Source organism: Panulirus ornatus, chromosome 62 (assembly GCF_036320965.1).
Source record: "Panulirus ornatus isolate Po-2019 chromosome 62, ASM3632096v1, whole genome shotgun sequence".
Classification (NCBI taxonomy): Eukaryota; Metazoa; Arthropoda; class Malacostraca; order Decapoda; family Palinuridae; genus Panulirus; species Panulirus ornatus.
The window spans coordinates 5,489,232-5,550,179 of NC_092285.1; the positions used below are offsets into that span (position 1 = coordinate 5,489,232).

The window sequence follows — 60,948 nt, forward strand, 5'->3', positions numbered from 1 at the left end:
CGCTCTCCTGAAGGGAAAAAAACGATTTATAAACGCTCTCCTGAAGGGGAAAAAACGATTTATAAACGCTCTCCTGAAGGGGAAAAAACGATTTATAAACGCTCTCCTGAAGGGGAAAAAACGATTTATAAACGCTCTCCTGATGGGGAAAAAACGATTTATAAACGCTCTCCTGAAGGGGAAAAAACGATTTATAAACGCTCTCCTGAAGGGGAAAAAACGATTTATAAACGCTCTCCTGAAGGGGAAAAAACGATTTATAAACGCTCTCCTGAAGGGGAAAAAACGATTTATAAACGCTCTCCTGAAGGGAAAAAAACGATTTATAAACGCTCTCCTGAAGGGGAAAAAACGATTTATAAACGCTCTCCTGAAGGGGAAAAAACGATTTATAAACGCTCTCCTGAAGGGGAAAAAAACGATTTATAAACGCTCTCCTGAAGGGGAAAAAACGATTTATAAACGCTCTCCTGAAGGGAAAAAAAACGATTTATAAACGCTCTCCTGAAGGGGAAAAAAACGATTTATAAACGCTCTCCTGAAGGGGAAAAAAACGATTTATAAACGCTCTCCTGAAGGGAAAAAAACGATTTATAAACGCTCTCCTGAAGGGGAAAAAACGATTTATAAACGCTCTCCTGAAGGGGAAAAAACGATTTATAAACGCTCTCCTGAAGGGGAAAAAACGATTTATAAACGCTCTCCTGATGGGGAAAAAACGATTTATAAACGCTCTCCTGAAGGGGAAAAAAAAACGATTTATAAACGCTCTCCTGAAGGGGAAAAAACGATTTATAAACGCTCTCCTGAAGGGGAAAAAACGATTTATAAACGCTCTCCTGAAGGGGAATAAACGATTTACAAACGCTCTCCTGAAGGCTAAAAAAACGATTTATAAACGCTCTCCTGAAGGGGAAAAAACGATTTATAAACGCTCTCCTGATGGGGAAAAAAACGATATATAAACGCTTTCCTGATGGGGAAAAAACGATTTATAAACGCTCTCCTGAAGAGGAATAAACGATTTGTAAACGCTCTCCTGAAGGGGAATAAACGATTTATAAACGCTCTCCTGAAGGGGAAAAAACGATTTATAAACGCTCTCCTGATGGGGAAAAAACGATTTATAAACGCTCTCCTGAAGGCTAAAAAAAACGATTTATAAACGCTCTCCTGATGGGTAAAAAACGATTTATAAACGCTCTCCTGAAGGGGAAAAAACGATTTATAAACGCTCTCCTGAAGGGGAAAAAACGATTTATAAACGCTCTCCTGATGGGGAAAAAACGATTTATAAACGCTCTCCTGAAGGGGAAAAAACGATTTATAAACGCTCTCCTGAAGGGGAAAAAATTATTTATAAACGCTCTCCTGAAGGGGAAACAACGATTTATAAACGCTCTCCTGATGGGGAAAAAACGATTTATAAACGCTATCCTGATGGGGAAAAAAACCATTTATAAACGCTCTCCTGAAGGGGAAAAAACGATTTATAAACGCTCTCCTGAAGGGGAAAAAATAAAGTGGGTGGTTGACTCTTCATCTTCGTCTCTGTGTAATGTTTTCCACATCCCGTCCAGTGTTGACAGAGACGTCCTAGGGCCAAACTCCTGGAATGTAAGGGCTCAGTCATTTATTTGCCAAGGGTCGTAATCATCGTGTCCAAGGGTCGTAACCATCGTGTCCAAGGTTCGTAATCATCGTGCCCAAGGGTCGTAACCATCGTGTTCAAGGGTCGTAACCATCGTGTTCAAGGTTCGTAACCATCGTGTCCAAGGGTCGTAACCATCGTGTCCAAGGGTCGTAACCATCGTGTCCAAGGGTCGTAACCATCGTGTCCAAGGGTCGTAACCATCGTGTCCAAGGGTCGTAACCATCGTGTCCAAGGGTCGTAATCATCGTGTCCAAGGTTCGTAACCATCGTGTCCAAGGGTCGTAACCATCGTGTCCAAGGGTCGTAACCATCGTGTCCAAGGTTCGTAATCATCGTGCCCAAGGGTCGTAACCATCGTGCCCAAGGGTCGTAACCATCGTGTCCAAGGGTCGTAACCATCGTGTCCAAGGGTGGTAACCATCGTGTCCAAGGGTCGTAACCATCGTGTCCAAGGGTCGTAACCATCGTGTCCAAGGGTCGTAATCATCGTGTCCAAGGTTCGTAACCATCGTGTCCAAGGGTCGTAACCATCGTGCCCAAGGGTCGTAACCATCGTGTCCAAGGGTCGTAACCATAGTGTCCAAGGGTCGTAACCATCGTGTCCAAGGTTCGTAACCATCGTGTCCAAGGGTCGTAACCATCGTGTCCAAGGGTCGTAACCATCGTGCTCAAGGGTCGTAACCATCGTGCTCAAGGGTCGTAAACATCGTGCTCAAGGGTCGTAACCATCGTGTCCAAGGGTCGTAACCATCGTGTCCAAGGGTCGTAACCATCGTGTCCAAGGGTCGTAACCATCGTGTCCAAGGGTCGTAACCATCGTGTCCAAGGGTCGTAACCATCGTGTCCAAGGGTCGTAACCATCGTGTCCAAGGGTTGTAACCATCGTGTCCAAGGGTCGTAACCATCGTAACCAAGGGTCGTAACCATCGTGTCCAAGGGTCGTAATCATCGTGTCCAAGGGTCGTAACCATCGTGTCCAAGGGTCGTAACCATCGTGTCCAAGGGTCGTAACCATCGTGTCCAAGGGTCGTAACCATCGTGTCCAAGGGTTGTAACCATCGTGTCCAAGGGTCGTAACCATCGTGTCCAAGGGTCGTAACCATCGTGTCCAAGGGTCGTAACCATCGTGTCCAAGGGTTGTAACCATCGTGTCCAAGGGTCGTAACCATCGTGTCCAAGGGTCGTAATCATCGTGTCCAAGGGTCGTAACCATCGTGTCCAAGGGTCGTAACCATCGTGTCCAAGGGTCGTAACCATCGTGTCCAAGGGTCGTAACCATCGTGTCCAAGGGTTGTAACCATCGTGTCCAAGGGTCGTAACCATCGTGTCCAAGGGTCGTAACCATCGTGTCCAAGGGTCGTAACCATCGTGTCCAAGGGTTGTAACCATCGTGTCCAAGGGTCGTAACCATCGTGTCCAAGGGTCGTAACCATCGTGTCCAAGGGTTGTAACCATCGTGTCCAAGGGTCGTAACCATGGTGTCCAAGGGTCGTAACCATCGTGTCCAAGGGTCGTAACCATCGTGTCCAAGGGTTGTAACCATGGTGTCCAAGGTCGTTCCGTCCTGTTCATAATGGCCAGGCATTTTGAGAGAGGGGATGGATGTAAAGGTTAAGTGGTGACTTTAGTAACTTTATTCATGTCCTCTTAGCATATCCAGGTCAAAGAAATGAAAAAAATGAACAAAATAAAACCATCCAAGAAATCATAATTCATTTATGAAAAATATCAATGAATTTTTTAACATATTTTTCTCATTAACGTGAGCAACAATGACAAAGTAATCACTCTATAAATCAATGGTCATAGATTACACACTGGGTGTCGTATGACCTCGTCCATAGCATCAAGACAGACGAGACTAGTCATGTCATAATGTCATGTTACAATGTCATGTCATAATGTGATGTTATAACGTCTTGTTATAATGTCATGTCATAATGTAATGTCATATTATAATGTCATGTCATAATGTCATGTTATAATGTCATGTCATAATGTCATGTTAGAATGTCATGGCATAACGTAATGTTATAATATCATGGCATAATGTCATTTCATTCAAAAGAATAACTACATAAAAGTCATCACATCACTATAGCATTGTCATGTTCACCACATCAATTCGCTAAAAATAATGTTTCATTACGATTAAAGATCTGTGTGTGTGTGTGTGTGTGTGTGTGTGTGTTTACGGAGGTACAACAAAAAATAATGAGTTACGTAAGATTACCACTGGTGCCCCCACAAGCCATGATTTAATGCCTTAATGAGGACACATGTAATGTGGCATGTATCCTAGCTCACCTGCTTGTAATGTGGCATGTATCCTAGCTCACCTGCTCGTAATGTGGCATGTATCCTAGCTCACCTGCTCGTAATGTGGCATGTATCCTAGTTCACTTGTTAGTAATGTGGCATGTATCCTAGCTCACCTGCTCGTAATGTGGCATGTATCCTAGCTCACCTGCTCGTAATGTGGCATGTATCCTAGTTCACTTGTTAGTAATGTGGCATGTATCCTAGTTCACTTGTTAGTAATGTGGCATGTATCCTAGCTCACCTACTCGTAATGTGGCATGTATCCTAGCTCACCTGCTCGTAATGTGGCATGTATCCTAGTTCACTTGTTAGTAATGTGGCATGTATCCTAGCTCACCTGCTCGTAATGTGGCATGTATCCTAACTCACCTGCTCGTAATGTGGCATGTATCCTAGCTCACCTGCTCGTAATGTGGCATGTATCCTAACTCACCTGCTCGTAATGTGGCATGTATCCTAGCTCACCTACTCATTATGTGGCATGTATCCTAGCTCACCTGCTCGTAATGTGGCATGTATCCTAACTCACCTGCTCGTAATGTGGCATGTATCCTAGCTCACCTGCTCATTATGTGGCATGTATCCTAGCTCACCTACTCGTAATGTGGCATGTATCCTAACTCACCTGCTCGTAATGTGGCATGTATCCTAGCTCACCTGCTCGTAATGTGGCATGTATCCTAACTCACCTGCTCGTAATGTGGCATGTATCCTAGCTCACCTGCTCATTATGTGGCATGTATCCTAGCTCACCTGCTCGTAATGTGGCATGTATCCTAACTCACCTGCTCGTAATGTGGCATGTATCCTAGCTCACCTGCTCGTAATGTGGCATGTATCCTAACTCACCTGCTCGTAATGTGGCATGTATCCTAGCTCACCTACTCATTATGTGGCATGTATCCTAGCTCACCTGCTCGTAATGTGGCATGTATCCTAGCTCACCTGCTCATAATGTGGCGTGTATCCTAGCTCAGTTGCTAGTGATACCGAAAACCTAATTCACAAGTGGAAGGAAAAGTTTAGGAAAAACACATCCTGTGGCTAAACACAAGGAAGCTAACTCTTCCAATATCGAACTGGTGTGCCAAGGAATAGTGATCGGAAATACATACAAAAATGACCTTCAAGTCCAAACAAGCAATACACTTGTGTTGCCAGATTAGCAGCTCTGCACAGTGTCTGGTGTTGAAAGTTCACTTGAGGTAACGTCATCTGGTTACACACGTCTTTAAAAATGGAAAAATATCCCTGCTTGAGGGCGACCTTGCTGAAAGAAAGGCCATGTCCTTACAGTCAGTTCGTGCGCGGGGGGATCCGGGCGTGTGGCAGTCCCTCCTCAGCGACAGCCTACGTTCTCCAAAGCGAGTCGGGCCTGTCTGTGTACTACACACGTGCAGCACGGCACGCCCTACGAACGAAATTTCTCTGGTACGGCTCACTGTTTCCGAGCACACAATCATGCCGGCGCTCGGCCTGTTAGAACTGAAGCTATCAACATGTCTTTATCACACAAATCATTGGCTATTTATTCTTACGGGGGAACAAGCCTTGTGCCCACTTGGTAAACCATACTGTCTAATTGAGCGAAATTATCGGAGTTTCTGAGAGATGCTAGCAAATGTTCCCATCAGATCTTTGGATCGTTATCCTTTTAATGCACTTCCAGAGCCTTACACGGACACAGTACATGTGGTGGTTCCAATTATCTATGAACACTGACATCTCTCACCGCTAGTTATACAACCTGAATATGTACGAGAAGGGTTATGAACAGCTGACTGACTGGCTTGTGTACTCTATCATTACACATCAAGAGATGATTTATTTTTTTTTTTCATTTTGCTTTGTCGCTGTCTCCCGCGTTAGCGAGGTAGCGCAAGGAAACAGACGAAAGAATGGCCCAACCCGCCCACATACACATGTATATACATACACGTCCACACACACAAATATACATACCTATACATCTCAATGTACACATATATATACACACACAGACATATACATATATACACATGTACATAATTCACACGGTCTGCCTTTATTTGTTCCCATCACCACCCCGCCACACATGGAATAACAACCCCCTCCCCCCCTCATATGTGCGAGGTAGCGCTAGGAAAAGACACCAAAGGCCCCATTCGTTCACACTCAGTCTCTAGCTGTCATGTAATAATGCACCGAAACCACAGCTCCCTTTCCACATCCAGGCCCCACACAACTTTCCATGGTTTACCCCAGACGCTTCACATGCCCTGGTTCAATCCATGGACAGCATGTCGACCCCGGTATACCACATCGTTCCAATTCACTCTATTCCTTGCACGCCTTTCACCCTCCTGCATGTTCAGGCCCCGATCACACAAAATCTTTTTCACTCCATCTTTCCACCTCAAATTTGGTCTGCCACTTCTCTCGTTCCCTCCATCTCTGACACATATATCCTCTTGGTCAATCTTTCCTCACTCATTCTCTCCATGTGACCAAATCATTTCAAAACACCCTCTTCTGCTCTCTCAACCACGCTCTTTTTATTTCCACACATCTCTCTTACCCTTACATTACTTACTCGATCAAACCACCTCACACCACATATTGTCCTCAAACATCTCATTTCCAACACATCCACCCTCCTGCGCACAACTCTATCCATAGCCCACGCCTCGCAACCATACAACATTGTTGGAACCACTATTCCTTCAAACATACCCATTTTTGCTTTCCGAGATAACGTTCTCGACTTCCAAACATTCTTCAATGCTCCCAGAATTTTCGCCCCCTCCCCCACCCTATGATTCACTTTCGCTTCCATGGTTCCATCCGCTGCCAGATCCACTCCCAGATATCTAAAACACTTTACTTCCTCCAGTTTTTCTCCATTCAAACTTACCTCCCAATTGACTTGACCCTCAACCCTACTGTACCTAATAACCTTACTCTTATTCACATTTACTCTTAACTTTCTTCTTTCACACACTTTACCATATATATATATATATATATATATATATATATATATATATATATATATATATATATATATATATATATATATATATATATATAAACCCCAGACTCGTCTGACTTCAAGGGGTCAAGTTAAGGGATATTAGTTTCATGAAAGACACTTCAACCGGACGCCGTGTCCAGCACATCCTTGCTCCTCGACTTTCCCCACATAGACAACTACTGTCCAATAATGATAATTTCTTCCGGAGATCCTATGGTGTAGGGGCCGTAGTGGATTCCTAGTCTCTGGGCCAAGGCCCTCACTACGTCTGCACTACGAGGACCCACGTGTATCATCCTACTGGGTGTTACAGAGTGTAGCGCTAGACAAGCTATGAACTCCAACCACAACAGCGGGAAGACAGGTCTGGGGAACTGCACAAACAGCGGCTTCGGCCATGGCCATTCCTGAATCAAGGTGGGAAAGCTGTTATTCCTGGTGAATTCAAATATAATGTCGACTCTTGATGCGTCATCCAGCCGCCTTACAGTGTCTATCATCTGGTGGATGCAGTGTGGGTCGTCCCCAAGAAGGAGGACGCGAGGGTAGCAATCCCTTCTTAATAACAGCTCAAGAAGTGGCGTCAACTTCCCTGCATCACTAGTATTGATCTTGATAGTAAGGATAGCAGGGGGTCGCAAGGCAGTCTCCTGCAGAACGCCCAAGAGGGATTCGGGTTCAAAACCTTCTAAGTAGTCGAGGAGGACCTCCTGCTTGAACATCTTGGCAAGGCACATCATGAATACGGAGGATGACTGACATTCTCTACTAAGGTTCACGATGCTGTCGAAAGTCCAAGGCAGCTGGTGCTCGAAAAGTTGAAGCATTTCCCAAGCTCTCTCCTCCGTCATGTTCTTCTCCAACAGAAGTCCAGCGAGAAACTCGATCAGACGACTGTACGATTTTGTTCTCTCTAGTTTCTCTGGTAGACCTTGGGGAAGCTTCAGCGCATCAGCCACGGACACATTTTCTTCTAAAATATCACTAACCAGGTGACTGGCAGCGAGGAATTCTTCAAGGGACTTGTAAATGAACTCCCAGTTCTCGTAGCACTGGAACTGCGTCGTTGTCGTGTCGCATTGCAAGAGACAAGACAAAGCATCTGTTGAGTCAATGTCATATTCATCACTTATATCTCTGAGAGTCTCTTCGTCATCATCACACAAGGACATCATATTCTCCTGTAGGCTCTTCCAGGCAATACTAGCAAGAGCCTGAAGCCATTTCTTGATCTTCCTTTCAATGACTTTGGAATGGCGCACCTCTTTGGGCCTCTTCTCCTGTCGCTCCACCAGTCTTTTCTGGAAGAACGCGACGATCTCCTTGTAAATTGCCGTGACGGTGGTTGCCTTACTTACCGTCTTTACGTCATCATTCCACAGCAGCACCAGCAGCGCCAGCGTCAGTGGCAGCTGGGTGAAGGAGCCCAGATACCTGTCGATGATCTCCAGATGTCGTAAGAAGGGATGTGGATCTCCCTTAAAGACAGTGAAGAGCTTTAGGACATATTCTTCCCGTCTCGTGTTCTCGAAGCCAACAATTCGGAGCAAAATTCGCTTTTGCGAGCCGGTTGTCTCCTCTATGGCTTTCTCCACGTTGCTCGTAAACTCCGGTCGCGTGGTGATGATGAAGGCGCTCGAGGGAAATTTCGTCAGCGCCTCATGGAGGAGAGTCCGCGCGGCGGGTCGAGCCTCGTCGAAGCCGTCGACCACAAAGAGTAAACGCGCTTGGCCTAAGCTCAGTATCACGTCGTCATGGTCCACGTCGGCGAATGTCGCCTTCAAGAGATCTTGCGTCAAGAACGTCGTCAGGGTCTCGGAGTAGACGTGACGACACTGGATGAAGATCAGTAGGTCAATGTCCACCAGTCCGTCCATCTCGTGGGACATGTCCTTCCAGCGGTGGACGGCGAACTTGCACAAAGACGTCTTTCCAGAGCCGGCGCCACCTTCCACCAGCAGGATTCTCTTGGTTGACCTGAGCATCGCGAAGAGGTTGTTGTTGGAGACGCTCTCCGTCACGACGCTGAACCCTGAAGAATCCACGATCTTCAGTTCCGTGTAGAGCTCGTTGACGTTCCAGTTGGCGTGGCTGGAATGGCAGCACCAGGTCACGGGCGTGACCACTCTGTACCGATCGCCGCCATAGTGCTTCTTGATGTCTGCTCGAGCACGGGCTACTACACCTGTCATCAGCGCCTGACGTATGTTCTGGATTCGACGAGTATAATCAGCGACGTCCTCCAGGGGCAAATGCCCTTTGAAGATACATTCCAACTCCATCTTGATGTCAGTCATCATACCTGACATATCTTTGCCACATCTGTCCCAAAGGAGGCGCAAGATCGCCATCAACCACTGGGGCAGATCCACAGCCATCTGTGCCAAATCCTTGTCTGTGTAACGCACTACCTCATGAGCCAGGAAGTTCCTCTTCATCTTCACGAGGTACAGGTAGTGTTCCAGGCTTCTGGAAGGCTTGGACCAGTCCTCTTGTTTCGCAAGTCCAACATGTCTAAGACACAGGTACAAACAGGTAAGGTCTAGGTCAGTAAGTTTCAAGCCTTTCTCCAAGGGGTTCTTTAGTTCTTTTTTGAGATATTTCAATTCTTTCCCGGTGAAGCCAAGCACGTTCTCGCAGTGGTCCAGCAACTGATCCAGTCCGGCTGGAAACAGTTCCTGGAAGACTTTCGCGAAGGTTTTCACGGCTGGGCCGCCCCGTCGAAGGGCTGCGAACACTCGCACCACGTTCGTGTCTTCCTTGGTGTACCACGTCGTACCTACTACTGTTGAGGGTGGTACAGTACCAGGTGATGATGGTACAGTAGTGGAGGATGGTACGGTACCAGGTGATGATGGTACAGTAGTGGAGGATGGTACGGTACCAGGTGATGATGGTACAGTAGTGGAGGATGGTACGGTACCAGGTGATGATGGTACAGTAGTGGAGGATGGTACGGTACCAGGTGATGATGGCTGTACTACACCCGCAGGTGATGATGGCTGTGCTACACCTGCAGGTGGTGATGATGGCTGTGCTACACCTGCAGGTGGTGATGATGGCTGTACTACACCTGCAGGTGGTGATGATGGCTGTGCTACACCTGCAGGTGATGATGATGGCTGTGCTACACCTGCAGGTGGTGATGATGGCTGTGCTACACCTGCAGGTGATGATGGCTGTGCTACACCTGCAGGTGGTGATGATGGCTGTACTACACCTGCAGGTGATGATGGCTGTGCTACACCTGCAGGTGTTGATGATGGCTGTGCTACACCTGCAGGTGATGATGGCTGTACTACACCTGCAGGTGGTGATGATGGCTGTACTACACCTGCAGGTGGTGATGATGGCTGTGCTACACCTGCAGGTGGTGGTGATGGCTGTACTACACCTGCAGGTGGTGATGATGGCTGTGCTACACCTGCAGGTGGTGATGATGGCTGTACTACACCTGCAGGTGGTGATGATGGCTGTACTACACCTGCAGGTGGTGATGATGGCTGTGCTACACCTGCAGGTGGTGATGATGGCTGTGCTACACCTGCAGGTGGTGATGATGGCTGTACTACACCTGCAGGTGGTGATGATGGCTGTACTACACCTGCAGGTGGTGATGATGGCTGTGCTACACCTGCAGGTGGTGATGATGGCTGTACTACACCTGCAGGTGGTGATGATGGCTGTACTACACCTGCAGGTGGTGATGATGGCTGTACTACACCTGCAGGTGGCGCTAACTCACGGTGAAGCTCCTTGCCCATCTGGGCCATCACGTCGTAAAGGTTTCGCCCGCTCCGGATGCCCAACTCCTGTAGGATGGTCATAACCTGGTCGAACAGTGTATAGGCGCTCATCTCCGACTCGAAGTCCTCGTCGGAGCATCTGGTGTGGACGGTCTCGTTGCGTTTCTCCTTCATGCCACGGAGGAGGTCGTGGAGAACGTCCTCCCGAGGTATGAGTCTATCGAGAATCCTGTACAGGATGATGGGGTCCAGTTCCTCCATCGAGTGGTAGTTCTCGATCTGTTCCCGCTGCATCTTCAGGAAGGTCTTCTTGTACGTCCGCTCGTCGAAGACCAGGTTCTGGAAGCAGTACTCTTTGATCCTGAGCTCGTCTGGGTTGTACTGCTGAAAGACCATGGTGAAGATGACCTGTAAGATCTGGCTGAGGATAGGGAAGTACATCTCCCAGTTCGTGAGGCCCTCTGGGACGTATTCCGTCATCAGATGTTTGCGAAGGTCGGACAGATCTTTGCTCGTCTTCTCTTCCACCTTGCTGACGATCTGCACCAGCAGCTCTTCCAGCTCTGAGCACATGCCACTCACCCTCTCGGGAGAGTGTTCCATGACGTGGATGAGATCGACCCAGAGGTTCTTGGCCTTTCGGAGTCGAAACTCCAGGGTGTCGTCCCGAGTGACCCACGTCATGTGGTCGTAAGGAGCCAGACCGCAGACGTTCTGGAGCAGTTTATACATCAGGGTTACGTCGCCGATGAGGTTATCTTGCAACAATCTCCTGTGCTTCGTCGTAAATTCCCGCTGGAATTGCGAATGCGTCATACGTAAATGGCCTTCTAAGTACTCCATTATACTCTGGTTGGAGACAAGCGTCAGCTGACTGTATACAGAAGCGAATGTTAGGTGGACCAGATCTAACATATGCTTCCCTCTCTGTACTGGAGAGACCTCCATGGCTGCCTTTCTATGTGGACTGTGACTTCAAGTTGTGGACAAAGTGTCTGTGCTTCGAGGTGCTTCCAGCCTGGTCGTGTGTGCCAGAAGAGGGACCTCAGGGAATGGAATAATTCTCAACGGGGCAGCCTCACAGTACCAATCCCTCCTTCCATTCACTGACGTTCCATCATCTGTTTCTGGAAGAGAATAAAGACGTTAAACCAACGGTATCAGAACTGTCCTTTCGAAAGAGGGAGGCGGGCACGATGAAGTTAGTCTTACCAAGCAAGAAAAGGAAAAGAAATGAGATCCTCACCTTATCTTATGAGGTTTACAATTAATGGCATGTCGAGTAACATGAGAGGAAGGGAGGCTGGGAGAGCCCATTATGAGGACTCTAATGAAAGTCATAACCGAAACACTAGCCCTCAACCTTTTAGTCACCTGACTAGAGAATGGTCTCCCCCAAAGAAAATATATGGCCTCCTCAAAGGGCCTACTGATCTGTGGACCACATCTCGTCTCAGGGCCTTTGATGGAAGTAAACCAACATAAAGATAGCCAAGGCTGTCCACTGGTGAGACGAATTCTCTCTCCAGACTGGCGAAGGGATAGAAAGCCAGTGTTATGGTGGATGACCAGTCACGGCAGGCCTTAGGTATCAAGGCTCGTCCCGCTGTGCCCATGGGGTGTACCGCCGTGACCACGGGGTGTACCGTCATGCCCATGGATAAAGTCGTGCCCATGGGATGTACCACCTTGCCCATGGGATGTACCACCGTGCCCATGAGATGTACCACCGTGCCCATGGGATGTACCACCGTGCCCATGGGGTGTACCGTCATGCCCATGGGATATACCGCCGTGCCCATGGGTTGTACCACCGTGCCCATGGGATGTACCACCGTGCCCATGGGATGTACCACCGTGCCCATGGGATGTACCACCGTGCCCATGGGTTGTACCACCGTGCCCATGGGATGTACCACCGTGCCCATGGGATGTACCGTCGTGCCCATGGGATGTACCGTCGTGCCCATGGGATGTACCACCGTGCCCATGAGATGTACCACCGTGCCCATGGGATGTACCACCGTGCCCATGGGATGTACCACCGTGTCCATGGGATGTACCGTCGTGCCCATGGGATGTACCGTCGTGCCCATGGGATGTACCGTCGTGCCCATGGGATGTACCGTCGTGCCCATGGGATGTACCACCGTGCCCATGAGATGTACCACCGTGCCCATGGGATGTACCACCGTGCCCATGGGATGTACCACCGTGCCCATGGGTTGTACCACCGTGCCCATGGGATGTACCGTCGTGGCCATGGGATGTACCACCGTGCCCATGAGATGTACCACCGTGCCCATGAGATGTACCACCGTGCCCATGGGATGTACCACCGTGTCCATGAGATGTACCACCGTGCCCATGAGATGTACCACCGTGCCCATGGAGATGTACCACCGTGTCCATGGGATGTACCACCGTGCCCATGGGTTGTACCACCGTGCCCATGGGATGTACCACCGTGCCCATGGGATGTACCACCGTGCCCATGGGATGTACCGTCGTGCCCATGGGATGTACCACCGTGCCCATGGGATGTACCACCGTGCCCATGGGATGTACCGTCGTGACCATGGGATGTACGTGCATTGATTTACCCAACCGTGCCCAGGGATTGTACCACCGTGCCCATGGGATGTACCACCGTGCCCATGGGATGTACCACCGTGCCCATGGGATGTACCACCGTGACCATGGGGATGTACCACCGTGCCCATGGGATGTACCACCGTGCCCATGGGATGTACCACCGTGCCCATGGGATGTACCACCGTGCCCATGGGATGTACCACCGTGCCCATGGGATGTACCACCGTGCCCATGGGGTGTACCACCGTGCCCATGGGATGTACCACCGTGCCCATGGGATGTTACCACCGTGCCCATGGGGTGTACCGTCATGACCATGGGATGTACCACCGTGCCATGGGATGTACCACCGTGCCCATGGGATGTACCACCGTGCCCATGGGATGTACCACCGTGCCCATGGGATGTACCACCGTGCCCATGGGATGTACCACCGTGCCCATGGGATGTACCACCGTGCCCATGGGATGTACCACCGTGCCCATGGGATGTACCACCGTGACCATGGGATGTACCACCGTGCCCATGGGATGTACCACCGTGTCCATGGGATGTACCACCGTGCCCATGGGATGTAGCCACCGTGCCCATGGGATGTACCACCGTGCCCATGGGATGTACCACCGTGCCCATGGGATGTACCACCGTGCCCATGGGATGTACCACCGTGCCCATGAGATGTACCACCGTGCCCATGGGATGTACCACCGTGCCCATGGGATGTACCCCACCGTGTCCATGGGATTGTAACCCCCCCCAACCGTGTCCATGGGTTTGTACCACCGGGCCCATGGGTTGTACCACCGTTGCCCATGGGATTGTGCCACCGTGCCATGGTGGTACACCGTGCCATTGGGGTGATGTACCACCGTGCCCATGGGATGGTTGCCACGATGTCAATGGGATGTCCCACCGTTGCCCATGGGATTTACCACGTGTGCCCATGGGGATGTAACCACCGTGCCCATGGGATGTACCACCGTGCCCATGGGATGTACCACCGTGCCATGGGATGTACCACCGGGTCCATTGGGATGTACCACCGTGCATGGAAGTACCACGTGCCAATGGGATGTAACACCGTGCCCATGGGATGTACCACCGTGCCCATGGGGTGTACCACCGTGCCCATGGGATGTACCACCGTGTCCATGGGGTGTACCACCGTGTCCATGGGATGTACACCGTGGCCCATGGGATGTCAACCGTTGCCATGGGGCTGTACACCGTGACCCATGGGATGTACCACCGTGCCCATGGGTTGTACCACCGTGCCCATGGGATGTGCCACCGTGCCCATGGGTTGTACCACCGTGCCCATGGGATTGTACCACCGTGCCCATGGGATGTGCCACCGTGCCCATGGGTTGTACCACCGTGCCAATGGGATGTACCACCGTGCCCATGGGATGTACCACCGTGCCCATGGGTTGTACCACCGTGCCCATGGCATGTACCACCGTGCCCATGGGATGTACCACCGTGCCCATGGGATGTACCACCGTGCCCATGGGATGTACCACCGTGTCCATGGGATGTACCACCGTGCCCATGAGATGTACCACCGTGCCCATGGGATGTACCACCGTGCCCATGGGATGTACCACCGTGCCCATGGGATGTACCACCGTGCCCATGGGATGTACCACCGTGCCCATGGATTGTAACGTCGTGCCCATGGGATGTACCACCGTGCCCATGGGATGTACCACCGTGTCCATGGGATGTACAGTCGTGATCATGGGTTGTACCGTCGTGATCATGGGTTGTACTGACGTGATCATGGGTTGTACCGTCGTGATCATGGGATGTACCGTCGTGATCATGGGTTGTACCGTCGTGATCATGGGTTGTACCGTCGTGATCATGGGATGTACCGTCGTGATCATGGGTTGTACCGTCGTGATCATGGGATGTACCGTCGTGATCATGGGTTGTACCGTCGTGATCATGGGCTGTACCGTCGTGATCATGGGTTGTACCTGTCGTGATCATGGGTTGTACCGTCGTGATCATGGGTTGTACCGTCGTGATCATGGGATGTACCGTCGTGATCATGGGTTGTACCGTCGTGATCATGGGTTGTACCGTCGTGATCATGGGTTGTACCGTCGTGATCATGGGTTGTACCGTCGTGATCATGGGTTGTACCGTCGTGATCATGGGTTGTACTGACGTGATCATGGGATGTACCGTCGTGATCATGGGTTGTACCGTCGTGATCATGGGTTGTACCGTCGTGATCATGGGATGTACCGTCGTGATCATGGGTTGTACCGTCGTGATCATGGGTTGTACTGTCGTGATCATGGGTTGTACCGTCGTGATCATGGGTTGTACTGACGTGATCATGGGTTGTACCGTCGTGATCATGGGTTGTACCGTCGTGATCATGGGCTGTACCGTCGTGATCATGGGTTGTACCGTCGTGATCATGGGTTGTACTGTCGTGATCATGGGTTGTACCGTCGTGATCATGGGTTGTACTGTCGTGATCATGGGTTGTACCGTCGTGATCATGGGATGTACCGTCGTGATCATGGGATGTACCGTCGTGATCATGGTTGTACTGACGTGATCTGGGTGTACCGTCGTGATCATGGGTTGTACCTGACGTGATCATGGGTTGTACCGTCGTGATCATGGGTTGTACCGTCGTGATCATGGGTTGTACCTGTCGTGATCATGGGCTGTACCGTCGTGATCATGGGTTGTACTGTCGTGATCATGGGATGTACAGTCGTGATCATGGGTTGTACCGTCGTGATCATGGGTTGTACTGACGTGATCATGGGATGTACCGTCGGATCATGGGTGTACTGTCGTGATCATGGGTTGTACCGTCGTGATCATGGGCTGTACCGTCGTGATCATGGGTTGTACCGTCGTGATCATGGGTTGTATCGTCGTGATCATGGGTTGTACCGTCGTGATCATGGGTTGTACCGTCGTGATCATGGGTTGTACCTTCGTGATCATGGGCTGTACCGTCGTGATCATGGGATGTACCGTCGTGATCATGGGTTGTAGCGTCGTGATCATGGGTTGTACCGTCGTGATCATGGGTTGTACTGTCGTGAACATGGGTTGTACCGTCGTGATCATGGGTTGTACTGTCGTGATCATGGGATGTACCGTCGTGATCATGGGTTGTACCGTCGTGATCATGGGTTGTACCGTCGTGAACATGGGTTGTACCGTTGTGATCATCGTTTGTACCGTCGTGAACATGGGTTGTACCGTCGTGATCATGGGTTGTACCGTTGTGATCATCGGTTGTACCGTCTTGAACATGGGTTGTACCGTCGTGATCATGGGTTGTACCGTCGTGAACATGGGTTGTACCGTTGTGATCATGGGTTGTACCGTCGTGAACATGGGTTGTACCGTTGTGATCATGGACTGTACCATAGCTACACCTTACTTTCACGGTAAACACACACACACACACACACACACACACATGTACGACTCTCACAGTTGGAACATATCCGGTGTACACATGACACTGTCACACATGACACTGTCACACATGACACTGTCACACATGACACAAGATAATGAAAGACCTCAGCTTCTCTGCCACCACTGACCACAGCCTCTCCTGCCACCACTGACCTCAGCCTCTCCTGCCACCACTGACCTCAGCCTCTCCTGCCACCCCTGATCACAGCCTCTCCTGCCACCCCTGACCTCAGCCTCTTCGGCCACCACTGACCTCAGCCTCTCCTGCCACCCCTGACCTCAGCCTCTTCGGCCACCACTGACCTCAGCCTCTCCTGCCACCACTGACCACAGCCTCTCCTGCCACCACTGACCTCAGCCTCTCCTGCCACCACTGACCTCAGCCTCTCTGCCACCACTGACCTCAGCCTCTCCTGCCACCACTGACCACAGCCTCTCCTACCACCACTGACCTCAGCCTCTCCTGCCACCACTGACCTCAGCCTCTCCTGCCACCACTGACCTCAGCCTCTCCTGCCACCACTGACCTCAGCCTCTCCTGTCACCACTGACCTCAGCCTCTCCTGCCACCACTGACCTCAGCCTCTCCTGCCACCACTGACCTCAGCCTCTCCTGCCACCACTGACCACAGCCTCTCCTACCACCACTGACCTCAGCCTCTCCTGCCACCACTGACCTCAGCCTCTCCTGTCACCACTAACCTCAGCCTCTCCTGCCACCACTGACCTCAGCCTCTCCTGTCACCACTGACCTCAGCCTCTCCTGCCACCACTGACCTCAGCCTCTCCTGCCACCACTGACCTCAGCCTCTCCTGCCACCCTAACCTCAGCCTCTACTGCCACCACTGACCTCAGCCTCTCCTGCCACCACTGACCTCAGCCTCTCCTGCCACCACTGACCTCAGCCTCTCCTGCACCACTGACCTCAGCCTCTCCTGCCACCCCTGACCTCAGCCTCTCCTGCCACCACTGACCTCAGCCTCTCCTGCCACCACTGACCTCAGCCTCTCCTGCCACCACTGACCTCAGCCTCTCCTGCCACCACTGACCTCAGCCTCTACTGCCACCCCTGACCACAGCCTCTCCTGCCACCCCTGACCACAGCCTCTCCTGCCACCACTGACCTCAGCCTCTCCTGCCACCCCTGACCTCAGCCTCTCCTGCCACCACTGACCTCAGCCTCTCCTGCCACCCCTGACCTCAGCCTCTCCTGCCACCACTGACCTCAGCCTCTCCTGCCACCACTGACCTCAGCCTCTCCAGCCACCACTGACCTCAGCCTCTCCTGCCACCACTGACCTCAGCCTCTCCAGCCACCACTGACCTCAGCCTCTCCTGCCACCACTGACCTCAGCCTCTCCTGCCACCACTGACCTCAGCCTCTCCTGCCACCCCTGACCTCAGCCTCTCCTGCCACCCCTGACCTCAGCCTCTCCTGCCACCACTGACCTCAGCCTCTCCTGCCACCCCTGACCTCAGCCTCTCCTGCCACCACTGACCTCAGCCTCTCCTGCCACCCTAACCTCAGCCTCTACTGCCACCACTGACCACAGCCTCTCCTGCCACCACTGACCTCAGCCTCTCCTGCCACCACTGACCTCAGCCTCTCCTGTCACCACTGACCTCAGCCTCTACTGCCACCCCTGACCACAGCCTCTCCTGCCACCCCTGACCTCAGCCTCTCCTGCCACCACTGACCTCAGCCTCTCCTGCCACCACTGACCTCAGCCTCTCCTGCCACCACTGACCTCAGCCTCTCCTGCCACCACTGACCTCAGCCTCTCCTGCCACCACTGACCTCAGCCTCTCCTGCCACCACTGACCTCAGCCTCTCCTGCCACCACTGACCTCAGCCTCTCCTGCCACCACTGACCTCAGCCTCTCCTGCCACCACTGACCTCAGCCTCTCCTGCCACCACTGACCTCAGCCTCTCCTGCCACCACTGACCTCAGCCTCTCCTGCCACCCCTGACCTCAGCCTCTCCTGCCACCCCTGACCTCAGCCTCTCCTGCCACCACTGACCTCAGCCTCTCCTGCCACCCTAACCTCAGACTCTACTGCCACCACTGACCACAGCCTCTCCTGCCACCACTGACCTCAGCCTCTCCTGCCACCACTGACCTCAGCCTCTCCTGGCACCCCTGACCACAGCCTCTCCTGCCACCACTGACCTCAGCCTCTCCTGCCACCACTGACTCCAGCCTCTCCTGCCACCACTGACCTCAAGCCTCTCCTGCCACCACTGACCTCAGCCTCTCCTGCCACCCCTGACTCCAGCCTCTCCTGCCACCACTGACCTCAGCCTCTTTTGCCACCACTGACTCCAGCCTCTCCTGCCACCACTGACCTCAGCCTCTCCTGCCACCACTGACCTCAAGCCTCTCCTGCCACCACTGACCTCAGCCTCTCCTGTCACCCTAACCTCAGCCTCTCCTGCCAACCCTGACCTCAGCCTGTACTGCCACCCCTGACTCCAGCCTCTCCTGCCACCCCTGACCTCAGCCTCTCCTGTCACCCTAACCTCAGCCTCTCCTGCCACCCCTGACCTCAGCCTCTCCTGTCACCCTAACCTTAGCCTCTCCTGCCACCACTGACCTCAGCCTCTCCTGCCACCCCTGACCTCAGCCTCTCCTGCCACCTCTGACCTCAGCCTCTCCTGCCACCACTGACCTCAGCCTCTACTGCCACCTCTGCCCTCAGCCTCTCCTGCCACCACTCACCTCAGCGTCTGGGAGTCTCCTGGTCAGCAAAGACGGCTTCTTGGGAAGGTCAGACTAGCGTAATTTCTGTAAAAATGGGAAAGAATCAAAGTTGTGTCGGCATCAACGTAGCAAGGTACTCACTGCTAAGAAATCAGAGAGGAAGACTGGACCCAGATACGTCAGCAGGACTGGGAGAGAGAGTTGAGAGGCTGGAGGCCATATTTGCTTATTGTCCATCATGGAAGAGAAATGAGTAAGGGGAGAAATGTTTGTACATTTTCATTCGTTGGCCAAACACAAAGAACATCTACATACCTAAACCAAATTGCATTACAAGGGAAGATATACTTAAATAATTTTGCTTCAAAGAATTCTCCCTCTACTTAACAATTTAGTATCTTCCATCAAATTTACTGTAGAAAATGAAAACAATGGTATGTTACCATTTTCATATTGCATGATCCATAGGCAAGGAAACAAGTTTAAGTTTAGCATATACAGAAAACCTACCAATGAATGCTTATATATCCATCATTACTCATCTCAACATGACAGAGTTAAATTATCATCATTTCAATCTATTACGAGGTAAGGTATCCTTTAATAATTTTGCTTCAAAGAATTCTCCCTCTACTTAACAATTTAGTACCTTCCATCAAATTTACTGTAGAAAATGAAAATAATGGTATGTTACCAGTTCTAGATTGCATGATCCATAGACAAGGAAACAAGTTTAAGTTTAGCATATACAGAAAACCTACCAATGTATGCTCATATATCCATTATTACTCATCTCAACATGACAGAGTTAAATTATCATTTTAATCTATGTTCCTTAGGGCATTACGTATTTGCAGTCCAGAGTTTATTGATGATGAGTTTGAGAAGATATATTCCATTGGATCTAAGTTAAAGTACCCTAGATCTTATTGATAAATCCCTTAAGTTAGCATAGAAATCATCTTATAGAGTTGAGCCCAAACCTCCCATTGACACCAAAAATCTTTTAGTTCTCCCTTTTAATAATAATTTTACTTTAATTCCCATGCTGCTTAAATCCTTTAATGTAAATGTTGCCTTCAGCAACAATAATACTATAAAGAATATCTTAATCAGGAACTCACCAGAAAGTTCTCCTGGATGCATCTATAAAGTGCCATGTAGAAATTGTGATAACTTTTCTGTTGGACAGACTGGTAAGGATCTTTCTGTTAGACTTAAGCAACATAAATATAGTATTTGAACAGGACAAGAATTAAAAGCCTTGTTTAATCACGTTAAAAACTATGATCATTGTACAGACTGGAGTAATGCAATCTCAGTTATTAACTCTAACTCCTGTACCACGAGAAATATCATTGAATCTTCTATTATCAAATACACAAAGAATCATAACCTTAATATTAGTGAAGGTCTATACAAATTGGATAACTTTATTGGTGATAAAACTGTTAACAATTCCCCTTCTTGTCCGCATAATAAGTTTATGATACGCTCGTGTCTGTCTTGGACAATCACTTGTTTACCAAATGGCGTCCTAGCTACGTCTCTTCGTTGTATATCGACTGACTGTTGTATTTCTTTCTTGTATCTCCCCTGATGATGTGATTATTACACAAAAGTGCACTTGGGAACTTATCGTGTTTCATTTCCCCGGCTAGAAACCCTTCCCTCCTTGCATTCTTAATTTCGAAAAGGGGAAACATAAGAAGGAGCCATGCGGAGAGTGCTCATCCTCCTTGAAGGCTCAGATTGGGGTATCTAAATGTGTGTGAAGGTAACCAAGATGAGAACCTGGATGTTTTAGCTGAGTGAAACGAAGCTCAAGGGGTAAAAGGGAAGAGTGGTTTGGGAGTGTCTTGGGAGTAAAGTCAGGGGTTGGTGAGAGGACAAGAGCAAAGGAAGGAGTAGCACTACTCCTGTAACAGGAGTTGTGGGAGTATGTGATATAGTGTAAGAAAGTACACTCTAAATCAATATAACCATGCGACGTCCTCACAAGTTATAACCAGGTGACGTCCTCACAAGTTATAACCAGGCGACGTCCTCACAAGTTATAACCAGGTGACGTCCTCACAAGTTATAACCAGGTGACGTCCTCACAACTCACCCATGTTGTGGTCGCAGATGTTGAATCACCTGGTCCGCCCACTCTCCATGCGTTGCGTCTAGGTCACAGAGGCGCAGGTGGAACCCCTTCGGGAAATTGGGCAGCTGGGACGGCAGTGAAGATAGTGCTATGCCAGGCCTCACCTGCAGTTCTGAGTAGAAGACAAACGCCCATACGGCCTTATTAGTTAGTGTGGCATACACTTGGAATGGACTTCAATAACAGTTTATACTTGAGCCTTACACCCAAGACCATCTTAGATGAGACAAACATGAAGGATTCAAGATGAGTGAGCACAGAATGACACACACACACACACACACACACACACACACACACACACACACACACACACACACACACACACAATATTGCGTCAAACACTGACCTAATTTGGGGCAACACGTTCACTTCCTCAAGCAATATGAGGCAACACGTTCTCTTGCTTAAGCAATATGGGGCAACACGTTCACTTGCTCACGCAATATGGGGCAACACGTTCACTTGCTCACGCAATATGGGGCAACACGTTCACTTGCTCACGCAATATGGGGCAACACGTTCACTTGCTCACGCAATATGGGGCAACACGTTCACTTGCTCACGCAATATGGGGCAACACGTTCTCTTGCTCACGCAATATGGGGCAATACGTTCACTTGCTCACGCAATATGGGGCAATACGTTCACTTGCTCAAGCAATATGGGGCAACACGTTCACTTGCTCACGCAATATGGGGCAACACGTTCACTTGCTCACGCAATATGGGGCAACACGTTCACTTGCTCACGCAATATGGGGCAACACGTTCACTTCCTCACGCAATATGGGGCAATACGTTCACTTGCACACGCAATATGGGGGAACACGTTCACTCGCTCACGCAATATGGGGCAACACGTTCACCTGCTCAAGCAATATGGGGCAACACGTTCACTTACTCAAGCAATATGGGGCAACACGTTCACTTGCTCAAGCAATATGGGGGAACACGTTCACTTGCTCAAGCAATAAGGGGCAACACATTCACTTGCTCAAGCAATATGGGGCAACACGTTCACTTGCTCACGCAATATGGGGCAACACGTTCACTTGCGCACGCAATATGGGGCAACACGTTCACCTGCTCAAGCAATAAGGGGCAACACGTTCACTTGCTCAAGCAATATGGGGCAACACGTTCACTTGCTCACACAATATGGGGCAACACGTTCACTTGCTCACGCAATATGGGGCAACACGTTCACTTGCTCAAGCAATATGGGGCAACACGTTCACTTGCACACGCAATATGGGGGAACACGTTCACTCGCTCACGCAATATGGGGCAACACGTTCACCTGCTCAAGCAATATGGGGCAACACGTTCACCTGCTCAAGCAATAAGGGGCAACACGTTCACTTGCTCAAGCAATATGGGGCAACACGTTCACTTGCTCACGCAATATGGGGCAACACGTTCACTTGCTCACGCAATATGGGGGAACACGTTCACTTGCTCAAGCAATATGGGGCAACACGTTCACTTGCACACGCAATATGGGGCAACACGTTCACTCGCTCACGCAATATGGGGCAACACGTTCACCTGCTCAAGCAATATGGGGCAACACGTTCACTTCGCTCACGCAATATGGGGCAACACGTTCACTTGCTCAAGCAATATGGGGCAACACGTTCACTTGCACACGCAATATGGGGCAATACGTTCAGGTAACGTACAGTCAGACGTATCATGTTTCTACTTTCAAGGTGTCACAGTAACGTACAGAAGTCCACAGGAAGGCCGGACCGTAACTGGGAAATAGAGAATTATGAATGGGAAATAAGAAGAGATGAAAGGTCAAGACACAAGGGAAAGTATTTACGAATTTTGGAGGAAAAGAAAAATCTGTCATTTCAAATGTGTTAGGTCATAGTTATTTTTGGAAGACATGAGAGAGGTTGAGAGTTCCAAAGCTTCGAGGTGTAGGGAGAGATACAGTTTTCAAAATGGCCCAAACCTTGAGTTGCCAATGGGAAACCTAGATCTAATTTGGCATTATCTAACTTGGGTTCAGAAGCTGCAATGAGTTTCAGTCGTCCCATCCACAATTGGTGTCGGATGTCCATCTACCACGGGGTCAGACGTCCTATTGACCATGGGGTTAGGCACACACACAGCACTGGGTCACTCACTCACCCACCACGGGGTCAGGCACACACCCAGCACTGGGTCACTCACTCACCCACCACGGGGTCAGGCACACACCCAGCACTGGGTCACTCACTCACCCACCACGGGGTCAGGCACACACCCAGCACTGGGTCACTCACTCACCCACCACGGGGTCAGGCACACACCCAGCACTGGGTCACTCACTTACCCACCACGGAGTCAGGCACACACCCTCATGTGTCAGCCACTGACCCATCATGGGTCATACCCCAACATGAATGGGTTACCTCCTCACCGAGCCTGCTAAGTTGCGCACGCGACCACAGAGAAGACAGGGCCGAGGTCAGAGTCAGGTCATCTCCACATATTCCCAGGCTGAGTTCCTGGATTGAGGTCGGCAGACAACTGACAGCGGCGCCACTCAGCTGCCCCTCAAATGCCAACACCTTACACCTGCGGCAAAACAAGCCATTGGTTAGTCCATATGGTTGGAACGCTCTCCAATAACCTAGCAGAACCACAGGTCATTGGGGGCCAAGGTGGTATAAACTGTGGCGTATGTATTTTGCACAATGCGAACGGCGAAAACCACTGGGCAAGGAGGTGCGTGTGGTCACAAGGTGCCTTGGTCAAGGTCAAGCACTTACATATTAAGTCCCAGGGAAGTAGTCTTCCCTGGTCTTGAAGTGGTGCTAACCCGCCTCTCAAAGACGAGCCAGATTGGAGGAGTCGAGGAGCAAAGAAACATAAGGTAAACTAATTCCACATCTTAACCAAGGAAGGAAAGAAAGAGATGTCGGTTCCGCCAAAGCTTCTGGCAGCTTGTCGGCATCTGTCAGGAGTATATATAAGGAACATAAGTAGCCAACTATAACTTATGACAAAATACTAGGCTATTATCTAAGAGAGAGAGAGAGAGAGAGAGAGAGAGAGAGAGAGAGAGAGAGAGAGAGAGAGAGAGAGAGAGAGAGAGAGAGAGAGAGAGAAATAAAAAGTGTGGTTGAGAGAGCAGAAGAGGGTGTATTGAAATGGTTTGGTCACGTGGAGAGACTGAGTGAGGAAAGATTGACCAAGAGGATATATGTGTCAGAGGTGGAGGGAACGAGGAGACGTGGGAGACCAAACTGGAGGTGGAAAGATGGAGTGAAAAAGATTTTGAGCGATCGGGGCATGAACATACAGGAGTGCGAGAGGCGTACAAGGAATAGATTGAATTGGAACGATGTGGTATACCTGGGGTCGACGTGCTGTCAATGGACTGAACCAGGGCATGTGAAGCGTCTGGGGTAAACCATGGAAAGGTCTGTGGGGCCTGGATGTGGATAGGGGGCTGTGGTTTCGATGCATTACACATGACAGGGGCTGAGTGTGAACGAATGTGGCCTTTGTTGTCTGTTTTCCTGTTGCTACCTCGCTGAAGCAGGGGGGTAGCGATGCTGTTTCCTGTGGGGAGGGGTATCGCTGGGAATGGATGAAGGCAATCAAGTATGACTATGTTCATGTGTATATATATTTATACATCTGTGTATGTGTATGTCGCCCGTATTGTCATATCTAACTAATCTGTATGATAGCTCTGTATTCTTGACTCATAGTTTTATTTGATATATTGGGAATATCATAACTAGCAGTTAAGAATATATATTATTACTAGAGCCAATATATGGGGGAGGGAGACCATTCGTTGGTAACCGCACAGTGTCCCGGGTCAACAGCGAGTGGCCGAGAGCCATCGATTGAACATCCCTCTCGTCAGTGAGGGGGTAGGAAATGCCAATTATAAATACTCTTTTAATATTGTTTAGCTAGTAAGGAACAAAGTATCATATTGTATGAATAATGTAAGGAATTAGTACGTAAAATTATAGAAATAAAATTGTATGGGACATCTCTTCGTCCGAGTGCAAAAGTTTACTATTTACGGAGATAAATTACGTACATATAGTGATACAGTTTCAAATAATGACGCCACGAAAATGTGAATTAGGATGTTTGGTTATCGTTAGCATTTGTGGTAGAATGTATGCCACATTATTACTGTAACTGTGAGTAGCCTTAGATATGGATATTACGATTCCAGTCACCTCATGTTATGTGGACTTATGTCATCCTATTTAGGTATGAAATGTAAGGTTATAAGCTTTTCTTTATGCCACAGGAAAGTGAGTAGTCAAATTATGTTTGGCAGTCCATTGCCTAGTAGGGTCATATATGTCTGAATTAAGCGGTTTGACTTAAACCATGGCTATGGGTCCCCATGGTGGTCACACGTCAGTTATCAATAATATATTTCAAGTAAGTAATACAAGCAATAACAACATACGAACAGATCTTCTCTCTTCTCATTTTTTTTTCGAACCCCTACACACACACACACACACATATATATATATATACATACACACACACGAACAAAGTTCATATGAACGCGCACCTTCATAGAACATACAAAACTCCAACAGCCAGGATCGAACCCGGGACCCCTGTGCTACAGGCGGGAGCGCTACCGCTAGGCTACGATCGCCCCTAAAAGAGAAATGATTATTCGAATACTGTGTACTCGAATACTCTTCGTCTCACGTTGGTGAGCAACGGGGTCTACACCGGTCATTTCCCATCATGTGCATATATGGATATGTTTGTGTATGAGTATGTATATGTATGTATACGTTTATATGTATATGTAGGTATATGTTTAAATGTATATGTATGTATATTTGCGTGTATATGTACATGTGCATATATGGATATGTCTGTGTATAAGTATGTATATGTATGTATATATTCATATGTATATGTATGTATATGTGCGTGTATGGGCACTTTCTGTTTTACCCACATCAATCTATACTTTACTTTCTTACACTCTATCACACACTCCCACAACTTCTGCTTCAGAAGTAGTGCTACTCCTTTCTTAGCTCTTGTCCTCTCACCAACTACCAAGACTTTTCCAAACCATTTTCCCCCTTTACGCTTGAGCTTCGTTTCACTCAGAGCCAGAACATCTAGGTTACTTTCCTCAAACATGCTACCTATATATATATATATATATATATATATATATATATATATATATATATATATATATATATATATATATCATTTTCATTATACTTTGCAGCTGTCTACCACGTTAGCGAGGTACCGCAAGGAAACAGGCGAAAGAACGGCCCAACCCACCTACATACACATGTATATACATAAACGCCCACACACGCACATATACATACCTATACATTTCAACGTATACATACATATACATACACACACATATACATATATACATACGTTCATGCTTACTGCCTTCATCCATTCTCGTCGTCACAACGCCACATGAAATAGCACCCCCTCCCCCCGCGTGCGTGCGAGGTAGCGCTAGGAAAAGACAACAAAGGCCACATTCGTTCACACTAAGTCTCTAGCTGTCGAGTATAATTCACCGAAACCACAGCTCCGTTTCCACACCCAGGCCCCACAGGACTTTCCACTGTTTACCCAAGACGCTTCATATGCCCTGGTTCGATCCATTGACAGCACGTTGACCCCGGTATACCACATCGTTCCAATTCACTATATTCCGTGCACGCCTTTCACCCTCCTGCATGTTCAGGCCCCGATTGCTCAAAATCTTTTTTACTTCAATTTCCACCTCCAATTTGGTCTCCCACTTCTCCTCGTTCCCTCCACCTCTGACACATATATCCTCTTTGTCAATCTTTCCTCACTCATTCTCTCCATGTGACCAAACCATATCAATACACCCTCTTCTGCTCTCTAAACCACTCTTTTTATTACCACACATTTCTCTTACCCTTTCATTACTTACTCGATCAAACCACCTCACACCACATATTGTCCTCAAACATCTCAATTCCAACACATCCACCCTCCGCCGCACAAGCTTATCTATAGTCCACGCCTCGCAACCATATGACATTGTTGGAACCACTATTCCTTCAAACATACCCATTTTTGCTTTCCGAGATAACGATCTCGCCTTCCACACATTCTTCAGCGCTCCCAGAACCTTCGCACCCTCCCCCATTCCGTGACACTTCCGCTTCTATGGTTCCATCCGCTGCTAAATCCACTCCCAGATATCTAAAACACTTAACTTCCTCCAGTTTTTCTCCATTCAAACTTACCTACAAAATGACTTGTCCCTCAACCCTACTGTACCTAATAACCTTGCTCTTATTCACATTTACTCTCAGCTTTCTTCTTTCACGCACTTTATCAAACTCAGTCACCAACTTTGCAGTTTCTCACCCGAATCAGCCACCAGCGATGTATCATCAGCAAACAACAACTGACTCACTTCCCAAGCCCTCTCATCCACAACAGACTACATACTTGCCCCTCTCTCCAAAACCCTTGCATTCACATCCCTAACAACCCCATCCATAAACAAATTAAACAGCCATGGAGACATCACGCACCCTTGCCGCAAACCGACATTCACTCGGAACCAATCACTATCATCTCTTCCTACTCGTACACATGCCTTACACCCGACGAAAAATTTTCACTGCTTCTAGCAACTTACCTCCACACCATATACACTTAATATCTTCCACAGAGCATCTCTATCAACTCTATCATATGCCTTCTCCAGATCCATAAAAGCTACATACAAATCCATTTGTTTTTCTAAGTATTTCTCACATACATTCATCAAAGCAAACACCTGATCCACACATCCTCTACCACTTCAGAAATCACACTGCTCTTCCCCAATCTGATGCTTTGTACATGCTTTCACCCTCTCAATCAATACCCTCCCATATAATTTACCAGGAATACTCAACAAACTTATGCCTCTGTAATTTGAGCACTCACTCTTATCCCCTTTGCCTTTGTACAATGGCACTATGCAAACATTCCGTCAATCCTCAGGCACCTCACCATGAGTCATACATACATTAAATAACCTTACCAACCAGTCAACAATACAGCCATCCTTTTTTTTTTTAATAAATTCCACGGCAATACCATCCAAACCCGGATCAGATAAGGTTAAGGTAAGACATGCTGGGGTCAGATATGGTTAAGGTAAGACATGCTGGAGTAAGATACCGTTAAGGTAAGACATGCTGGTGTTAGATATGGTTAAAGTAAGACATGCTAGGGTCAGATACGGTTCAGGTAAGACATGCTGGGGTCAGATACGGTTCAGGTAAGACATGCTGGGGTCAGATATGGTTAAGGTAAGACATGCTGGAGTAATATACCTTTAAGGTAAGATATGATGGGTCAGATATGGTTAAGGTAAGACATGCTGTAGTAAGATACCGTTAAGATATGACATGCTCGGGTCAGATATGGTTAAGGTAAGACATGCTGTAGTAAGATACCGTTAAGGTAAGACATGCTAGGGTCAGATATGGTTAAGGTAAGACATGCTGTAGTAAGATACCGTTAAGGTAAGACATGCCAGGGTCAGATATGGTTAAGGTAAGACATGCTGTAGTACGATACCGTTAAGGTAAGACATGCTGTAGTAAGATACCGTTAACGTAAGACATGCTGGAGTCATATATGGTTAAGGTAAGACATGCTGTAGTAAGATACCGTTAAGGTAAGACATGCTGGTGTCAGATATGCTTAAGGTAAGACATACTGTAGTAAGATACCTTTAAGGTAAGATATGCTAGGGTCAGATATGGTTAAGGTAAGACATGCTGTAGTAAGATACCGTTAAGGTAAGATATGCTAGGGTCAGATATGGTTAAGGTAAGACATGCTGTAGTAAGATACCGTTAAGGTAAGACATGCTAGGGTCAGATATGGTTAAGGTAAGACATGCTGTAGTACGATACCGTTAAGGTAAGACATGCTGTAGTAAGATACCGTTAACGTAAGACATGCTGGAGTCATATATGGTTAAGGTAAGACATGCTGTAGTACGATACCGTTAAGGTAAGACATGCTGGGGTCAGATATGGTTAAGGTAAGACATGCTGGGGTCAGAAGCGGTTAAGGTAAGACATGCTGTAGTAAGATACCGTTAAGGTAAGACATGCTGGGGTCAGATATGGTTAAGGTAAGACATGCTAGGGTCAGATATGGTTAAGATAAGACATGCTAGGGTCATATATGGTTAAGGTAAGACATGCTGGGGTCAGATATGGTTAAGGTAAGACATGCTAGGGTCAGATATGGTTAAGGTAAGACATGCTAGGGTCAGATATGGTTAAGGTAAGACATGCTGGGGTCAGATATGGTTAAGGTAAGACATGCTAGGGTCAGATATGGTTAAGGTAAGACATGCTGTAGTAAGATACCGTTAAGGTAAGACATGCTGGGGTCAGATATGGTTAAGGTAAGACATGCTGGGGTCAGATATAGCTATGGTAAGACATGCCGGGGGTAAGATAAGGGTAAGAGTGAATGGGGAACCTTGGATGTGGCAAGAGCAGGGAAACGTAACACTACAAGTGGGTAAGAGAACATTAAGGTAAGACATGAGGTGATCCCAAACAGCAGATCATTAGGCCTCGTCCTTAAGGTAAGCCAGGGGTAAGGAACAGGGTTAAGGTAAGAAACGGGTAAATCAGCTGGCTGCCCCACGAGATATCATTGCTATCTAATCAAATAATCACATGAGGCCAATCACGTCATCAAATAATCACATGAGGCCAATCACGTAATCAAATAATCACATGAGGCCAATCACGTCATCAAATAATCACATGAGGCCAATCACGTCATCAAATAATCACATGAGGCCAATCACGTAATCAAATAATCACATGAGGCCAATCACGTAATCAAATAATCACATGAGGCCAATCACGTAATCAAATAATCACATGAGGCCAATCACGTAATCAAATAATCACATGAGGCCAATCAGGTAATCAAATAATCACATGAGGCCAATCAGGTAATCAAATAATCACATGAGGCCAATCAGGTAATCAAATAATCACATGAGGCCAATCACGTAATCAAATAATCACATGAGGCCAATCAGGTAATCAAATAATCACATGAGGCCAATCACGTCATCAAATAATCACATGAGGCCAATCAGGTAATCAAATAATCACATGAGGCCAACCACGTAATCAAATAATCACATGAGGCCAATCACGTAATCAAATAATCACATGAGGCCAATCACGTCATCAAATAATCACATGAGGCCAATCACGTAATCAAATAATCACATGAGGCCAATCACGTAATCAAATAATCACATGAGGCCAATCACGTCATCAAATAATCACATGAGGCCAATCACGTAATCAAATAATCACATGAGGCCAATCAGGTAATCAAATAATCACATGAGGCCAATCACGTAATCAAATAATCACATGAGGCCAATCAGGTAATCAAATAATCACATGAGGCCAATCACGTCATCAAATAATCACATGAGGCCAATCACGTAATCAAATAATCACATGAGGCCAATCACGTAATCAAATAATCACATGAGGCCAATCACGTCATCAAATAATCACATGAGGCCAATCACGTAATCAAATAATCACATGAGGCCAATCACGTAATCAAATAATCACATGAGGCCAACCACGTAATCAAATAATCACATGAGGCCAATCACGTAATCAAATAATCACATGAGGCCAATCACGTAATCAAATAATCACATGAGGCCAATCACGTAATCAAATAATCACATGAGGCCAATCACGTAATCAAATAATCACATGAGGCCAATCACGTCATCAAATAATCACATGAGGCCAATCACGTAATCAAATAATCACATGAGGCCAATCACGTCATCAAATAATCACATGAGGCCAATCACGTAATCAAATAATCACATGAGGCCAATCACGTCATCAAATAATCACATGAGGCCAATCACGTAATCACACAACGACTGAGGTCGTCCAATCAATGCAGGGCTTACATTGTCTTGCCGATCTGTTCATCCTCAGTAATTAGGTGTTAATTAGGCATGAGAACGTGATGATTAACAAGGGCATTAATTAGCAGGTTCAATATTATGTGTATGAGTAGACCTGTACATTAACTGCAGCTAAATGACTTAACGAGTGCGTGAGCCAGGAGAGAAGGATCAAGGTAGATTAGGGACTGAGTGCGTGGACCACAAGAAACACCGGGTTAGTAGAGTGCGTGGAGCACAAGAAACACTGGGTCAGGAGAGTGCGTGGACCACAAGAAACACTAGGTCAGGAGAGTGCGTGGACCACAAGAAGCACTGGGTCAGGAGAGTGCGTGGACCACAAGAAACACTAGGTCAGGAGAGTGCGTGGACGACAAGAAGCACTGGGTCAGGAGAGTGCGTGGATCACGAGAAACACTGAGTCAGGAGAGTGCGTGGAGCACAAGAAGCACTGGGTCAGGAGAGCGCGAGGGCCACAAGAAGCACTGGGTCAGGAGAGTGCGTGGACCACAAGAAGCACTGGGTCAGGAGAGTGCGTGGATCACGAGAAACACTGAGTCAGGAGAGTGCGTGGACCACAAAAAGCACTAAGTCAGGAGAGTGCGTGGACCACAAGAAGCACTGAGTCAGGAGAGTGCGTGGACGACAAGAAGCACTGGGTCAGGAGAGCGCGTGGGCCACAAGAAGCACTGGGTCAGGAGAGTGCGTGGACCACAAGAAGCACTGAGTGAGGAGAGTGCGTGGACCACAAGAAACACTAGGTCAGGAGAGTGCGTGGACGACAAGAAGCACTGGGTCAGGAGAGCGCGTGGGCCACAAGAAGCACTGGGTCAGGAGAGTGCGTGGACCACAAGAAGCACTGAGTGAGGAGAGTGCGTGGACCACAAGAAACACTAGGTCAGGAGAGTGCGTGGACCAGGAGAAGCACTGGGCCAGGAGAGTGCGTGGACCACAAGAAGCACTGAGTTAGGAGAGTGCGTGGACCACAAGAAACACTAGGTCAGGGGAGTGCTTGGACCACAAGAAGCACTGGGTCAGGAGAGTGCGTGGATCACGAGAAACACTGAGTCAGGAGAGTGCGTGGATCACAAAAAGCACTGAATCAGGAGAGTGCGTGGACCACAAGAAGCACTGGGTTAGGAGAGTGCGTGGACCACAAGAAGCACTGGGTCAGGAGAGTGCGTGGATCACGAGAAACACTGAGTCAGGAGAGTGCGTGGACCACAAAAAGCACTGAGTCAGGAGAGTGCGTGGACCACAAGAAGCACTGGGTCAGAAGAGTGCGAGGACACACTAAGCACTGGGTCAGAAGAGTGCGTGGACACAATAAGCACTGAGTCAGGAGAGTGCGTGGACCACAAGAAACACTGAGACAGGAGATGCGTGGCCCACAAGAAGCACTGAATCAGAGAGCCGTGGCAGGAAGACTGACAGGAAGTAAAGCACTGAGTCAGGAGAGTGCGTGGTCCACGAGAAGCACTGGGCCAGGAGAGTGCGTGGACCACAAGAAGCACTGAGTTACGAGAGTGCGTGGACCAAAAGAAACACTAGGTCAGGAGAGTGTGTGGACCACAAGAAGCACTGAGTCAGGAGAGAGCGTGGACCACAAGAAACACTGGGTCAGGAAAGTGTGTGGACCACAAGAAGCACTGAGTCAGGAGAGTGCGTGGACCACAAGAAGTACTGAGTCAGGAGAGTGCGTGGACCACAAGAAGCAATGAGTCAGGAGAGTGCGTGGACCACAAGAAACACTGAGACAGGAGAGTGCGTGGACCACAAGAAGCACTGAGTCAGAAGAGTGCGTGGGCCACGAGAGTCCGAGGACCACGAGAAGCACTGAGTCAGGAGAGTGCGTGGACCAAAAGAAACACTGAGTCAGGAGAGTGCGTGGACTACAAGAAACACTGAGTCAGGAGAGTGCGTGGAAAGAAGCACTGAGTCAAGAGAGTGCGTGGACTACGACAAGCACTGTGTAAGGAGGGTGCGTGGACCACAAGAAGCACTGGGTCAGGAAGAGTGCGTGGACTACAAGAAGAACTGAGTGAGGAGAGTGCGTGGACCACGAGATGCACTGAGTCAGAAGAGTGCGTGGACCACAAGAAGCACTGGGTGAGGAGAGTGCGTGGACCACAAGAAGCAATGAGTCAGGAGAGTGCGTGGACCACAAGAAACACTGAGACAGGAGAGTGCGTGGACCACAAGAAGCACTGAGTCAGAAGAGTGCGTGGGCCACGAGAAGCACTGAATCAAGAGAGTCCGTGGACCACGAGAAGCACTGAGTCAGGAGAGTGCGTGGACCACGAGAAGCACTGAGTCAGGAGAGTGCGTGGACTACAAGAAACACTGAGTCAGGAGAGTGCGTGGAAAGAAGCACTGAGTCAAGAGAGTGCGTGGACTACGACAAGCACTGTGTAAGGAGGGTGCGTGGACCACAAGAAGCACTGGGTGAGGAGAGTGCGTGGACTACAAGAAGCACTGAGTGAGGAGAGTGCGTGGACCACGAGAAGCACTGAGTCAGAAGAGTGCGTGGACCACAAGAAGCACTGGGTGAGGAGAGTGCGTGGACCACAAGAAGCACTGAGTCAGGAGAGTGCGTGGGCCACAAGAAGCACTGGGTGAGGAGAGTGCGTGGATCACAAGAAACACTGAGTTCGAAGATATACTGAGTGCGTGGACTAGAGAGAGAGGCGCTGGGTTCGTATAGATACTGAGTGCGTGGATCAGAGAGAGGCGCTTGGTGCGAAGACGTAGTGAGTGCGTGGACCACACAGATGCGTTGGGTTCGTAGAAGTCTTGAATGCGTGATGCAAAAAAAGGCGCCGAGTATTAAGCAAAGAGAGACAACGAGTGCGTGAAGTACACGAGATGATTGAACAGCAGCTACTGAGTGCGTGAAGTACACGAGACGATCGTTGAACAGTAGCTCCGAGTGCGTGAAGTACGCGTGAGATTGTTGAACAGAAGCTACTGAGTGTGTTTAGTACACGAGATGATGGTTGAACAGAAGCTACTGAGTGCGTGAAGTACGCGTGACGATTGTTGAACAGAAGTTAGTGAGTGCGTGAAGTACACGAGATGAAGGTTGAACAGTAGTTACTGAGTGCGTGAAGTAAACGAGATGATGATTGAACAGTAGCTACTGAGTGCATGAAGTACGCGAGACGATGGTTGAACAGAAGCTAGTGAGTGCGTCAAGTACACGAGATGATGGTTGAACAGTAGCTATTGAGTGCGTGAAGTACACGAGACGATCATTGAACAGAAGCTACTGAGTACATGTAGTACACGAGATGATGATTGAACAGTAGCTAAGGAGTGCGTGAAGTACACAAGATGACTGAACAGAAGCTACTGAGTACGTGAAGTACGCGTGACGATTGGTGAACAGTAGCTACTGAGTGCGTGAAGTACACGAGATGATGGGTGAACAGTAGTTACTGAGTGCGTGAAGTACACGAGATGATGATTGAACAGTAGCTACTAAGTGCGTGAAGTACGCGTGACGATTGGTGAACAATAGCTACTGAGTGCGTGAAGTACACGAGATGATGGGTGAACAGTAGTTACTGAGTGCGTGAAGTACACGAGATGATGATTGAACAGTAGCTACTAAATGCGTGAAGTACGCGAGACGATGGTTGAACAGACGCTACTGAGTGCGTGAAGTATACGAGATGATGTTTGAACAGATGCTACTGAGTGCGTGAAGTACGCGAGACGATGGTTGAACAGACGCTACTGAGTGCGTGAAGTACGCGAGACGACGGTTGAACAGACGCTGCTGAGTGCATGAAATACACGAGATAATGATTGAACAGTAGATACTGAGTGCGTGAAGTACACAAGATGACTGAACAGAAGCTACTGAGTGCCTGAAGTACACGAGACAATGGTTGAACAGACGCTACTGAGTGCGTGAAGTACGCGAGACGACGGTTGAACAGACGCTGCTGAGTGCATGAAATACACGAGATAATGATTGAACAGTAGATACTGAGTGCGTGAAGTACACAAGATGACTGAACAGAAGCTATTGAGTGCCTGAAGTACACGAGACGATGGTTGAACAGACGCTACTGAGTGCGTGGACCATCAAATGAGATCAGATAAGAAAGCTAAAGAACTGCTACCACTACAGGAGAGAACACATAACACCAGTAAGTGATACCTCTTAAACACCAGTTGTAGTGTTGTGTCGATGGAGACATCACAGGCCCCTGGGTGGCTGAAGTCATATCTTAGGTACATCCGGACGCGACAGTCATGTTGGGCGAGCGCCGTCAGCATCTCCGGCAGGAGCGGGGTTTCCCTTGGGTCTCCTTTGATGTCCACGAGGACTGTCTCTGGCCGGGCCTGAGGTAGGAGGGCGGCGTACGCCCCCACACTGGAGTCTTCGATCTCGACGTCCCCCGTGAGCAGGTCCTGAACATATCTCCCAATGTACTGGATCAAGGTTGGCCCGCACTTCTCCTTCGTCAGAAGCTCCAGCCACTGTTTGCTTTCAGTCAATCCAGAGGACTGGAGAAGCGTCACTAGTTCCTCAGCGGTGTCCCTTTCCAGCGACCCTCCATCCAAGCGGACAAGGGCGGCCAAGTGAGTCAGGAGGTCGAGGCACTTCCCCGGCTTGAAGTCATCCGGATGTATTTCCAGGACGCTCATTATCGTCCGAGTCTCTGGTCCCGACGACGTCTCTGACAACCTCTTCTTGATGCTCTCAACAACGTCCTGGGCCGACCACTGGCAGGTGGGTTGCCTCTCCGTTAGGATACGTATCTCGCTGATGATTTCGCTCGCGTCCGGAGATGGGTCCTTCTGCGAGAGCGAGTCAAGCACAAACAAGGCGCTGTACAAGTCCCGTGTTGCTTCGTTGCCAAATCTGAGGCGAGACTGAGGTTTCGCTGGTGTCCAGGTCTCCTCCTGAGCGAGGAAGGAACTTATGATCTCCTGGAATGGCAGACCCACAGATAAACAGGCTCTTGTGAGTCCGACTCTCCTGTTCTCCGAGAGTGTCAAAAGGCCTTCTTTCATGCAGGTCAAAGATTCCCGGCAGACTTTCCTGAAGATGAACTCAACTTTTCTCCTTAGGTCCTGGATGCTCACGAACTGAATCGTTCTGTTCCACTTCAGCCTTTCCAGCAATTTTTCCTTCTTCATCTCTAATATTTTCAAGTGTAGTTCTGTCATAGTTGTCCCTTCGTTCACTTCACTGGGTGCAAGAACCCACATCACACTCAGGAACACCAAGTTGACTGGAACTCTCATTTCCTCCTGGATATGTCTTGGGCAATTTCTAAGATACGCCGCAAGACCTTCCATCCTCTGTGTACTCTTACCAGACTTTCTTAATTCGTCGTGGTATTTGGTAACGAATGCAACACGGCTTTCCTCCGGAATACCAAGGGCTTTCATCTTTACGGGTGTCAGGTCTTCCGGGTCAAAGGGTAGGAAGTCTCCCATCATTTCTGGCCTCGTACTGCAGATGACAGTAATAGAGCCGGTGCGTTTGAGGTTGAGTATCTCCTTGAGCAAGTCCGTGGACGCGTCATTCATCTCGTCTAACCCATCGATGAGGATCAACAAATTGAGCCCCAGAGCAACTTCGACAAGGTCCCCAGCCCTGAACTTCCGACTTGTCTTGGGCATCAGGACTTTGAGGAGTTGCAACAGGGACGCAATGAAGGAATTCCTACATTGGACGTACAAGAGCAGATGATAATTCTTCAAGCCTCTCATTCTGTCGCTCCCAGCGACCCAATCGGCCACCATGTACCTCATGAGACTACTTTTGCCAACCCCGGCCAACCCTTCAATCATGGCTATTTTACTCGCACTCCTTTGGTTACTGATCGTTTTCTTATCAATGAAGTCCAGTATGTCCTCATAATCAATCTGACTGGTTGGTGAATCTCCACATTCAACGAGAGTCATGGGTGTAAACACAGCGCTTTCTGGAAGGGACAATTTGAAGTCGCGAAAGAATGGCAGTGGATTGAAATGAGTCCTCTCGGAATAGAGTTCCAGTAACTCTGATCTACCACTCTCATGCAGGAGTTCCCGCAGTTGGGGCAAGAGCCTCTGGTTCTGGTAGCTGGTTAGGTCAAACTCAACTAAAGGTTCATCCCTGATGCTGTTGATTTCGTGATTCATCTGCTCAATGATTCCATCCACGGTCGCTTGGTCGACATCGAAGGCCTCTCTTGCAGACTCCAGAGCCTTCGTCAGGTGTTCTCTCAACTTCTCGGTCTGCACTATAAACTCCTCGTTGCTGATGCCAAAGGCATCGTGCATGACATCATTACGGAAGTTCTTGATGGTCTGCAAGTGGTCCTCGAGTGGATCTCCAGGCGTCGTAATTCGAGGGTTCAACGGGTCAGAAGATACACTAGCCCGGACCAGGGTGATGCTCAGCTGAAGAAGGGTGACGTCGTAAGTCTCTCCCGTCCCCATGAGGTCTGCCTGGACGGTGGCATATCGGCGCTTGTTGAACTGCTTCCTCAACATTGTCTTGGTGAAGCCTCTACCTTCCAGGTAGTCAAAGAGTGACATGCCATAGGGCTTCTCGCGGCTCGCCCAGCGGAAGACGCTGAGCATCACCCTGCGCGCAGGACACCAAGCCATCTTGCTCAGCCGGAAGTTGCAGTGATCCCTTCTGCCGAAGACAGGCACTGCGTCATGTGCAGATGGCCCAGTGGGGGACTCTGATGTCGACATAGCTGCTACCTCTTCTCTGCAAGAAAGGTACGCTGCTAGACATCTCGTTCTAAAACTGGCGCACTAAATCACACGACTGGATGTCTTAATGTCATGCCATTACGCTACTACTAAAAGCAATTTCAGGACAGTTCTTAGGGGGTTAATATTATAATATAATATTTTATATATATATATATATATATATATATATATATATATATATATATATATATATATATATATATATAAATGTGTGCGGATGTAACCAACTTCAGAAAGAAGGAGAGATAGGTAGTATGTTTGAGGAAAGGAACCTGGATGTTTTGGCTCTGAGTGAATCGAAGCTCAAGGGTAAAGGGGAGGAGTGGTTTGGGAATGTCTTAGGAGTAAAGTCAGGGATTGGTGACAGGACAAGAGCAAGGGAAGGAGTAGCACTACTCAGCGAGCAGCTGAGTAGTGTTAGTAGAGTTAGCAGCTTTGATGCACGAGACCGGGTTATAGTGATGGGTGATTTGAATGCAAAGGTGAGTAATGTGTCAGTTGAGGGAATAATTGCTGTACCTGGGGTGTTCAGTGTTGTAAACTGATATGGTGAAGAGCTCGTAGTATTGGTTTGCTGAAAAAGGACTGGTGATTCGGGAAGGGAGCAGGGGGTTGGAAATCCTCCCCTCTCATTTTTTTTTTATTTTTTTTTTATTTTCCAAAAGAAGGAACAGAGAAGGGGGCCATTTGAGAATATTCCCTCAAAGGCCCAGTCCTCTGTTCTTAACGCTACCTTGCTAATGCGGGAAATGGCGAACAGTATGAAAGAAAGAAAGACGTATGTAAGTAAGAGAAATGGCCAGAGAGCGTTACTGGACTAAGTGTTAATTGACAGGTGCGTGAAAGAGAGACTTTTGGATGTTAATGTGCAGAAAAGGGCAACTGGAGGGATGTCTGATCATTATCTTGTAGAGGCGAAGGTGAAGATTTGTAGAGGTTTTCAGAAAAGCGGAAGAATGTTGAGGTGAAGAGAGTGGAGAGAGTAAGTGAGCTTGGGAAGGAGACTTGTGTGAGGAAGTAACAGGAGAGATTCAGTGCAGAATTGAAAAAGGTGAGAGAAAAGGACGTAAGGGGAGAGGGGAAGGAATGGGATGTTTTTAGTGAAGCAGTGATGGCTTGCGCAAAAGATGCTTGTGACATGAGAAAGGTGGGAGGTGGGCAGATTAGAAAGGGTAGTGAGTGGTGGGATGAAGAAGTAAGATTGTTAGCGAAAGACAAGAGAGAGGCATTTGGACGATTTTTGCAGGAAAATAATGCAAATGACTGGGAGATGTATAAAAGAAAGAGACATAATGTCAAGAGAAAGGCGCAAGAGGTGAAAAAGAGGGCAAAGGAGAGATGGGGCGAGAGGGTATCGTAAAATCTTAGGGAGAATAAAAAGATGTTTTGGAAGGAGGTAAACAAAGTGCATAAGACAAGAGAACAAATGGGAACATCGGTGAAGGGGGGTAACGTAGAGGTAACAAAACGTAGTGGGGAAGTGAGAAGGGGATGGGGTGAGTATTTTGAAGGTTTGTTGAATGTATTTGATGATTAAGTGGCGTGCGTGAGGTGGTGTGCGAAGTGAGAGGGTAAACAGAGAAGAGGCAGTGAAAGCTCTGCGGAATATGAAAGCCGTCAAGGCGGCGGGTTTGGATGGTATTGCAGTTGAATTAATGAAAAAAGGGGTTGACTGTACTGTTGACTGGTTGGTAAGGATATTCAATGTATGTATGGTTCATGGTGAGGTGCCTGAGGAATGGCGGAATGCATGCACAGTGCCATTGTACAATGGAAAAGGGGAAAAAGGTTAGTGTTCAAATTACAGAGGTATAAGTTTGTTGAGTATTCCTGGTAAATTATATGGGAGGGTATTGATTGAGAGGGTGAAGGCATGTACAGAGCATCAGATTGAGGAAGAGCAGTGTGGTTTCAGAGGTGGTAGAGGATGTGTTGATCAGGTGTTTGCTTTGAAGAATGTATGTGAGAAATACTTAGAAATTCAAATGGATTTGTATGTAGCATTTATGGATCTGGAGAAGGCATATGATAGAGTTGATAGAGATACTCTGTGGAAGATATGAAGAGTATGTGGGAGGTAAGTTGCTAGAAGCAGGGAAAAGTTTTTATCGAGGAAGAAAGGCATGTGTACGAGTAGGAAGAGAGGAACGTGACTAGTTCCAAGTGCATGTCGGTTTCCGGCAGGGGTGCGTGATGTCTCCATGGCTGTTTAATTTGTTTATGTATGGGGTTGTTATGAAGGTGAATGCAAGAGTTTTGGAGAGAGGGGCAAGTATGCAGTCTGTTGTGGATGAGAGAGCTTGGGTAGTGAGTCAGTTGTTGTTTACTGATGAAACAGCGCTGGTGGATGATTCGGGTGAGAAACAGCAGAATCTGGTGACTGAGTTTGGTAAAGTGTGTGAAAGAAGAAAGCTGAGAGTAAGTGCGAATAAGAGCAAGGTTATTAGGTACAGTAGGGTTGAGGGACGAGTCAACTGGGAGGTAAGTCTGAATGGAGAAAAACTGGAGGAAGTGAAATGTTTTGGATATCTAGGAGTGGATTTGGCAGCGGATGGAACCATGGAAACGGAAGTTAGTCACAGGGTGGGGGAGGGGGCGAAGGTTCTGAAGCACTGAAGAATATGTGGAAGGCGAGAACATTATCTCGGAAAGCAAAAATGGGTGAGCTTGAAGGAATAGTGGTTCCAACAATGTTATAAGGTTGCGAGGCGTGGGCTATAGACAGGGTTATTCGGAGGAGGGTGGATGTGTTGGAAATGAGATGTTTGAGGACAATATGTGGTGTGAGGTGGTTTGATCGAGTAAGTAATTATAGGGTAAGAGAGATGTGTGGTAATAAAAAGTGTTGTTGAGAGAGAAAAGGGTGTTTTGAAATTGTTTGCTCATACGGAGAGAATGAGTGAGGAAAGATTGACAAAGAGGATATATGTGTCAAAGGTGGAGGGAACGAAGAGAAGTGGGAGACCAAATTGGAGGTGGAAGGATGGAGTGAAAAAGATTTTGAGCGACCGGGGCCTGAACATGCAGGAGGGTGAAAGGCGTGCAAGGAATAGAGTGAACTGAAAGATGTGGAAAGTTCTGTGTGGCCTGGATGAGGAAAGGGAACTGTGGTTTCGGTGCTTTATACATGACAGCTAGAGACTGAGTGTGAACGAATGTGGCCTTTGTTGTCTTTTCCTAGCGCTACCCCGCGCACATAAGGGGGGGAGGGTGTTGTCATTTCATGTGTGGCGTGGTGGAGACGGGAATGAATAAGGGCAGACAGTATGAATTATGCACATGTGTATATATGTATATGTCTATATATATATATATATATATATATATATATATATATATATATATATATATATATATATATATATATATATATATACGTTGAGATGTATAGGTACGTATATGTGCGTGTGTGGACGTGTATGTATATCCATGTGTATGTGGGTGGGTTGGGCCATTCTTTCGTCTGTTTCCTTGCGCCACCTCGCAAACGCGGGAGACAGCGACAAAGCAAAATAAATAAATAAATAAATAAATAAATAATAAATATATATATATATATATATATATATATATATATATATATATATATATATATATATATATATATATATATATATATATCCTAGCCTGAGTAAGTACCCATTTTGATCGACCAAACCATGCTTCGAACCCGTGCATTGGGCTGAACCATGAATTCGTTACGACGATGGTACGACTCTTAGGCACAACGTTACGACCCTTGAGCACGACGTTACGACCCTTGAACACGACGTTACGACCCTTGAACACGACGTTACGATCCTTGAGCACGACGTTACGACCCTTGAGCACGACGTTACGACCCTTGAGCACGACGTTACGATCCTTGAGCACGACGGTACGATCCTTGAACACGACGTTACGATCCTTGAGCACGACGTTACGATCCTTGAGCACGACGTTACGATCCTTGAGCACGACGTTACGACCCTTGAGCACGACGTTACGACCCTTGAACACGACGTTACGATCCTTGAGCACGACGTTACGATCCTTGAACACGACGTTACGACCCTTGAGCACGACGATACGATCCTTGAGCACGACGTTACGATCCTTGAGCACGACGTTACGATCCTTGAGCACGACGTTACGACCCTTGAGCACGACGTTACGATCCTTGAACACGACGTTACGACCCTTGAGCACGACGTTACGACCCTTGAGCACGACGTTACGATCCTTGAGCACGACGTTACGATCCTTGAGCACGACGTTACGACCCTTGAACACGACGTTACGATCCTTGAGCACGACGGTACGATCCTTGAGCACGACGTTACGATCCTTGAGCACGACGTTACGACCCTTGAACACGACGTTACGATCCTTGAGCACGACGGTATGACCCTTGAACACGACGTTACGATCCTTGAGCACGACGTTACGACCATTGAGCACGACGTTACGATCCTTGAGCACGACGGTACGATCCTTGAGCACGACGTTACGATCCTTGAGCACGACGTTACGACCCATGAACACGACGTTACGATCCTTGAGCACGACGGTACGACCCTTGACACGACGTTACGATCCTTGAGCACGACGTCACGACCCTTGAGCACGACAGTACGATCCTTGAGCACAACGTTACGGCCCTTGAGCACGACGTTACGACCCTTGAGCACGACGTCACGACCCTTGAGCACGACAGTACGATCCTTGAGCACGACGTTACGACCCTTGAGCACGACGTTACGACCCTTGAGCACGACGTTACGATCCTTGAGCACGACGTTACGATCCTTGAGCACGACGTTACGACCCTTGAGCACGACGTTACGACCCTTGAGCACGACGGTAAGACCCTTGAGCACGACGGCACGACCTTTAAGCTCGACGGTACGACTCGAGCTCGACGGTACGACCCTGAAGCTCGACGGTACGACCCTTGAACACAATGGTACGACCCTTGTGTACTATGAAACGACCCTTGAGCACAACGGTACGATCCTTGAGCACGACGGTACGAAACTTGATCTCGACGGAACGACCCTTGGTCACGACGGTACGACCCTTGGTCACGACGGTACGACCCTTGGTCACGAAGGTACGATTCTTGAGCATGATGGTACGACCCTTGAGCTCGACGGTACGACCCTTGGTCACGACGTTACGACCCTTGAGCACGACGTTACGATCCTTGAACACGACGTTACGACCCTTGAGCACGACGTTACGATCCTTGAGCACGACGTTACGATCCTTGAGCACGACGTTACGATCCTTGAGCACGACGTTACGATCCTTGAACACGACGTTACGACCCTTGAGCACGACGTTACGATCCTTGAACACGACGTTACGACCCTTGAGCACGACGTTACGATCCTTGAGCACGACGTTACGACCCTTGAGCACGACGTTACGATCCTTGAGCACGACGTTACGACCCTTGAGCACGACGTTACGATCCTTGAACACGACGTTACGACCCTTGAGCACGACGTTACGATCCTTGAGCACGACGTTACGATCCTTGAGCACGACGTTACGATCCTTGAGCACGACGTTACGATCCTTGAGCACGACGTTACGACCCTTGAACACGACGTTACGACCCTTGAGCACGAGGGTACGACCTATGAGCACGACGATACGACCCTTGAGCTCGACGGTACGACCCTTGAGCACGAGGGTACGACCTATGAGCACGACGATCCGACTCTTGAGCATGACGGTACGACCCTTGAGCACGACGGTACGACCCTTGAGCATGACGGAACGACCCTTGAGCATGACGGTTCGACCCTTGAGCACGACGATACGACCCTTGAGCTCGACGGTACGACCCTTGAGCACGAGGGTACGACCTATGAGCACGACGATACGACCCTTGAGCACGACGGAACGACCCTTGAGCATGACGGTACGACCCTTGAGCACGAGGGTACGACCTATGAGCACGACGATACGACCCTTGAGCATGACGGTACGACCCTTGAGCACGACGGTACGACCCTTGAGCACGACGGAACGACCCTTGAGCATGACGGTACGACCCTTGAGCACGACGATACGACCCTTGAGCTCGACGGTACGACCCTTGAGCACGAGGGTACGACCTATGAGGACGACGATACGACCCTTGAGCACGACGGTACGACCATTAAGCACGACGGAACGACCCTTGAGCACGAGGGTACGACCTATGAGCACGACGATACGACACCTTGAGCACGACGGAACGACCCTTAGCACGACGGTACGACCCTTGGTCACGACGGTACGACCCTTTAACACACACCGATTTCTAGTATCAGTGCTCCGTAGTGTTCTAATACAAGAGGGTGGCAATAGTTCCCCCCCCTTCCCCTCCCCCCAAAAACAACACAGCTCGGGTTCACTATAATGCTAACTGCTTCGAACGGTGGGTCAAAAAGGAATCAAGCGTAGGCGAGGTCTGCAAAGGGCAATGAGGTCGAGGTTATTGCATTTGTCATCATACAATTCTATCATTTTCTTTTTCAAATCTAGTCATTCGTGTGAACAAATGGACGCCATTATGAAGTGTAGAAACAAGGCAATTGCTGTGAAATGTTCTTTTAGTGTATCAGAAACACAATTACGTAACTTAATCAACCACTGTATCAGAAACACAATTACGTAACTTAATCAACCACTGTATCAGAAACTCAATTACGTAACTTAATCAACCACTGTATCAGAAACACAATTACGTAACTTAATTAACCACTGTATCAGAAACTCAATTACGTAACTTAACCAACCACTGTATCAGAAACACAATTACGTAACTTAATTAACCACTGTATCAGAAACTCAATTACGTAACTTAACCAACCACTGTATCAGAAACACAATTACGTAACTTAATCAACTACTGTATCAGAAACACAATTACGTAACTTAATCAACTACTGTATCAGAAACACAATTACGTAACTTAATCAATCAGTACATCAGAAACACAATTACATAACTTAATCAACCACTGTATCAGAAACACGATTTCGTAACTTAATCAATCAGTACATCACAAACACAATTACGTAACTTAATTAACCACTGTATCACAAACACAATTACGTAACATAATTAACCACTGTATCAGAAACACAATTACGTAACTTAATCAATCAGTACATCAGAAGCGCAATTACGTACCTTAATCAACCACTGTGTAAGACACACATTTACGAAACGTAATCAACCAGTGCATCAGAAACACAATTACGTAACTTAATCACAATATAATTTTGACACAAATAATGTCATTCTTTTGTCACTGTTTTAAGAATACAGAATAAATTACAGGTATTTCATTACATATGATATGCCTTCATTGAACGTTATGGTAGGATCTCTTGTTGCCTTACCCTGTACGTGTGTGTGTCACTTGAAAGAGAGGCTGTTCTACACAGCTGGAGGTATAACAGATAAGTGAGGGAAGCAGCTGCCAGTCTGTGGTGCCTTGGGTTCCGGGAATATGTTAAACGTGCAAAGAAAGACAAAGGAGAAGGAGAGGAGTAGATCTAACCCATGTACCTGAGCAATACTCCATACAATGGGGAATTGAAAACCACTTACAGATGTGCATGACCTGCGAAGACACTTAATTGCGACACAGACACAACACTCGAACCCTTTTTAGCTTCTGTAGAAGCGGATGTTCCAATGGTAGAGCAGGGAACATGGCGTTCAACTACAGTGTTTGAACAAGTATACATGAAAACAATCTTTAAGATATTTCTCTCATGGCTTCCTTGTCTCGAACCAAGTCACTGTATCTATTCTTAATGTACCTCTCGATAGAGCTCTTGCTGTGAACACTATATATTCCATATGGGTTGAAATTTTCCTGTTCTTCAATAATATACTTTTTATATTGACGATTACTCTCCATTATACCTCCTTTCTGCAGATTTATTCAACACAGTCTATCATGTTCGTCAATGTTCTCTCCATATTTCTGTGGTACGACCTTTTATAAAGTCAGTTCCCTTATTTTTTTTTTTACCATTTCACCATTGTTGCTAAGTTTTGCATAATGACCAAGTGTTTCACACTTGCAAATTTATGGTTCGCCACTACTTTGAAAGTCTTACTGAAACTTTTCCAAATGATGTCCATCCCCTTGATTCTTGACGGTGTCATCCCTGCTTCCCTTGTCAGGAGCAATACCAGGATGAATGCAAGAGGCAAGTGAAGAATCTAGCATTTCTCATTTCACGAATTTCATGCAGACCAACATTATAAGCAGGGCTGAAAGTCAATTCAACTGGGATTTGCTGGCGACCCCTGGCAGTAACTTCATAGACAAGATCTTTCCCTGTAGCGAGAACTGAGCTTAAAAGGTTCGCATCGCGAGCAGGTTTCTAAACACATTGTACTTGGCCATTCATTCACTAACATTACATCTACCGGAAGGATTTCAATCCAGGGAAACACCGACATTGTAAAATCTCCCACTGTAACGCAACACACGTGTGCGCTAATTGGTCGTTAAGTCCCTTGTCTCCCTTTGAGAGATGGGTTAGAGGTGCAGGGGTGGGATGTTGTATACCAATCATATTTCCGTTGTCTTACAATGCTTTTCCTTTGATTTGCGCCCTCCCGAAAGAAACAAAAGATAGAGTTACTATTATGAAAAGCTTCTGTAATTTTCATCATATCTTTAAAGATTGGCTTTAACTAGGAGCAAGACACCGCCGCCTCTAAATGGGTACAAATTCACCAGCCATTGCGTCATTACAGTGAGACACATCACTGTTTTATATAAATCATCTTACTAATAAGTTGTCACACAGAACGTGTGATTACGATGGAGCTCATGTTCGGAATATCTACGTGACCCACTCAACTTATGTCACCATTTACAACAATCTTTATCATAGTTCACGATATATAAAGTTCAACTCTCAAACTGACCTGCAAAAACTCATATTGTTTCATTGAAACAAATGTAACTGAATCATGTCTGATCTCTGGCACATTTGATCATTATGTAAATATGTCTTTTGGCCATTATAAACGTGACAAATTGTTAAATGATTGAATTATCAAAACGTAACCACCAGAATAACCCTGTCAACGCACCATGTAAGGGGAGGAAGGTCAGATGGCATATATATATATATATATATATATTTATATTCATTTTGCTTTGTCGCTGTCTCCCGCGTTTGCGAAGTAGCGCAAGGAAACAGACGAAAGAAATGGCCCAACCCACCCCCGTACACATGTATATACATACACGTCCACACACGCAAATATACATACCTATACATCTCAATGTACACATATATATATACACACAGACACATACATATATACCCATGCACACAATTCACACTGTCTGCCTTTATTCATTCCCATCGCCACCTCGCCACACATGGAACACCATCCCCCTCCCCCCTCATGTGTGCGAGGTAGCGCTAGGAAAAGACAACAAAGGCCCCATTCGTTCACACTCAGTCTCTAGCTCTCATGCAATAATGCCCGATAACCACAGCTCCCTTTCCACATCCAGGCCCCACACAACTTTCTATGGTTTACCCCAGACGCTTCACATGCCCTGATTCAATCACTGACAGCACGTCAACCCCGGTATCCAATTCACTCTATTCCTTGCCCGCCTTTCACCCTCCTGCATGTTCAGGCCCCGATCACTCAAAATCTTTTTCACGCCATCTTTCCACCTCCAATTTGGTCTCCCACTTCTCCTCGTTCCCTCCACCTCCGACACATATATCTTCTTGGTCAATCTTTCCTCACTCATTCTCTCCATGTGCCCAAACCATTTTAAAACACCCTCTTCTGCTCTCTCAACCACGCTCTTTTTATTTCCACACATCTCTCTTACCCTTACATTACTTACTCGATCAATCACCTCACACGACACATTGTCCTCAAACATCTCATTTCCAGCACATCCACCCTCCTGCGCACAACTCTATCCATAGCCCACGCCTCGCAACCATACAACATTGTTGGAACCACTATTCCTTCAAACATACCCATTTTTGCTTTGAGATTATCTCTCTTACCCTTACATTAATTACTCGATCAATCCACCTCACACCACACATTGTCCTCAAACATCTCATTTCCAGCACATCCACCCTCCTGCGCACAACTCTATCCACAGCCCACGCCTCGCAGCCATACAACATTGTTGGAACCACTATTCCTTCAAACATACCCATTTTTGCTTTGAGATTATGTTCTCGACTTCCACACATTCTTCAAGGCTCCCAGGATTTTCGCCCCCTCCCCCACCCTATGATTCACTTCCGCTTCCATGGTTCCATCCGCTGCCAGATCCACTCCCAGATATCTAAAACACTTTACTTCCTCCAGTTTTTCTCCATTCAAACTTACCTCCCAACTGACTTGACCCTCAACCCTACTGAACCTAATAACCTTGCTCTTATTCATATTTACTCTTAACTTTCTTCTTTCACACACTTTACCAAACTCAGTCACCAGCTTCTGCAGTTTCTCACATGAATCAGCCACCAGCGCTGTATCATCAGCGAACAACAACTGACTCACTTCCTAGCCTCTCTCATCCACAACAGACTTCATACTTGCCCCTCTTTCCAAAACTCTTGCATTCACCTCCCTTACAACCCCATCCATAAACAAATTAAACAACCATGGAGACATCACACACCCCTGCCGCAAACCTACATTCACTGAGAACCAATCACTTTCCTCTCTTCCTACACGTACACATGCCTTACATCCTCGATAAAAACTTTTCACTGCTTCTAACAACTTGCCTCCCACATCATATATTCTTAATACCTTCCTCAGAGCATCTCCATCAACTCTATCATATGCCTTCTCCAGATCCATAAATGCTACATACAAATCCATTTGTTTTTCTAAGTATTTCTCACATACATTCTTCAAAGCAAACACCTGATCCACACATCCTCTACCACTTCTGAAACCACACTGCTCTTCCCCAATCTGATGCTCTGTACATGCCTTCACCCTCTCAATCAATACCCTCCCATATAATTTACTAGGAATACTCAACAAACTTATACCTCTGTAATTTGAGCATTCACTCTTATCCCCTTTGCCTTTGTACAATGGTACTATGCACGCATTCCGCCAATCCTCAGGCACCTCACCATGAGTCATACATACATTAAATAACCTTACCAACAAGTCAACGATACAGTCACCACCTTTTTTAATAGATTCTACTGCAATACCATCTAAGCCTGCTGCCTTGCCGGCTTTCATCTTCCGCAAAGCTTTTACTACCTCTTCTCTGTTTACCAAATCATTTTCCCTAACCCTCTCACTTTGCACACCACCTCGACCAAAACACCCTATATCTGCCACTCTATCGTCAAACACATTCAACAAACCCTCAAAATACTCACTCCATCTCCTTCTCACGTCACCACTACTTGTTATCACCTCTCCATTAGCGCCCTTCACTGAAGTTCCCATGTGCTCCCTTGTCTTACACACTTTATCTACCTCCTTCCAGAACATCTTTTTATTCTCCCTAAAATTTAATGATACTCTCTCACCCCAACTCTCATTTGCCCTCTTTTTCACCTCTTGCACATTTCTCTTGACCTCCTGTCTCTTTCTTTTATACATCTCCCACTCAATTGCATTTTTTTCCCTGCAAAAATCGTCCAAATGCCTCTCTCTTCTCTTTCACTAATAATCTTACTTCTTCATCCCACCACTCACTACCCTTTCTAATCAACCCACCTCCCACGCTTCTCATGCCACAAGCATCTTTTGCGCACTCTATCACTGATTCCCTAAATACATCCCATTCCTCCCCCACTCCCCTTACTTCCATTGTTCTCACCTTTTTCCATTCTGTACTCAGTCTCTCCTGGTACTTCCTCACACAAGTCTCCTTCCCAAGCTCACTTACTCTCACCACCCTCTTCACCCCAACATTCACTCTTCTTTTCTGAAAACCCATACAAATCTTCACCTTAGCCTCCACAAGATAATGATCAGACATCCCTCCAGTTGCACCTCTCAGCACATTAACATCCAAAAGTCTCTCTTTTGCGCGCCTGCCAATTAACACGTAATCCAATAACGCTCTCTGGCCATCTCTCCTACTTCCATACGTATACTTATGTATATCTCGCTTTTTAAACCAGGTATTCCCAATCACCAGTCCTTTTTCAGCACATAAATCTACAAGCTCTTCACTATTTCCATTTACAACACTGAACACCCCATGTACACCAATTATTCCCTCAACTGCCACATTACTCACCTTTGCATTCAAATCACCCATCACTATAACCCGGTCTCGTGCATCAAAACCACTAACACACTCATTCAGCTGCTCCCAAAACACTTGCCTCTCATGATCTTTCTTCTCATGCCCAGGTGCATATATATATATATATATATATATATATATATATATATATATATATATATATATATATATATATGAGCAACAGATGGTTAAACAGCACGGTATGTGAGGCTGACACTATTATCACGGTCCACATGCTAATCTATTTAACATTTTCTGGGATATTATACGATAGACAATAACGTCTCATAGTGACTCTATTTACTTCTTTTTTTTCCAATGCAATCATTCAAATATAGTTGGGAGAAGTACGCTAGTTTGCCCGATACGGTACGATAACTTGGGTTTGAGGAATTCCCAAACACACAAGGGTACGCCACACCCGCCATCTGGCAATGCCTACGTTGTCTGTCATGCTCTCCGTAAATCAAAACATCGATAACGTAATAACCACATTGTAGTGAACCTGGGATTTATCGTATGTTATATCTCCTCGTAGTTTTCATCAATATATATATATATATATATATATATATATATATATATATATATATATATATATATATATATATATATATATATTTTTTTTTTTTTTTTTTTTTAACTATTCGCCATTTCCCGCGTTAGCGAGGTAGCGCTAAGAACAGAGGACTGGGCCTTTTTTGGAATATCCTCAACTGGCCCCCTCTGTTCCTTCTTTTGGAAAATTTAAAAAAAAAAAAACGAGAGGGGAGGATTTCCAGCCCCCCGCTCCCTCCCCTTTTAGTCGCCTTCTACGACACGCAGGGAATACGTGGGAAGTATTCTTAATCCCCTATCCCCCGGGATAATATATATATATATATATTTTATATATATATATATATATTATATATATATATATATATCATACAAACCTCCAACAGCCAGGATCGAACCCGTGACCCCTGTGCCGCAGGCGGGAATGCTACCGCTTGGCCCATAGCCTAGCGTAGCATTTCCGAACGGCCTGGGAAGGGTCCCCCGGGTCGACTCCAGGCTGTTAGTGTTTTGTATGCTTCCTATTGATAAGGTGCTGGTATCATATGTAACTATTATTCATATATATATATATATATATATATATATATATATATATATATATATATATATATATATATATTATATATATATATTTATATATATATTGTCGCTGTTCCCGCGTTTGCGAGGTAGCACACAGGAAACAGACGAAAGAAAGCACCCACCTCATATACATGTAACATACAGGCCATATCACGCATTACCTACAAGTACATATCAATGTATACATATAATACCAACAACACAAATATATACCCATGCACACAATTCACACTGCCTGCCCCTATTCATTCCCATCACCACCTCGCCACACATGGAATACCATACCCCTCCCCCCTCATGTGTGCGAGGTAGCACTAGGAAAAGACAACAAAGGCCCAATTCGTTCACACTCAGTCTCCAGCTGTCACGTAATAATGCCCGAAACCACAGCTCCCTTTCCACATCCAGGCCCCACACAACTTTCCATGGTTTACCCCAGACGCTTCACATGCCCTGATTCAATCCACTGACAGCACGTCAACCCCGGTATACCACATCGATCCAATTCACTCTATTCCTTGCCCGCCTTTCACCCTCCTGCATGTTCAGGCCCCGATCACTCAAAATCTTTTTCACTCCATCTTTCCACCTCCAATTTGGTCTCCCACTTCTCCTCGTTCCCTCCACCTCCGACACATATATCCTCTTTGTCAATCTTTCCTCACTCATTCTCTCCATGTGCCCGAACCATTTCAAAACACCCTCTTCTGCTCTCTCAACCACGCTCTTTTTATTTCCACACATCTCTCTTACCCTTACATTACTTACTCAATCAAACCACCTCACACCACACATTGTCCTCAAACATCTCATTTCCAGCACATCCACCCTCCTGGGCACAACTCTATCCATAGCCCACGCCTCGCAACCATACAACATTGTTGGAACCACAATTCCTTCAAACATACCCATTTTTGCTTTCCGAGATAATGTTCTCGGCTTCCACACATTCTTCAAGGCTCCCAGGATTTTCGCCCCCTCCCCCACCCTATGATTCACTTTCGCTTCCATGGTTCCATCCGCTGCCAGATCCACTCCCAGATATCTAAAACACTTTACTTCCTCCAGTTTTTCTCCATTCAAACTTACCTCCCAATTGACTTGACCCTCAACCCTTCTGTACCTAATAACCTTGCTCTTATTCACATTTACTCTTAACTTTCTCCTTTCACACACTTTACCAAACTCAGTCACCAGCTTCTGCAGTTTCTCACATGAATCAGCCACCAGCGCTGTATCATCAGCGAACAACAACTGACTCACTTCCCAAGCTCTCTCATCCACAACAGACTTCATTCTTGCCCCTCTTTCCAAAACTCTTGCATTCACCTCCCTAACAATCCCATCCATAAACAAATTAAACAACCATGGAGACATCACACACCCCTGCCACAAACCTTCATTCACTGAGAACCAGTCACTTTCCTCTCTTCCTACACGTACACATGCCTTACATCCTCGATAAAAACTTTTCACTGCTTCTAACAACTTGCCTCCCACACCATATACTCTTAATACATTCCACAGAGCATCTCTATCAACTCTATCATATGCCTTCTCCAGATCCATAAATGCTACATACGAATCCATTTGATTTTCTAAGTATTTCTAAGTATATATATATATATATATATATATATATATATATATATATATATATATATATATATATATATATCATACAAACCTCCAACAGCCAGGATCGAACCCATGACCCCTATGCCACAGGCGGGAATGCTACCGCTTGGCCCATAGCCTAGCGGTAGCATTCCCGCCTGTGGCACAGGGGTCCCGGGTTCGATCCAGGCTGTTGGAGGTTTGTATGTTCTATGAAGGTGCTCGTTCATATGAACTTTATTCATATATATATATATATATATATATATATATATATATATATATATATATATATATATATATTATAATATATATATATAATTGATCGCTGTTTCCCGCGTCAGCGAGGTAGCACCAGGAAACAGACGAAGAAGCACCCATCCGTTCATATACATGTATGCATACTAGGTCATATACGTACCTACAAGTACATATGCATATCAACATATACATACGCATACACAGATATACACACATGTACATATTCATATTCGCTTGCTTTCGTCCGCTTCCGGTGCCAATTAGCCCCACAGGAAAAAGCATCCACACCTCCTGCGACAGCGAGGTAGCGCCAGGAAAACCGACAACAAAGGCCACATTCGTTCACACTCAGTCTCTAGCTGCCATGTAATAATGCACCGAAACCACAGCTCCCTTTCCACATCCAGGCCCCACAAAACTTTCCATGGTTTACCCCAGACGCCTCACATGCCCTGGTTCAATCCACTGACAGCACGTCGACCCCGGTATACTACATCGTTCCAATTTACTCTATTCCTTGAACGCTTCTCACCCTCCTGCATGTTCAGGCCCCGATCACTCAAAATCTTTTTCACTCCATCTTTCCACCTCCAATTTGGTCTCCCACTTCTCGTTCCCTCCACCTCTGACACATATATCCCCTTTGTCAATCTTTCTTCACTCATTCTCTCCATGTGACCAAACCATTTCAAAACACCCTCTACTGCTCTCTCAACCACACTCCTTTTATTACCACACATCTCTTTTACCCTTTCATTACTTACTCGATCAAACCACCTCACACCACATATTGTCCTCAAACATCTCCTTTCCAACACATCCACCCTCCTCGGCACAACCCTATCTACAGCCCACGCCTCGCAACCATATAACATTGTTGGAACGACTATTCCTTCAAACATACCCCTTTTTTGCTCTGAGATAATATGTTCTCTCCACACATTTTTCATCGCTTCTAAAGCCTTCGCCTCCTCCCTCGCCCTATGACTCACTTCCACTTCCCTGGTTCCATCTGCTGCTAAGTCCACTCCCAGATATCTTAAAACACTTCCCTTCCTCCAGTTTTTCTCCATTCAGTTACATCCCAATTAACTTGTCCCTCATCCCTACTGAATCTAATAACCTTGCTCTTATTCTCAACCCTACTGTACCTAATATAATTACCTTGCTCTTATTCACACTGACTCTCAGCTTTCTCCTTTCACACACTTTTCCAAACTCAGTCACCAACTTCTGCAGTTTCTGACTCGTATCAGCCAACAGCGCTGTATCATCAGCGAACAACAACAGACTCACTTCCCAAGCTCTCTCATCCACAATAGACTGCATACTCGCCCCTCTCTCCAAAACTCTTGCATTCACCTCCCTAACCACCCCTGCCGCTGACCTGCCTTCACTGGGAACCAATGTGTACTCTAGTTGGAATTCCCATATCATATAGACTGTGGCATGGTCAGTGTTGAACGCGGATTAGAATACTAATAAGTGGCACAAAACAGAGCTAAGCCACTGTGGATAGGCATAGATACAGTGATAACTGATCCTAATGATCATAGCCACAGCGAGTTGCCGCGAAGCATTATGGCGAGAATAGAAACACCTGTCTTACCTACATCCAGTGGAGTAATGGAGGAACTGTGAATGAAAAAATGATTCATACGAGGCTAGGAATGTTTATTCCCAGCTCGAAGGAACTGAATATGACTCACACTTGGGAGCAAAAGACACACACTCACTGTTGCCAAAATATTCCTTGTGTTGGTTTCTTGATGATGTTTCTCACCACTGGTGATGTTCAGCAGTGGGGGTACAGTCTCCTCACAGCGACCACTGACGATATTCAGCAGTGGGGGGTTACAGTCACAACAGCCATAACTAGAATTAATCAGCAGTGGAATACAGTCACCAGTTAGGCATCGTCCCCACACCAACCAGTGGAACCATTCAGCAGTGGGGTTACAGTCAATAACACCCTACATCAACCACTGGAGCTATTCAGCAGTGGAGGACAGCCATCACACTAACCACTAGAGCTTTTTCAGCAACGGGAGGAGGATACGTCTTTCCAACACGACCACTGGTGGCGAACTCACTACTTATCATTTGGGAACGCGGCTCACTGCCCAGTTGACAACCAGGTTATTTTATCATCACCATCTTTTCGCTGGCTGTTACTGAGACGTGGAATCATTAGCAACATAGATCATCCTGCTTCTATTTGTTTTCTCTTCATGTACCCTACTATGTCGACTAAATAACCCAAGAAACATAAAACGAATGGAGAAAACCTAATTTTAGATCTCTTAATCTCTCCGTAGAAGTTGATTCATTATAAATTCAGGCATATCTTTCAAGGATGGATGGTACGATGATTCGTAAAAATAACACATATAGGATAATAGAGCAGTTCATCACGATATATAAACAATAAAAACATGAGGGCGGAGGAACTACTTTACGGAGCGCATTTTAGGAGAGAGAGAGAGAGAGAGAGAGAGACGTCGTCGCGCTGTCTTGAGTTGCACATTAAATCTTTACCTTTGTTTTTCTTCGATAAGGAATATAAGTTCTTTCGAAAAAAAAACATATACGAAAAAACCATTTGTATAGTTATGTCAGACTATAGAAAAAGGACATATGAATTAATTGTCTTGTTGCTTTTATTTTTAACGTTTGTTCTTAAACTCGACCACTTCTGGCATCTTGTGTATCTCCACCCCCCGGCCAAACCCTCCAGACCCGGCACCTGTGCCATGGACGGTCACTGAGTACCTAATCCCACTACCCAAGACGTAGCTTCCCAAGGATTCGATCCTGGGACCGCCACTATTCCAAGCCACTGGGCTAAACAAACTGGAAATCACATCGTACCTTAGCATATTACCGGATTAAGTATACACTCACACACACACACACACACACACACACACACACACACACACACACACACACACATATATATATATATATATATATATATATATATATATATATATATATATATATATATATATATATATATATATATATATCATCGTTTTTCATTTTTCCTGTGGATTCTTAGGAATACACTTATTTTGCATAGTCGATGTCTCCCGCGTTAGCAAGGTAGCGCAAGGAAACAGACGTAAGAATGGCCCAAGCCACCCACATACACATGTATATACATACACGTCCACACACGCGAATATACTTACCTATACATCTCAACTTATACATATATGAACACACGCACAGACATATACATATATATACATGTACATAATTCATAGTCTGCCTTTATTCATTCCCATCGCCACCCCGCCACACATAAAATGAGAACCCACTTCCCCCCGCATGTGCATGAGGTAGCGCTAGGAAAAGACAACAAAGGCCACATTCGTTCACACTCAGTCTCTAGTTCTCATGTATAATGCACCGAAACCACAGCTCCGTTTCACATCCAGGCCCCACACAACTTTCCATGGTTTACCCAAGACGCTTCACACGCCCTGGTTCAATCCATTGACAGCACGTCGACCCCGGTGTACCACATCGTTCTAATTCACTCTATTCCTTGCATGCCTTTCACCCTCCTGCATGTTCAGGCCCTGATCACTCAAAATCTTTTTCACTCCATCTTTTCACCTCCAATTTGGTCTCACACTTCTCGTTCCCTCCACCTATGACACATATATCCTCTTTGTTCCTATTTGTTCTCTTGTCTTACGCACATTATTTACCTCCTTCCAAAAGATCTCTTTATTCTCCCTAATATTTCATGACACTCTCTCATCCCAACCTCATTTGCGCTCTTTTTCACCTCTTGCACCTTTCTCTTCACCTCTGGCCTCTTTCTTTTATATATCTCTCAGTCATTTTGAAGGTTTGTTGAATGTGTTAGATGATAGATTGGCAGATAAAGGTTGTTTTGGTCGGGTGGTGTGCGAAGTGAGAGGGTCAGGGAGAATGATTTGGTGAATAGAGATGAGGTAGTGAAAGCTTTGAGGAAAATGAAAGCCGGGAAGGCGGGGGGTTTGAATGGTATTGAAGTGAATTTTTTTTTAAAAAGTGGGGTAACTGTGTTGTTGACTGATTGGTGAGGATATTCAATGCATATATGGTTCATGGTATAGGGCCTGAGGATTGGCGGTGTGCATGCTTAGTGCCATTGTACAAAGGGAAAGGGGATAAAGGTTAGTGTTCAGATTAAAGAGGTATAAGTTTGTTGAGTATTCCTGGGAAATTATATGGAAGGGTATTGATTGAGAGGGTCAAGGCATGTACAGAGCATCAGATTGGGGGAGAGTAGTGTGGTTTCAGAAGTGGTAGAGGATGTGTAGATCAGGTGTTTGCTTTGAAGAATGTATGTGAGAAATACTTAGAAAAACAGACGAGTTTGTATGTAGCATTTATGGATCTGGAGAAGGCATATGGTAGAGTCGATAGAGATGCTCTGTGGAAGGTATTAAGAGTATATGGTGTGGGAGGTAAGTTGCTAAAAGCAGTGAAAAGTTTTTATCGAGGATGTAAGGCATGTGTCACGTGTAGGAAGAGAGGAAAGTAATTTGTTCCCAGTGAATGTTGGTTTGCGGCAGGGGTGCGTGATGCTCCATGGTTGTTTAATTTGTTAATGGATGGGGTTGTTAGGGAGGTGAATGCACGAGTTTTGGAAAGAGGGGCAAGTATGAAGTCTGTTGTGGATGAGAGAGCTTGGGAAGTGAGTCAGTTGTTGTTCGCTGATGATACAGCGCTGGTGGCTGATTCGAGTGAGAAACTGCAGAAGTTGGTGACTGAGTTTGGTAAAGTGTATGAAAGAAGAAAGCTGAAAGTAAATGCGAATAAGAGCAAGGTTATTAGGTTCAGTAGGGTTGAGGGACAAGTCAATTGGGAGGTAATTTTGAATGGAGAAAAAATGGAGGAAGTAAAGAGTTTTAGATATCTGGGAGTGGATCTGGCAGCGGATGGAACCATGGAAGCGGAAGTGAGTCACAGGGTTGGGGAGGACGGGAAAGATCTGGGAGCTTTGAAGAATGTGTGGAAGGCGAGAACGTTATCTCGGAAAGCAAAAATGGGTATGTTTGAAGGACTAGTTGTTCCAACAGTGTTACATGGGTGAACGTGTTGAGAATGAGATGTTTGAGGACAGTATGTGGTATGAGGTGGTTTGATTGAGTAATTAATGAAAGGGTAAGAGAGATGTGTGGTAATGAAAAGAGTGTGGTTGAGAGAGCAGAAGGTGTATTGAAATGGTTTGGTCACATAGAGAGAATGAGTGAGGAAAGATTGACAAAGAGGATATATGTGTCAGAGGTGGAGGGAACTAGAAGAAGTGGGAGACCAAATTGGAGGTGGAAGGATGGAGTGAAAAAGATTTTGAGCAATTAGGGCCTAAACATACAGGAGGGTGAAAGGCGTGGAAGGAATAGAGTGAATTGGAACGATGTGGTATAACGGAGTCCCAACGCGCTGTCAATGGATTGAACCAGCTCCCTATCCACATCCAACCCCCACAGACCTTTCCATATATATATGTATATATATATATATATATATATATATATATATATATATATATATATATATATATATATATATATATATATATATTATCATACTTTGTCGCCGTCTCCCGCGTTAGCGAGTTAGCACAAGGAAACAGACGAATGAATCGCCCAACCCGCCCACATACACATGTATATACATACACGTCCAAACACGCACATATACTTAAATATACATTTCAATGTATACATATATATATATATATATATATATATATATATATATATATACATACACAGACATATACATATATACACATGTATATAATTCATACTTGCTGCCTTTATTCATTCCCGTCGCCACCTCGCCACACATGAAATGACACCCCCCTCCCCCCGAATGCGCGCGAGGTAGCGCTAGGAAAAGACAACAAAGGCCACATTCGTTCACACTGTCTCTAGCTGTCATGTATAATGCACCGAAACCTCAGCTCCCTTTCCACATCCAGGCCCCACAAAACTTTCCATGGTTTACCCCAGACGCTTCACATGCCCTGGTTCAATCCATTGACATTATGTCGACCCCATTATACCACATCTTTCCAATTCACTCTATTGCTTGCACGCCTTTCAACCACCTGCATGTTCATGCCCCGATCGCTCAAAACCTTTTTCACTCCATCTTTCCACCTCAAATATGGTCTCCCACTTCTCTTCGTTCCTCCCACCTCTGACATATATCCTCTTTGTTAATCTTTCCTCACAAATTCTCTCCATATACAGATCTATCTTATTTTTATTTATTACACTTTGTCGCTTTCTCCCGCGTCAGCGAGGTAGCGCAAGGAAACAGACGAAAGAATGGCCCAATCCACCCACATACACATGCACATACATACACGTCCATACACGCACATATACATACCTATACATTTCAACGTATACTTATATATACACACACAGATTTATACTTATATACACATGTACATAATTCATACTGTCTGCCTTTATTCATTCCCATCGCCACCCCGCCACACATGAAATAACAAGCCCCCTCTCCCCGCATGTGCGCTAGGTAGCGCTAGGAAAAGACAAGAAAGGCCACATTCGTTCACACTCAGTCTCTAGCTGTCATGTATAATGCACCGAAACCACAGTTCCCTTTCCACATCCAGGCCCCATATATATATATTTTTTTTTTTAATTTTCCAAAAGAGGGAACAGAGGGGTCCAGTTGAGGATATTCCAAAAAAGGCCCAGTCCTCTGTTCTTAACGCTACCTCGCTAACGCGGGAAATGGCGAATAGTTTAAAAGAAAGATATATATATATATATATATATATATATATATATATATATATATATATATATATATATATATATATATATATATATATATTGGAAAGGATCACAATTTTGCGCGTGATCAAGATATTCCTATGAGTCCACGGGGAAAATGAAACACGAAAAGTTCCCAAGTGCACTTTCGTGTAATAATCACATCATCAGGGGAGACACGAGAGAGAAATATAACAGTCAGTTAATATACATGTTTACCAAATGGCGTCCTAGCTTCGTCTCTTCGATGTATATCAACTGACTGTTATATTTCTCTCTTGTGTCTCCCCTGATGATGTGATTATTACACGAAAGTGCACTTGGGAACTTTTCGTGTTTCATTTTCCCCGTGGACTCATAGGAATACATATATATATATATATATATATATATATATATATATATATATATATATATATATAT

At 46.6% G+C, this 60,948-nt stretch overlaps 1 protein-coding gene across 2 annotated transcripts; it reads right to left on the minus strand.

Moving 5' to 3' along the window:
• Positions 1-11,724: 11,724 nt before the first annotated feature.
• On the minus strand, positions 11,725-55,910 carry LOC139745793 (uncharacterized). 2 transcript variants are annotated; one of them, XM_071656338.1, is made up of 6 exons: positions 55,441-55,907; positions 35,828-38,386; positions 24,064-24,221; positions 21,610-21,760; positions 19,518-19,583; positions 11,725-11,862 (listed from the first exon to the last, which is right to left on the minus strand). In XM_071656338.1, exons 2-5 carry the CDS (start codon positions 38,368-38,370, stop codon positions 19,541-19,543), a joined length of 2,895 nt encoding a protein of 964 aa, XP_071512439.1. In that variant the 5' UTR covers positions 38,371-38,386; positions 55,441-55,907; the 3' UTR covers positions 11,725-11,862; positions 19,518-19,540. The 2 variants fall into 2 exon arrangements, with proteins under 2 accessions (XP_071512439.1, XP_071512440.1); XM_071656339.1 differs by lacking the exon at positions 19,518-19,583 and having other exon boundaries at positions 11,733-11,862; positions 55,441-55,910.
• Positions 55,911-60,948: the final 5,038 nt, after the last annotated feature.

What these genes read in the sequence shown, in the direction of transcription:
- LOC139745793 (XM_071656338.1), bottom strand. Translation starts at nt 38,370, where the DNA reads ATGTCGACATCAGAGTCCCCCACTGGGCCATCTGCACATGACGCAGTG. An exon ending in TGCGCAACTTAGCAGGCTCG is followed by an intron (nt 21,761 to 24,063) that starts GTGAGGAGGTAA and finishes TCTTCTACTCAG; the next exon opens with AACTGCAGGTGAGGCCTGGC. An exon ending in CATCTGCGACCACAACATGG is followed by an intron (nt 19,584 to 21,609) that starts GTGAGTTGTGAG and finishes CCATTTTTACAG; the next exon opens with AAATTACGCTAGTCTGACCT.